The 72089-nt window shown below is 38.3% G+C and overlaps 2 long non-coding RNA genes and 1 pseudogene across 2 annotated transcripts; 2 read left to right on the plus strand and 1 right to left on the minus strand.

Moving 5' to 3' along the window:
• The first annotated feature begins 2752 nt into the window (after positions 1 to 2752).
• LOC112656237 (zinc transporter 6-like) lies at positions 2753 to 4060 on the plus strand (annotated as a pseudogene).
• A 1416-nt stretch (positions 4061 to 5476) lies between these two features.
• LOC112656265 (uncharacterized) lies at positions 5477 to 33106 on the minus strand. Its single transcript, XR_007406239.1, has 6 exons — positions 31308 to 33106; positions 19687 to 19755; positions 17810 to 17982; positions 13521 to 13655; positions 12133 to 12316; positions 5477 to 6366 (listed from the first exon to the last, which is right to left on the minus strand). It is a non-coding gene; the product is annotated as an uncharacterized LOC112656265 (long non-coding RNA).
• A 44-nt stretch (positions 33107 to 33150) lies between these two features.
• LOC125753734 (uncharacterized) lies at positions 33151 to 42731 on the plus strand. Its single transcript, XR_007406192.1, has 2 exons — positions 33151 to 33277; positions 42172 to 42731. It is a non-coding gene; the product is annotated as an uncharacterized LOC125753734 (long non-coding RNA).
• The last annotated feature ends 29358 nt before the right edge of the window (positions 42732 to 72089 follow it).

A 72089-nucleotide genomic window follows, 5' to 3' on the forward strand; every position in this document is an offset into this window, starting at 1 on the left:
ATGTTGGAAAATTGAACACCAATAAAAAATAAATTAATAAAAAAAAATCTCTCTCTTTAGATGGAACAAAATGACTTAGTACAGAATGGGAGATTTCAAGACAAATATTATACAAATACCTTTTTAATCTCACTTTTATTAATTTAGCTGATATAAGTGAAGATGATCGATCTCAGTAAGCATTAAACTTTTTAAGGTTAATTAGACCTTTTCATGAACAAATATTAAACCTTTTCAAAGTAAAGGATATGATGTAAATACATGCTTTTTTTTTCCATGCTTTTTTTTTTTTTTTTTTTTGTTCTAAAGAGTCTGGAGGGTTCTTTGGAAGTAAAAATGCCTTTAAAGACTACTTCTCTGCCATACTTAATATTAGCCTGAAAGGTCTTTTTCTCCCGTTCATGAATCTCTCCCTGGATTTGAAAATTGAACAATGATGAAGATAGAACCAATAGAATGATCTTCAGTTTTCAGCAGAACTGCTGAAGATCCGAGACCGCACATCACCCAGGCGGGCTGCGCAGTGGGTGTGTAGCTGAGCCCAGACTCGAATCCGGGGGGTCTGACTTCTCCTCCACGGGCTCACCACCCCTAATCGGGACCCTACAAAGTAGGTGCTATTAGCCTCATTGTTCAGATGGCAAGACTGAGGTTAAAAGGGGCACCTCGCCTGCCCAAGGTCATAGAGCTGACCTCTGGCAGAGCGGACAACTGAACCTACATTTGTTTGGGTCCATGACACGTGGGCTTTCCTTCGTGCTCCTCACCTGTCCTCGCTATGTCATGGGGACACGGATCTATTGGTGTTTTCAGGAGCTTCCCCCAAACCCTACTGCACTAAGCTGCAGGGCTTGAGCAGGTGTGGAGTGGTGTAGGTGCTGCCTGGATATAACCCCTTCTGCTCTGATTAGCCAATATCTCTCATCCCTGGTTTTGGGGGATTTGTTTTTTAACATTCTTGAACCACTGTACCAGCAGGAACCGCATGGAAAATACTGATGGGCTCCGGTGTCATCTGCTCCTCCCCAAGTCCAAGAGGCTCATGTTTTTATTCTTAACAAAATTATCTCATTGATTTTTTTTTTCTTTCAAATCCCAATAAAGTAGAAAGCCCAAGAGACTGTGAGCATCGCCACTGGGAGCGAGGACTTTGAAATGATTTGTGACTGTGCTTCAGACAGAGGGGGTAAGGAATTATTTCCTGTAAGGATGATGCTGATTTTCATCTTTAAAAACAGATCTTGCCAGGACAGAAGCTATGTTCATTCCTCATAAGCCAAAATACCTTTGTCATATATATGGGTGCTCAGATTCTTTTTTAAATCATCTTTCTGAGAGCTTATTTGGCCAAGAATTAGAACTAGACAGCATTTGTGAATAAGTGACTATCTGTTCCAATTGCTCAGTTCAGGTTCATTAAAGACAGAATGGAATTGAGCACCCACAGTTCCGTTCTGGGGGCCATGGACTGAATTAGCAGAGAGATCAGAAAAAAAACGGTTTTCTGTTCAGGTAGAGAACTTTCAGGTAGAGAATCTAGTTCTTAGATTCTTCTCCATCTACACCCCTTGTTCTATTAAGTGGTTCCATATATATCATTTTAATTACACTGGGATTAATAATCACATTCCGATACTAACATATTAATTCTCTGATGTTGAGTTAGAAATAAGATGAAGTTTACGAAGAGCTTTTAGTAAAAGAATGCATCTGAAGAACGGTTAGGGCTCAAGGTTATGGACCTCAAGGGGAATGACTAGGGCCCCTTGTGACCCAAAAAATAATTTTTATTTTTTATTTTTTATTTATTTTTTAAAAAAATTATTTATTTATTCGTGCATGACACACACAGAGAGAGAGAGGCAGAGACACAGCAGAGGGAGAAGCAGGCTCCATGCTGGGAGCCTGACACGGGACTCGATCCCGGGTCTCCAGGATCACACCCTGGGCCGAAGGTGGCACTAAACCACAGAACCACCTGGTCTGCCCCCCAAAATATATTTTTTTCCAAAAATAATTTTTAATTTAAATCATTGCATCATTATCAAATGTGGACCTTTAAATAGTTTCATTGAAAATACTTGCCTTAGGGCACCTGGGTGGCTCAGTCAGGGAAGCGTCTGCCTTCAGTTCAGGTCATGATCCCATGCTCCTGGGATTGAGTCCTGCATCCTGCTTCTCCCTCTCCTCCCCATTTGAGGTCTCTCTCACTATCTCTGTCTCTGTCTCTCAAATAAATTTTAAAAACAAAAGGAAATGTTTATCTTAAGGTCATGTGAGTTTAGGAAAATCCTACGTTATAGAAAAAAATTGCTTATAAGCTGTCAAATATCACGTAGCCTATAACCTTTCTTGAGTCACTGTATTTTGCATATGATACCATTTGCCTAACACATTTACTTTCTGGAAATGTACAGAATTTTTTTCTATCATGTCATTCTTTGTCTTGAGCTTCATCATAATAGCACGTGTTACGATTTCCTACATCAAAGGTGATTTTCACTTAGGATTTAGCATAGTTGTTGAGTCTGTGAACACGTATCCTTTCCACATCTTTGATCCACAGTGGGCGTCCTGCGTTAGCACAATGGAGAGGAGATTCCCAAATCTGATCTATTCTAGGTCTTAATTCCATCCACTTTTTAACAAAATACCACAAAAGTACTGCTTACCGTTAAAGGTTGGAACAATCACTTGAGGGAAAACCAGCTCACAGGAGCATCTTCTGGCAGGAGCTGTGCTGTTCCTTATCATGTGAACAATTCATCTCTTTAGATAACCACAATCATCTTTTTTTTTTTGGCAAGTTATAGGAATTTAGACTTGTAGCCACTAACTGACTGAAGGACCTGGAAGGTCTTGCTCTTTGGTGCAGTAAACCCAATAAGTCCTGACGTCCTGATCACGGGGCTCAGTTCCACCAACGGTATAGCTTTACCTGCCGTCCTTACTTGACCACTTGATCTTTTCAGTTTAATGACATGTTTGGCAAGTTACTGGGTAGTGATGAGGAAACCCAACCCTGTCTACTAGGATTTGAAGGATTAGAAGGCTGGGCTGTATTTGTTTCCACAGCCCTGGCGTACCTCTCCTGGGAGCTCTCTTTAGTGTTTAAGAAGGCTTTATAGAGCGGCCTGAGATGCCCACGGGAAGATTATTCATTGGTACGTCTATGCCTCTTTCTTTTAACTAATTCTTGATGCTTATGTGGAATAAACGTTTCTCTTGTGGCTCCGAAGCCGCTAGGACGAGTTGGCTTCAAGAGCATGTTGGGGTTCTTAGTAGAAGCTTGTGGAATTATTCTAGGACTTAGTGTCTTCTTTCCCTGAATGCATCCATATATTGTGACTCATCTTGCTGGGGCATTTGCTCTTTGTGTTCCATATATGCTAATTGAAATTAATAACTAGTTCGCTGCCATGGCCACAACTCTGGTGACATCTGGCACCGTGGATCGCATGAGCGTGTACAGTGTGCAAGCATTACACCAGACCGAACACCACCCGTGCTATTGGTCAGTTGGGCGGGCTTATTAGAGAGCTGTCTACCTTGGGTGGAGCTTTAGAAGTTCAAAAGGAGCATGTTTCGTCCCTAGGTTGTGGCTCATTGGCTGGATTAGGGCATAGGGAAGAATTTGACAAGATGCAAATGAACACATGGTTCTTGCTCACGTGACCAACAGGCTGTACACAATAATGTCTACTTTGTGCAGATTCTCAGGGGCGACTGGATTAGATCTGCCTTCCTGTCTGGGCATGTCACAGCCAATGTCCTCGCATAATTCCAATGCCTCCTTTAAAGGGTACTGATGATTCAAATCCCATCACGTTGACTCCAGCTAAACCCAGTATTCCAGAATGTTCGTTTAACACCCCCGGAAAGCTGTGAGCCCCGTTATTCTTCTAAAACCCCCAAGACTTTATGGCTTGGGTCATAATCATGGACACACACCTTATGGTAGCATGCTTAATCAAAGACTTGGAATTGCAGGATTCAGGACTGGTTTTAAAATGTGCCAAGTAGATCTGGAACTAACAATGGAGACTATGATGTACCGTAATTTGATTTATTTTTATGAGAAATATTGACTCCTTGACTTTCAATTTATTTAGTAATCCAACTGCATTGACTGTTCAATCATTTACTCAAAATGGTAGAGAATGGGTTTGTCCACATTACATGAAACTGATGAAACTATATTTTTGAAGAATGTATTTGGGGCTGTGAGAATTTTCTAAATGTTATAGAGTTTAAATAGGCTCCCCTTAGGAAGAGTGTTTCTCTAAATTTGAATTTTACTATTTTTGGTTTTGTAGTTGACTGCAGTGTGATAGATACTATCTAGATAAGAGAACTACTTGAGGGAGCAGATCTGTCACGTTATTAAAAATATAATTTCAGTGAAATTTATAAACATGCTTCTTAAATAATAAACACTTTAGGAAAGGGAAAATATGTCCATTCTAAAAGTAAAGGTCTCTTTTATGTCTTGCAAAAGAAGACCAAAAATTTTTACCAGAATTTTTTTTTTTAAGATTTTATTTATTTATTCATGAGACACAGAGTGAGAGAGAGGCAGAGACACAGGCAGAGGGAGAAGCAGGCTCCATGCAGGGAGCCCTGACATGGGACTCGATCCTGGGACCCCCAGGATCACACCCTGGGCCAAAGGCGGCGCTAAACTGCTGAGCCACCCAGGGATCCCCTTTTTACCAGAAATTTTAGAACATATTTTACTATCTAGAATAATTTTAAAATTTTAATCAATTTTTATAGTTTTTCTCATTAAAATATTTCAGTACTTTCATAGATAATCTCTGGTTCTCAAAGTGTTTTATTTTGGTTAGATGAATACCAAATCCTTTCATAGTGTGCATGAAAGAATTCCAGTTTTCTATCTTACATTTAATCAAATACTGAAATAATTTTTAAAAAGACATAATAAAAAATACCCCAAATATTGACATAATGATGGAATATCTTTTTTTGTCACCTTTTCATTGGTTGACTTTGGAATCTCTCTTTATGAACAAAATACCAAATACATTACAGAATATTATGCATGGGATTCCATGCATAATAATATGGGATTTGATATTTTTTCTGCTTCTTCCTCTGCCTATGTCTCTGCCTCCCTCTGGGTCTCTTGTGAATAAATAAATAAAATCTTTAAGGGCAGCCTGGGTGGCTCAGTGGTTTAGTGCCACCTGCGGCTCGGGCCGTGATCCTGGAGACCCGGGATCGAGTCCCATGTCAGGCTTCCGACAGGGAGCCTGCTTCTCCCTCTGCCTGTGTCTCTGCCTCTCTCTCTCTCTCTGTGTCTCTCATGATTGAATAAATAAAATCTTTTTAAAAAATCTTTAAAAAATATAGAATATAATATTTTAGATCTATAACAGTCAATCTCTAACCTATTTTGTTTTGCTTTGTCAAAATCATAAATTGTTAACTGACGAAGTTATGAGAATCATGTGGATTATATTTTGTTCTTTTTTCTAAATGCAAGTGTTAAGAACTTGCCATATGGCCAGTATTCCTTATAAAATGTGTCACAAGCAGTGACAAGGCAATACTTTATTTTATTTTATTTTTTATTTTTTTAAGGCAATATTTTAAAGAAAAAAAAAAGTTTGAATATTTTCTTAGATTGTTCAATAAGCTAAACCTAAAGAAGACAAGAGAGGGCTAAGAGAAAGGAAAACAGACAGGGAAGAGATATTTATTTACTTCTTACCAAAAATTAGATAATTCAAGTCAAATTCATTGGGCAATAATGATTCGTTTCTCCATCAGAATATGGGTATTTAAAATTTCATTTATAATCAACCACAAGTTGAGAGTTTTCATTTGAGATAGTTACAGCTTGAGTATTTCATAGCCTGCCTTTGAGGTTAAATTTTGTTTTGTTTTTAACGATTTATTTTTTAGAGAAAGCATGCACCTGTGCATGAGCGGGGTGGGGGGGTGCAGAGGGAGAGAAAATCTCAAGCAGACTCCCCCCGCACCGAGCATGGAGCTCAATGTGGAACCCACATGGGGCTCGATCCCACCCCCCCTGAGGACATGACCTGAGCTGAAATCAAGAGTCGATGTTCAACCAGCTGAGCCACCCAGGCGCCCTTGAGGTTGAATCTTAAAACATCAGTATATTAAATTTTTACAAAGTAAGCTACAATATATCAGATCATACCATACGCTGGTGGAATGTTAGGAGGGAGTCTCAGTTTAAACTTTTGGGACATGGTTTTCTTCAAAATCAGAAGAGTTTCATATCTTCTCAAAATCGTGGCCACACTCCCGAAGGGCGTAGGTGGTGAGTCGAACAATGCAGTCCACGACTGACCTCAGACTCTTTCCACAGGCAGGCTTTTGCAAGAAATGAAAGCAAGTCATTGGATTATCATGTGATACCCATTTATTACCTATTAAGGAGCCATTTTATCTATCTAATGCACTGGGAATATGAAACATTCTGCTTTCTTAATGCTTTTTTATGTAATAACCGGTACTTGTATTCTCTTACATTTGCAATTACGGCACGTGGTTAACACATAATTGTGTATATTCTTGGATGTGGTTTTTTGTGTGCTCTCGCAAGCACGTTTACTCCAAGTTACCTATGGACATAAACGTCTGGGTTCTCCAACACAAGAGGGAGTGACATGGGCTCCAGTTACCTTAGCCCAATCTGGTGTGTTTTCAACTATAAGAAGTAGTTCAGGGCAACAGGAAATGGGGATCAAGGCACAGTAATGTAAGTGACTGTGAGCATCACAGAGATTGAGGCGGCTGCTTCCGAGCCCAAGGACAACCTATGAAGAGTGGCGAAGGAGCTCCTCCTCTTCTCCACAGCTGACTCCAGCTCACGGTGCCATGGACCTGATTTCCTTGTCAGTACTCCCAGCACCAGGATGCAGGTCCTACAGAGAGATTCATGGCCACCACCTGAATTTTCTACAGATTTCCAGAAACTTAGCTTAAATGACACAGATCTGTTTCCTAGGAGTTGCACAGGAAACAGTCTGACGTAGGTTTCATTGGGTTCACAGCAAGACATCAGCTGGGCTGTGTGCATCTCTGGACACTCTAGCTGAGAATCCCTATCCATCCTCTGTCTTCAGAGCCAGCAGAGGTGGGTAGAGAGAGTACTTCTCACGCTGCGTGGCTCTGGCCCCCTCTCTGTTTTCCTCATCCACTTGTCAGTAGTACCCCCATAATTGTTTGGGGCCCATCAGGACAGTACAGGATAATCTCTCTGCGTTCACGTCTGCTGATGAACAGACCTTAATTCTCTTTTTTCCTGTAATGTAATATACTCCCAGGTTCCTATGGAGACTATTATTCTGCTTAACTCCTTTATTAGTTATCATCTGGCTTGTAGTATCAGAGAGCTCTTAAACTCTTTAAACTGTGGCCTCAAACCAATTTGTTCACATATATTTTTTTTTTGAATTTCCCTATATATTTTTAGGGTTATTTTAATCTGTTATTGGCCACTGAGTATTTGGACAACTGCAACAATAAGCACTCACTCTATAATTCTTCCTGCCTCCGTACCATGCCTGTCATTTCATGAGAAGTTGACAGATTGAGGGTAATGGGCATGCGTTTATTTTTTTTTGTATGGGCACAAGTTCTGATTAGAGTCACTTTTCTCTAAGAGTTTGCACCAGCCTATCTCTGTCTCACTTCTTTTATCCTCTTTTGGCAATAAGTTACTGACTTTCCTTGGTTGCTTAGCCGACATTTACAGTGCTTTGTTCTTGGGTGGTTATTGCTTTTTCTTTGCTGTCAACACTCTTAGCTCTTCTAGAACGACTGCCTTCTGTGATAGAAACAGTATGGGAAGTCTGATGTTCACCAGCCAAAGGGAACAAAATTAGGGCTGTGTTTTCTATTGTTTTCCCCTTTAAGAAAACAAAACAAAACTAGTGTGTGTGTGTGTGTGTGTGTGTGTGTGTGTGTGTGTGTGTGTCAGAGAGCATGACCCAGGGATGGGTTGGGGGAGAGGCAGAGAAATAATCTTAAGCAGGCTCCACGCCCAGGGAGGAGCCTAACACAGTGCTCGATCATGACCTGAGCCAAAGTCAGATGCTTCACCGACTGAGCCACCGAGGCGCCCCCTCCTCTGCTGCCTGTTTTTAATCAGATTATTTATTTATTGTTTGGTTGGTTGATTGATTTGATGGGTTGATTGATTTGGTGTTGAGTTGTAGTTCTTTCTATATTTTGGGTAGGAGCTCCTTATCGGTATGTCATTTGCATTTATCTTCTCCCCTTCAGTAGGTCACCTTTTCTTTTGTTGATTTTGTCCTTCCTCACTGTGCAAAAGCTTTTTTATTTTGGTGCAGTATCAATAGTTTGTTTGCTATTGTTTTTCTTGCCTGGGGAGACCTATCTAGAAATATGTTGCTTTGGCCAGTGTCAAAGAAATTACTGCCCTTGCTCTCTTCTAGGATTTTTATGGTTTCATGGCTCACATTTAAGTTTGTAATCCATTTGATTTTATTTTTGTGCATGATCTGAGAAAGTGGTCCAGTTTCATTCTTTTGCCAAACACCATTTATTAAAGACTGTGTTTTCCCCGTTGTATATTCATGCCTCCTGTGGCATATATCAATTGACCATATAATAGTGGGTTTATTTCTGGACTCTCTGTTCCATTGATTTATGTGTCTATTATCATGCTAATACCACACTGTTTTGTTGACTGTTGCTTTGTACTATATCTTGAAATATGGGATTGTGATCCCTCAAGCTTTTTCTTTCTTAAGATTTTTTTTTTGAGGTCTTTTATAATTCCATACAAATTTTAGTAGTGTTCTAGTTCTGTGAAAATGCTGTTGGTATTTATAGGAATTGAACTGGCTGTGTAGATTGCTTTGGGTGCTTCCTAATTTTCCCCGTTTTTCTGTAATAAACTCATTAGCACTGCTGCACACATGGGAACTAACCTTTCAGAAAGCCAAGCTACACTCCCTGTTTTCAAACAGTAAGGACCAAGGCAATTGTAGGTCAGTATAGGATTTAAGGGTGAGATTTTGGAGTCCTACTACGTGGGTTTGACCTATACTTTTGATAATTATTTAGCTATACAGTCTTGGGAAAATTACTTATCTCTGTGTTAATGTGCTCCTACGTGAAGTAGTGTTTTTAAAAGTATTAAATGAACTGACATTTGTGAAGTGCAATTTACTATGTACTGGATAAGTCACAATTTATTAAGTTTATAAATACAAAATGCCTAATACTAAATTCAAACAATATATTTCACATGTATTGCTTTTTCACACATATAGTCAACTTTCTCCTTCTTTGTTTTTACCTTTTCATTAAATTGTCTTCTTAACCTTGGTTCCAGACCTTTAGACTGTTAGGACATCTACAGGAGAACTTTAGGAGAATAATCACATTGAGGAAAGCATCTATACTCACCAAGTGCCTTAGGGTGCCAATGGAGGGATTCTTTACTATTCTATCTGTAGGGGGAATGTAGGCTCTTTTTTTAAAATTTTTTTATTGGAGTTCAATTTGCCAACATTTAGCATAATACCCAGTGCTCATCCCGCCAAGTGCCGCCCTCAGTGCCCATCACCCAGTCACCCCAACCCCCCCCCACCTCCCTTTCCACCACCCCTTGTTCATTTCCCAGAGTTAGGTGTCTCTCATGTTTTGTCACCCTCACTGATATTTTCACTCATTTTCTCTCCTTTCCCCTTTATTCCCTTTCACTAATTTTTATATTCCCCAAATGAATGAGACCATATAATGTTTGTCCTTTTTCAATCAATTTATTTCACTCAGCATAATACCCTCCAGTTCCATCCATGTCGAAGCAAATGGTGGGTATTTGTCATTTCTAATGGCTCAGGAATATTCCATTGTATGGAATGTAGATGCTTGATGTGGACAGATGACAGAAATGTTCAATCAACAAGTGAAGATTTGTTTTCTTGATTAAAACATTAATAGACATCATCTCACCTTCACATGTATGAACACGACACCATCTCACCTTCACACATATGAATATACATGATACCATCTCCTCTTTACATGTATGAACATACATGACATCATATCACCTTCACATGTATCAGCGCATATGACATCATCTCACATGGTTGAGTACCTGTGCCTGGCACTCTGATGTTTGTTAAGGTTTTGTTCTAAAAAATAGGCCCAAGTGACTGTTTCTCCAAAACATCACAACAACTGAGTAGGGCAATGAACAAATAAGTTAATATTTTTACAGTGTCCCCAAAAAAATGTTTATTATTTTTTCTTTTTTTAAGAATTGGTAGAGTAGATTCAGGAGGAAGAGGTGATGGGATATTGGGAAGGAGAGAGAAAAATAGGAATAAGAGACAGGCAGGCAGGACTTGGGGAGGGAGACTTCTATTTCTCTTGTACTTTGACTTTCAGCCTATCTGAGTGATGAACAATCCACAGGGAGACAGACACAGTCTCCACAGTTCAATGTTTTTGCTAGTGAGCAAAGGCCAAAAACAATTCTGAAGTTTTAGGAACAAAATGATTCACCTATTATTGGAATAAATATCCTGAAAGCTTTAAGAAAGCCAGAAAAATATAGGTGAGAGAGTATAATTTTATTTTGATATTTAATATAATTAATGTGTCCTTTGGCTAGAAATGAGAAAAGATAATGAAAATAAGTACCAGGAAGAGGAAAGTGGATATAAACAGATTTTAGAACACTGAAGAGTTCCATATAAGAGCAAAAACAAACCATCTAAGAAAGCTGAAGTCAGCAAACTTTCATCCATAGCACAACTTACGGAAGTCTCAGAACGCGTAACATGCATTGAGCTAGAAAATAATCTGCATCTTAAGTGCTGATCCTGGAGCCTGGAAGGGTGGATCAGAGAGTCTATGGGATGTGCTGTGTTACATTTGCAGTTCTCTTTATAAGAGATTATGACCCAAACCCAAAGACATCTGCATAGGTAATGGATGGACAGAATACATAGATGATCGTTTTACATCTGTTCAAAGGGCAGGTGCTGGTCTATAGGTGGTTACACCTCATTTGGCCAAGCTCATGGATTGCAGTTCTGGTCGTTTCATCCATTCACTCAATGCTGTCTACAGCTATGGAATTGATGAAAGCGTTGTGTTTCATTCCAGAAACAAATGGTTACAGATATACTTTCATTCCTTTCCTAAAATATTTCTAATATTGTGTTGACTTTTAGGCTATACTGGTTTAGTTTCTAATTATCAGGACCATTAGTATTACTGGTTTTCCCCAATTAAAACATGATAGTTTATTATTTATTTTTAAAAGGATTTATTTTAGAACAGAAGCAGCAGCAGGGGCAGAGGGAGGGGGAGAAGCAGACTCCCCGCTGAGCAGGAAGCCCAATGCGGGACTCGATCCCAGGACCCTGAGATCATGACCTAAGCCAAAGGCAGACACATAACCAACTGAGCCACCCAGGGGCCCCTAAAACATACTTTAATATGAAAAGTATAATATATACATATACTTCTAAGCCAATAATTTTGCCCCAATGTCCATATCTGTTAATAAAATCTTAAAACATGGCTAAATTTAAAAATATGTGAACATTTTCACTAACGATCCGGTTTATTTACTTATTTTTTTTAATTTTTTTTAAAATTTATTTATGATAGGCACACAGTGAGAGAGAGAGAGAGAGAGAGAGAGAGGCAAAGACACAGGCAGAGGGAGAAGCAGGCTCCATGTACCGGGAGCCCGACGTGGGATTTGATCCCGTGTCTCCAGGATCGTGCCCTGGGCCAAAGGCAGGCGCTAAACCACTGCGCCACCCAGGGATCCCAACAATCTGGTTTAGAGGACTGAATTTAAAACAACTTAGCTATATAAATGGGAGGTAAAAGTTATATACTAGGCTTCCTTGCTATCATTCAGTTCCTTTTCTGATATTGGTACTTTGGCCTCTGAGCCTTTACCAAAAATGGGGAAAAAAAAAAATCAGTCCATGGAAAGTTAAGCAACTGCCTTTAACTCCTTTGCTAAGTGAAGTAGTGTTTCAAACGTGGAGTTTCCTTTAAAGAGAGATTTATTCCTGCCTCACAACATGCACAGAACAAAGTCTGAGAATTACATTGAATTGCAATACTGACCTCTTTCTTCTGAATTCCCGGGGCCGTTGATTTTTCTCCCTTCTGATAGCTGCTTAGGTATTTGTCTCATTTTCAAGTATGTTCTATAAGCTGCTTGAAGACAGGTTTGATGTCTACCTCCTTTTGAAAACCCCTGCCAGTCACTGGGATAGTGTCTTTCACAGTAGATGCTTCAGAAAGGATGCTACAATAACAGCATATGAGAATATTGATTAGTCATACTAATCAAGTTAGTCCAAGGTAAACCAAGGCGTACCGACCGCCAGGAGCTCAATGTAGTGATTGAATGCATATGAGAGGAATGCTTTGTTGTATAGTCTTTTTTTTTTTTTAAGATTTTATTTATTCATTCATGAGAGACACAGAGAGAGGCAGAGACACAGGCAGAGGGAGAAGCAGGCCCCATGCAGGGAGCCTGATGTGGGACTCGAACCCAGGTCTCCAGGATCAGGCCCTGGGCTGAAGGAGGTGCTAAACCACTGAGCCACCCAGGGATCCCCTGTTCTGTAGTCTTTTATGGAGATTTGGAAACATAGCAGTAGTAGGCTATCTTGCATAGAAAAGTTTATGCAAACCAAAGTGATCCTGTTTCAAAGATAAACCTCAAGAAGACCTGTTTTCCTTTCCAGACTACGAGTTAGTGAATAACTTATTTTAACGTGTTAAAATTTGAAATACAGCCCTCCTCTGTTCTTCAGTAGAGGCAATATAATGTAGAAAATAAAATCCTTATAACCCATAGCAAAGAAAATGTTTACAGAATAATGCTTCCCTCTCTTTGCTGTCACAAAATTGCCTTGAGGATGTGACATCCCAGGCCTGGGGTGTACTGCAGTCTCCTGGTGACAGGATTTCCAGTCTGTCTTTTGAAATGAGGGAAAACTGGGCACCTGGGTGGCTCGGTTGGTTAAGTGTCTGCCTTCAGCTCAGGTCATGATCCTGGGATTGAGTCCCAAGTCAGGCTTCCTGCTCAGGGAGGAGCCTGCTTCTCCCTCTCCCTCTGTCCCTCTGCTCTCTCTTTCTCTCAAATGAATATATAAAATATTAAAAAAAAAAAAAAAAAAAAGAGAAAACTTACTGTGAGGTTCAGAGCATTTGCAGCTGTGACACTCTTGTAGATGAGTGAAGTGTTCATACTGGTGGTGTTTCTTCATCATTTAAACACTTAAATGTCTTACTATTCGGAAAGAATGTTCTTTTAAAATTTGGCTAAACAGTTAGCTTTTTTTTTTTTTTTTTAATAGGTGAATAATCTTAGGCCAAGAAGCAAATATTTAACTTTGAGCCTTAGAAGTTTCTACTATTCACATCCCACCAAATAAAGTGTTAATGCCTCATTTTGACCTACTTGCTAAATCTGAAGCCACTAATTTTGATGAATAATGTACCTGAAATGTTTAACCCATTTTTAGACAGGGCCTATATTTTCTGGTGTTATTTCCAATTTTATTTGAAGAATCCATTAACGGGTACATTGTCTCCCCAAGAACAAGAAGAGTGATATCGAATTTGGAATCTTGAGCCTGTAGGAAAGTATAGTTGAAAAAAAGCCAAAAAAATTAAAATATTAATTACTGAAAGGTCATGCAGGAGTATTACATACCTTCTTCTCTGAGTAATCAACGCTAAAATTGAGAGTCTCTGGCAAATAGAAGTGGAACATGATTCAGATACTGTAAGTCAAACGCCAGATGAAACATCCCTGCCCCTTGTGGAAAGGAAGCTTTGCTTTAAAAACCAAGGACAGAGAGATAAGCTTAAATAGAAGCCAAAAAGAATCACCTTCCGTACACGGTGGCACCTGAGAAGCCAAGGGCAAGAGCTCTTTTTATGTCCAATTTTCTCATAGTAGCATGGCTCAAAATCCTGCAAGTCCGGTGGGTAACATACTTATCATTTATCTAATTAAATAGTGAATTTTCTTATAAGAAGTAGAGAATTAAAGATTGATTTTATTTTTCTACATGGTACTTGGTTGTCTGCAGAGTTCCATACACTATCAGATGTCATTTTGAGTAAGACTTCTAGATAAAGGGCAGCAAAGATGAAAACTTCAAATCTTAGGAAATAATTATCTGTAAACTGTTACCGTTTTTAATAACTGCCTAAGGAATGCAAGTGTGTAACAGCCATGATCTCAATTTGATAAATATAGACTTAAAATGTGATATTGCTTCTTTAGAGCTAAAGCCTTCTACTTCAAGCTACACTTTTAAAAACTATTATAATTATTTCCATGTTACTTTTGAATGTTACTTACTTTTCTAAGTTTCACGTAAAGGACTGTAGTTTTAAAAAAAAAATCAAAAGCTTCTATTCCTATTTTACTGGTGTTCATTAAATTTTCTTTCCATTACTTTGGGTGTCATTTTCAAGGGCAAATGTTAATGTCGAATATGTTAATTAGGTGGAGAGGAAAAAAAAAAAAAAAAAACCTCCCCTCTGCATTTAGAGATTAAAAGAACAAGATGTTAGATGTTGTGACAGGAGTTTTCTATGTAGAAATAGTGATGATGCAGACAAAATTTAACATGGGAATTTTAGAAAAACTTGGGTACACGAGGGTTATGGGAAACATGGTTGAAAGTAAAGACCACTGGGTGTTATGCTATATTTTGGCAAATTGAACTCCAATTTAAAAAAAAAGAAGGAAGGAAAGTAAAGATCAGGGCACCTGGGCGGTTCAGTGGTCGACTGTCTGTCTTTGACTCAGGGTGTGACTTCGGGGTCCTGGGATCGAGTCCACATTGGGCTCCCTATAGGGAGCCTGCTTCTCCCTCTGCCTGTGTCTCTGCCTCTCTCTCTCTCTTTGTGTCTGTCATGAATAAATAAATATATTTTTTAAAGAAAGAAAGTAAAGACCAATGGTGATGATGTGACTGTCTCAGGAAGTCACAATTCATTATAACAACATCCTATATTGTAGGTATCACTAGTTTTGACTAATTTTAATCATAGAATTCTTCACTTAGAACTCTTCTTAAACATCAATCCCGGACCATCTATGTTTTATTCTTCCTTAATGAGATTTGGCACCTTTCGAGCACACGCACTGGAAAAGCGGCCACATAGTCCATGCTTTTTGGTGGAGGAAAACCAAAACCATTATGCCTTAGCCCTTTCTGTGGCACACCCCAAAACTGACTTTGACACCAAAGTCAATATCAAAAGAAGTCATTTGCCTGCTTTAAATAACCTGTGCGTAAAAAAAATAAATAAATAAATAAATAAATAAATAAATAAATAAATAACCTGTGCGTAAGCAACCCAACTTCTATATGGCGATGAGGATGGGAAAACGGCCTTACAGGCCACAGATGGGACGACAGAAGATTGTTAGCTGGTACTCGGAGTCCAGCCTTTGTGCAGATGTTAACATGGTTCATCGTAGTGATTAACTAGGAGTACACTTCATAGAGCTTCCCTTCTATGGTATCTTTATATTATGGGTCAGATGAATTCTCAGTTCATTTATTCTTTTTTTTTTTTTTTTTTTTTTTTGTTAATTAAGCTTCTACAAAGTTGTGGCATGCCAGTTAGGTGCCATGTACCGGCCATCCTTCCTCTCCCTCCATTTCTTCAACGAGCGTGGCACTCCGGCATTTCAAAAATAAATTAATGATTAAAATATTACAGCCCCCTCATCCCTTTTGGTATTTATGGTAGTGACTGAGCAGAATCTTGTTTTCTTGCATATACAGGTACATCTTTTCTTTATTTATGAATTTGAGATGAAATCCATATGGACCTGTAAGTGGTTTCCTTGTCTGGGGTTGGCCCCTCTCGAGTAGATGCTGCTTGTCATCAGCTGCAGTTAATCCACAAGATTACCTGAGGTCCTCTCTGGTCCTCTCCTCAGCAACATAGATAACCATGGGTGACCCTCTGTCCTCGATCCCTACCTGTTCTGGCCTTCCTTGTTTTAGTACATTCTGGCCACACTCACGCTCAGTGTTTATGTAACCACCATGAAAGTCTATGCTTCCGTGTTTAGTGCATGTCCCAACTTCCATTTCCCATTTATAGGAGGAATCCTGTTCTCAATCTACCACTAGATTTTCCCCCAATAGAAAGACCTGTTCCAGCTAACCAGTTGACTTCATTGTGACTAAAGAAATCCTGGGCCTTCTGTGGCAAATGTTACTCCCATCTGGAATGGTCGTCTATCCAAATTGTTGAAGGTCCAACACATCACCCCTCAAGGATGGAGCTTTTGCTCCTGACAGCACAAAGTTATTCCTTCCTCTGATGAATCCCCAAGACACGTATTTGACTCTCTGCCTACCTGCCTGGGAGGGTTGCTGCGATCTCCAAGTTACTGGTTCTTGCTAGAACATTGATAAGCCCCTGGAGACCCTCCCATTTTGCAAATTCACAGAAACCCTTCCTTTTTACAGGTAGAGCCTCCTCTCAAGCTTTCCCAACTTGCAATCACCTTTGTAAATGCTGTTGATAAGTACTGTCTATCAAAACTGATATCATGTAGGTGATAAACTCTTCTCCAAAATGTGTTTCCTTATATCCGGGTAACGTTTCAAAGCTCTCACAAGGAGTATTGTGTGTTCCTAGTGTTTATTAAGTCTTGGGAGTGAATGTAGATGAGATGAATGTGAGTAGAGTGTTCTGTCCTGGAGGAAATCTATCCAGTTTTTTTTTTTTTTTTACATTATGAAGACAGAGTCCTACAACAACAGTAGTGTAATGTAACATTGTAGTGTTTCCAGGAGATTCTGATGATCACTGAGGCGATGCGTGTTGTGTACAGATTGCTTGCTGTTTCCCAGGCGTGCTGCATTCATACCTCTGGGCATTTGCGACTGTTGGCTACTCTGGTGAGGTTTATCCCCTCTAGGAAAATTTGCAAGTGGGGCAGGTAGATTTATGTTTATTTTTATTTATTTATTCTTAAAGATTTATTTATTTATTTTTAAAGATTTTTTTTATTTATTCATGAGAGACAGAGAGAGAGAGAGAGACAGAGAGAGGCAGAGACCCAGGCAGAGGGAGAAGCAGGCTCCATGCAGGGAGCCCGATGTGGGACTCGATCCCGGGACGCCAGGGTCACGCTCTGGGCTGAAGGTGGCACCAAACCGCTGAGCCACCCCAGCTGCCCTTAAAGATTTATTTTAGAGCTAGAGCGGGCACATGCAAGTGCAGGGGGGGAGGGGCAGAGGGAGCAGGGAGAGGGAATCTCAAGCAAACCCCCCACTGAATGCAGAGCCAACTATGGAGCTTGATCTCAAGACCCTGAGATCAAGACCTGAGCCAAAATCGAGACTCGGAGGCTTAGCCTCCTGAGCCACCCTGGTGCTCCATGATTGTTGTTTCACTTTTTTTTTTTCTTTTTTCTTGTGTTACTTTTGATCGTTAATGTAAATGAGGCCAGTTTTGAACTCAGGGGGTCAGGGACTGGGGTGCATAGCAAAAAGAATCACCCTGCTCAGTACTGAGGATCTGCTTCCTTGACCATCTCCTACATCTTCACTTGGCTAATTTCTTAGTCCCAAGGTAGATGCAGTTTTTATTGCTAAGTCCCCATAAAACACAGAATCCTGGGTGAGATGATTACCATCCCATAAAAACCAGAACTTCCTGTATAGTATTTATTCACATTTTAATGTGGCACATGTTTATTTTTTCAACTCCGATAAGATCAATAAAGATAAGATTGTCTTACCCTTGCATCATGCTATGTAACACAGTGCCCTCCCATATTTCCTTAAACTTTGCAGAGGAATGGAGCAATTAATGGACACAGATAGTCTTGTATGTCTTTCTGACTTTAGTAGATAAGTATTTGTTGAAAGCTTAACTTGGTAATTCTGGTGAGCTGAATGTGCTGCTCAATTTCTGCGAATAGGAAAACGAGTCAAGAAACATTAAAAAGGAAACCACAAAAATCACATTATTTTATATGAGATGAAGATTGTATAACCAATACCATTTCTTTCAGCTATACTAGATTGCCTTTAAAATAAGTAAATAATCTTTTGTGCTACTGCAATGAACAAAACCCTTTGTATGGAAAAATAGCATTTTTATCAATATGGCTTTGATATTTTAACGTGTATTTTATATGGTATTTTTTTTTAAGACTCACACCTCAACAGAATTTTTATCTCTATTTTTCTGGCAATGCTTGACATCATCATGCTTTGCATATGAAATGTGCTCAAAAACTGCTTGCTTGCTAAATTTAATTTAAATTAAATGTCCAGAAACTTAATTTTATAGGCATCATGCATGAGAGAACTTTAGATTCGTCACCATGGGAAGGTCAGTCTAAATCCTGACTTTGATTTGACTTTAGTCTGGGAGTTTGTCCGGTGCCAAAAGTAAGGAAAAGTCTTACTTGAGGGATAGTACTCCTTTCATAAAAGATTTTTACCAGATATTACAGTTCTAGTGTTCTGTCATTTCTCTGTTTATAGGCATCACAAATGGAAAAGTAATAAGACTAGCTTTATTTACCATGCACATTTGCTCTAATAAAGGTTTATTTTTCTGATTGTTTTCAATTTGGTTTATTTGCAATTACAAATATTTCTTGATACAAATGTGAGTGGAATTGGATGCTTATGAGGGAATTAGAGAAACACCAATGTCTCTCCTAGTTCCCGTGAGGACTTTAGATCTTGAAGGTCAGAAAAACAGAAAAGAATGAAGGAGCATCTGGGTGGCTCAGTTGGTTGAGCATCCTCCTCTTGGTTTTGGCTCAGGTCATGATCTCAGGGTCATGGGATTGATCCCCACATGGTGCTCCCTGCTCAGCAGGGAGTCAGCTTGAGATCCTCCCCCTCTCCCTCTCTACCCCGTGCTTGCTGGCAGGCCTGCTGTCTCAAATAAATAAAATATTTTTTTTAAAAAAGAATCAAATACGTTCTCGTGTGTCCAAACTAAATATTACCGTATTTCATCTGTCAAATTCCCTTTTATGAATGACATTGCTTTCAAAATATCTCTTTAAAAAAGACCTAGTTTTATTGGCTTAGAGGAGAAACACAGTAACCTCACTGAACTAAGAATTTCTTGAGGTCAGTCACCCTGTATTGTGTTTTGAATCTTACTGTCTAGCTCAGGACTAGGCTCAGAAAAGCTACTAAAACATACTTATCATGGTGTAGTCTCACTACCATGCACTAACTTAAATTTTCTTTCCCCTGATGTCCTCTAGACATGAACAGGAGAGAGCCTTTCTGATTTGGAGAAACTATAGATCAGTGCTTTTTTTTTTTAAAGATTTTATTAATTTGAGAGATGGAGAGGGTTGGGGAGGAGCAGAGAGGGAGAAGGAGACTCACCACTGAGCAGGGAGCCCAATGCGGGACTCGATCCCAGGACCCTGGGGTCATGACCTGACCTGAAGGCAGATGCTCCACCATGCGAGCCACCCAGGTGCCCCTGGAGCAGTACTTTTAAGGTGTGTTTTAGGGAACACTCATCTAGCAAGGTGCTTACATAAAAAATACTTCATGGTTTCCCTTGGAGGGTATATAACCCCCATTAGCATCTCTTCTCAATTTTGCTTAAATCCATTTCCTGTGCAGTACTCACAGTTGTTTGGAGAAGACTGAGCTTCTGGGATGGTGTGTCAGATGGGGCATCTTCACAAGGCCCTGGTGGCTGGAGAGAAGCAGTGGGAAAAGTTAGGGGGTTTTGCCAAGTGAGCCCTTGTTATCATTTTGGCTGAACCCTGATTTTGCTCCACTGCTGAAATTCAAATGAAACTTTGGAAAGCCCTCTCTCTGCCCCGAAATCACATAGCGTGTAGTCTCTGTAATAAATACAGACTTAACTATTATCTCTTGTAACATATACATGTTTACACTCATAAAGTGATGACATAATTTAAGACCAAGGCCCATGTTTTCTATTTGGCGTGCTGAGAAGCAACCTCAGGGGAACGAGCCTGTTGATGGGCTGCAGGTTGGAGGTGGTGTGAACTGGAATGCAGTGGGTGTGGGAATAAGGATGGGGAACGGAGGTTGGTCAGCAATTCTGCCTTTAAGTTGTACTTACTTCAAAGATAATATCCTTCCCTGCTTTATTTCCAAAAAATAATAATAATAAAAAAATACATCAAACTAAGAGATTTGTAAAGATCACTAAATATACCATTAATTATGAGTATGAGCTATAGAAGTGATTCTGAATACAAAAAAAAATTATATGATTTAGGAAAGCACGCATTGATCCATAAGAACAGTTGGTCACAAAACCAGTAATGACCTACCCCAAGGGAACCAGTGGTGGTCTTTGCTCCTATAATTTCTGAAAAGGTGCATTTCTATTTGGCTGTCAAAAAAGGGATGTGTGGCACAGAAGATGGCATAATTAGCAGCTAATTTAAAGTAACTAAAGTATATTAGCCTTAGTCAAGTGAACAGTTTTATTTTTGTTGCTGTCTTTAGTAATCACACATGTATGAGTCATTCAAAAGCCAATCTGGTTGGTTCAGCGCGTGCTGTTTTATCTTGTTTCCTCTCTGCCAGCATGCACATTTACCCGCAAATGGCTCACATCTGTTCTTTGTAATTTAGTGATTATGTGACGGCCTCTGTGTCCCCTTGTTTACTTTAAAAGGACAAAGGGAAGCTTCATTTGCATGAGATTTAAGGAAAAGCATTCATTTCTGAGGTTCTTTGGTTATTTGCAAACTTTCCCCACAAGTGGGTATCACGGCCTACAACACAGCAAACATTTAGAATATCTAAGTTTTTCCTCTGATCACACCCCGTTGTGCCCGTATCATTTGATGGCTGGTCCCTGATATTTCTCAAACTGTTGGCAGTATTTGAGCATTTTGATTCCTATCCAAAGAGAAACCTGGTTCATTGGGATAGCCATATGTCTCAGTCTCAGGACAGGCCCTGTTTACACCTGTTGTTCTGATGTAATTATTGATATTCCTCCTTTAACTCTGCAAATTGTACACAACCGGATGCCCATTGCTGTGGTCATTCTAGATACAGGGCATAACCGTGCAATCAGTACAGTAAGAGATGAAATGATTTCACGCTGCAGTGGAAGAGGTCTGAGTGGAACGGGGCTGTTGACTTTTAAATTTATAGGAATCAAAAATTAAAGATTTGGGAATGAATCTACTTGGAAAAAAGGATAAATTATAGCATCTTCTGGTATATTCTATGTTATGCTTCTAGTTCGTGTGTAGTCTGGTCTGTTGTCGGAGATTTGACGCCGTGCAAAGCGAAACACTATTTCATATGCTCCACTGTCCTGCCCAAGAAATGCTCTTCTCAGCGTCACCACTTTTTTTTTTTTTTTTTTTTGCATTGTACAAATACCATCTGGTCTGCCTACTCTAGATATTCCATATACACCTTATCAATTTCCATGTGTTAGGTGGCTCTGTTACTTACAGAGACCTAGGGCATCTTTTAATTTTATTGGAACCAGTTGATGTAGAGAGCCAGCTGCTTGATAGAAGGGAAATTGCCCCTACAAGTGAGTGGAGAGCCATGGTACCTGCATTATGAACAATTTTACATATTAGTTGAAGAGCTGGGTTTCCTCCTGGGGAGTATGCCAAGCGTTGAGAAGTTTCTGTGTCAATAACTCCTACTCGATTTCATTGATGAGGTTCCATCACTAATTATCTAACAACACTGTGGATACACGCAAATCTGATGACATAACAGGTCTTGTGACATAACAGGTCTTGAAAATGACCCTGGGACGAAGGGAAGGGTGTGTGACCTTCCGACCACAGGCATGTCTGTGATGTTCCTCTGGTGGTTCCTTCCTCTCAAAAGTGAGTTGAGGACCCGTCCAAGCTGTATCACAAGTAATACATGGGAGTTTTATGTAAACTCCCCAGGATACCAACATCTGTCTGCTTCCTAATTAATGATCTCAACACACATCATCCTTAAGCATCCTGTCGTTGCCTACGTAGAAGTATCACATTCGTACGGTCTCAGTAAAGCATTCAGTGAGCACTACACCTGATCCAAATGTGAAATAGTGACATTTTCTTAGAGTTATTCATAGCAGTGGAAAGGGCACATTATACGTACTTACAGGGCTTTCAGCCAATACTGATTAAGTCTTACTGTGTAGACTATAGTATTATTCTCAGAACTACCAAGATTACAGATATTATTAGCTATCCATTCCACAAATTATAAATAATGGCAAATACCTTTTAGAATTCAGACTGTATACTCCAGCAGACACGGGCCTTTCTGAGTGATTCTGAGAGCTATCTGTTCTGCAGATAGAGCAATCAATACTAAACGCGGACATATTTTAAGATCACACAGAGTTTTAGAGTTTCTTAGGCTTCCAGGGTGAGTTAAGGTAATTTCTAAGGAAATCGACTGCAGAACTTCTTAAAGGTAGTCATTTTTAATTTGTAAATATGCCAAATTGGAGGAGGTTGTGTGTGTTTGTAACTTACGTGTGTGTGCACGCATGCGTATGTCAGGACAATACTGTTGACATTTTTTTTTAATTTAGCATAAAATGATATGATTTGAACTTTTAAAATTTATTCCTTGCTCTTATTTATATGGAGCTATTGACAAAAATGAGATCTATTCAGAAGAGAAAAGGAATGTTTTGTATTTTTTGCTCATGATACGATTTCTGAGGTGTTTTGCCCTGTATCGAATAAACATCTGTAATATTCAACTGTAAGTCATAACTAACAGAAAACAAAGACATTAAGGAGACTTAATCTTTTTTTTTTATTTTAAATTTATTTGGGAAAGAGAGAGAATGAGCATGAGCAGAGGGAGAGGCAGAGGGAGAGAGAGGAGCAGGGAGCCCAACACAGGACTCGATCCCAGGACCCTGAGATCATGACCTGAGCCAAAGGCAGACACCTAACCAACTGAGCCAGGCGCCCCACATAGATTTAATCTTTACTTATCAAGAGTTTTATGCTTGAATCACTATTTAGGAAACCCTGTATTTGGAAGAAATAGTGAACACTATTAAACTTTTCTTAGAAGGTTAAGAATATTAAAGCTCCAGTGACCAACTCTATATGAGTGTGGAGGAAGGGAGGTGGAGAGGAGATAAGAAAGCCAGTGGCCTGGGACAGAGGGACACAGACAGCTGCCTTTTCCAAGGTCCTCCTGATTCCAGACAGGAGAGAGACACGCAGAAATGCACAATGTCGAAAGTAACCCCCCCCGCCCCACGAACTCCCCTATGAAATTTTTATAGAATCAAATGAGAGATACAGCAACACACAGCAAAAACCATAGGAAAACACTTTGAAGAGCATGGGTGTATCCTTGGATTTTTTTTTTTTTAAGTGTCAAATTCTGCATTGAGGTCTCTACTGCTGTGCCAGCTGCAGAGGTGCCAGGTGCTAGAGACTAGGGTTGGCATCTGAGCTACAGGACTCAAAAGATGGCAATACGCAACTTCTGAGATCACTGTTGTTATTAAGGATCATGATGTCGGAATCTAATAAACAACCGGGTTAGCGATGCTTATGCACCATGAGAAAGGATTGATTAGCTCCTGTTTTGAAATATTCTCAGCTTATTATAGTCAGCTTGCAAGAGTGTGACAGCTTATGGAAGTTTGCTAAGAGAAATCTCTTAGGTCTGCGTGAGATGTCTGATGACCATATACGCGTCGTGCCTTATCTCCTGTCTAGAAAGGAAGCACTTTATTATCAGGGAGAGGAATGTGAATGGCTTCATCAACATTTCATGTAGTTTTAAAGCAATTGTCTCTAATGCTTATGATTAGCCCACAAATAAAGGTAAAAGCGAGTCAGTAGTATTAGGATTACTTATGTTTTATTTTGTGGATCGATTATTGTAACTGTTACCCCATTTTTAAAAACATAATTAAAAAAATGTTGGGGAAGCCTGGGTGGCTCAGCGGTTTAGCACCTGCCTTCGGCCCAGGGCGTAATCCTGGGGTCCTGGGATCGAGTCCCGTATTAGGCTCCCTACATGGAGCCTGCTTCTCCCTCTGCCTGCGTCTCTGCCTCTCTCTGTGTCTCTCATGAATAAATAAAATCTTAAAAAAAAATAAAAATAAATGTTGCATGCATTTCCAGTGAAGATAGGAAAAGCATACTTCGGCCTACTTTTGGCTGATCAGGGGGTAGGAAGGGAGCCCCTACGGGATAGAATAGCCTCTCACCAGTTTGCAGTTAAACAGTCAGCCAATGCTGCAATCATCTGAAGGCCTGACCTGGCTTAGGGGTTCCACTTCCACGCCCACCCACAGAACTGTTGGCAGGAGGCCGCAGGTCCTCACCGCATGGGCCTTCCATAGAGCGGCTCATGACATGGCTGTGGGTTCCTTCAGAGGGAATGATGCAAGCAGGGGGAAGGGAGAGTGAGTGAGTGCCCAGCACTCTTATTAGAACTTGACTTTAAGATGCCATTACTGGGGCGCCTGGGGGCTCCATCAGTTGAGCATCCAATTCCTGATTTTGGCTCAGGTCATGTCATCCTGTACCTCAGTTTCCCCAATAAGCCTATTTCTCTGTTACTGTCTCTGGGTCTTTTCATCTGTGATAAAATATCACTTCCTCTGGCTCCCATCGGTCCTATACTAAGGCTTGATGGTTTAAAAAATAAATAAATGTCTCCTGTGCCTTCGATAGTTTAGCTAATGTTCTGTTGATGAGGTGCACATATTCCCTACATCGTTTTATCTTTTATTATCTCATTTGCAGAAACATTATTGCTCATACATTTGAAACTATTTTCGATGGTTGGCACCTATCAAATATCCCTTTATCTTAGGTTATTTGGAGACTTTTAAAATCAAATCATAGCACAGTAAACACTAAGGTTGTATGTAATGAAAAATACCGTTAGAAGAGGCTTATCAAATTTCTGAACTTTGTGCTTAGAATATGAATGTCACAGATTACAAATTCGGATGAAACCACACAACAGAATCATGGCTGGCTGATTTTTTTTTTTTTTTTTTTGTAGCATTTGACTATTTTTACTTTCTGTTTAATACAAGAACACAAAGGTCCATGACGATGAAAATTTATAAGGTGAACGTCGATAACCAGTAGCGGCAGATAAAAGAAACACTGTCACCAGGAAGCACCCTTCAACCTTACCTTGCCTCAGTTTACCACACCAAGGGTAGCCACTCTTCAGACTTCCAACACCCTAGAATAGCAGCATCTATTTCTGAACTTTATGAAATCACAGAATGTCCTATTTTGTGAATGGCTTATTTTACTCCACATGGTTTTGGGATTCCTCCATGATTTGGGCTATCGTTGAAGAACATTCATTTTATCACTGGGTAGTAGTATTGTCTGAATTCCACATTCCTTCATCTTTTTACTGTTGCCGCCCACTTGGGTTTTTTCTGGTTTGAGATATTTTAATGAGTGTTTCTATGAACATCCTTATGCCTCTGTTTCTGTGATCTTCTCTTTGCACCTGTGTGTAGTATATGCAAGGGGGGGACCTGCTGGGTCCCAGGCAATGTGTGTGTGCTGCTTAGGTCGACCATGAAGATGGTACCCAGGGTGACATGACCAAGCTCTACATTCTCGGAAAGAGATCCAGTCCTTGGATATCCCTGCGGCTTCCTTCAAGCCTCTGTGGTGAGGCCTTAGAGATACCCTGTTATGGTTTTAATCAGCCTTCTTATGACAATTAATCAAATTGGGCACCAGGGATGCCTGGGTGGCTCAGTGGTTGAGTGTCTGCCTCCAGCTCAGGCCATGATCCTGGGGTCCTGGGATCGAGTCCCACATCAGGCTCCCCAGAGGGAGCCTGCTTCTCCCTCTGCCTGTGTCTCTGCCTCTCTCTCTGTGTCTCTCATAAATAAATAAAATCTTTAAAAATAAAATAAAACATTTTCATAGAGATAGCAGAAAGATCTAATGCAATTAATTGGGGCAGAAAACCACATATTTTTCAACTGCATTGTCGTTAATACATGTGAGTTTCTGCATTTTCTGTCTTGTTCCATTTTTCAGTCTGTCTTTTGCCTGGACTGCCTGGGCTTAAATGCTGTAATTAAAAAAAAAAAAAAAAAAAAAAAACGTTGACACATATTTATTCTTTGAGGACTTCTTTTTAAGTGTGGAGAGTGGGCCACGTTACTATCCAGAAATGCGATTGCAAAGGCAGATTTTGCTGATGAACATTGTGAATATAAATATATATATTTTTATAATTAGGAGATAATTTTAAGAATTGAACAGCTGTATTTGGTAACTCGCATACCCCGCTGCAGTGAACACCGAGACTTGAGTGTCTCAGCGGAGTAGAAACTTAACTTTTCCTCGGGCAGCAGGTCCTTGGGTGTGTGCATTCAGTGGTCACCTCTGCTTGAGATGTTCTCACAAAGGGGAGGAATGTTCTCTAGCCTTGACTCCGCACTATGGAAGGGGGTGTACACGAGTGATGTTGGCTGAGAGTGAGAATTTTGTGCCTTGAGCTGTGGCACAAAACCAAACACCTGACTCCGTAAACCTCTTCTGTGAGATACCATTTAGAGGCAGTTTAGAAAGAACTTAACTAATGAGCTATTCAAAAAACCTTGAGCAGGGTTTAAAGTCACAAATCATCTTATTGAAAGAACTTTAATTAGTTTAAGAAAGTTTTCAAATGGTATGTTCAAGTTGATAGGAAAGAAACTCTTCCTCACCGTATCCCATTTGCTAATTGTGGCTCAAAATCACAAATATTATAATGTAGAGGCAATATCTTGAAGGCACTGGATTTGATTCTACTTTTAAAAATAGAATCTAATTTTCTGTATTTCTTTATAGGATAGTGCCAATAATATCTTAGAGTGAATAGTGAAAGGATATTGGTATTAGCTCACGTCCCATGTCTGTAATTCATCAACAGGGCACCTCAGCAATCTGGGGCTCATAACTTTGTAAAATGGAGATTTCCACACTAGCTCATAAGGCATTTCTCAAGGTTAGATGGGGAAAAAAATCTGCAAACCACAGTCGGGGCTGTGGAAGACACTACACAATATGCAAGTGGTAATATTATTCGTTATCATTAAATAGTGTTTTGAGCTTTAATAGTGTGTTCAGGTGTTTCTGGGATCGTCACAATAGGACTCCAAAGTGGGTAGTGTGAGCGTAGAGAGGGTGAGGGATAATGTATGGGACCCTCACCCTCTTTCCCCAGCACATGGATGGTTCTGGAGACACACGAGTCATAAATTACCTGCAGTGCTCTGTGGGTAATCTGGTTAGAGTTGTAAATGTCATGATAGCACCACAGGCAAGTATTGCTCAGAAATACGGCCTCGAGATGAATGAAACCACTTCGCTTATAGGTGAGAAGACCTGGATGGTTTAGGTGAGGACCTATGTTACTGACGTTAATCTCAGTTCAGGAGTAAACTACCCTAAGTTACAGCCACCCCGGCCCAGAACTTCTCTCGCTTGCCAGATACCCATGATGCCCTTGTGATCATCATGATGGATATTATATAATAATATTGAGATATTGATATATCTCAATATATATTGATATAATATTATTAGTTATATTGAGTATATTATATATTGATATATATCAATATATATTGATATAATATTATTATATCATCATCAGGACATTATCAAAAGAGCAAATATGGTTTCTGAGAAAAAGCAACATTCTTGTAAAACTGCCATTTAATTGGTTTCATGCAATGATTCTTAGTCTCAGGTCCCCTAACTCTTAGAGATACAAGAGACCCTGGATGTTTACATGCAAAAATTTGCATGCATGTTCTTAATTATATTTTTGTGAAGAAATCTTCTAAATTTTTCTGTTTCTGTAAAAAATATATCATTGAGATTTGTACAGGGATTGCACTAAATCTGTACATCACTTTGGGTAGTATTGACATGTCAATAAGACTAAGTCTTCCAATCCATGAACATGAGATGTCTTTCTATTTATTTATGTCTTCTTTAATCTCTTTCAGCAGTTTTTTTTATACTTTTCATTGTATAAGTTCTTTACAGATTGTTCATTGTTAGTGTATATAAATGCAACTTATTTTTGGTGGTTGACTTTGGCCTCATATTTTTTGTTGAATAGATTCTTCTATATATAAATTACCTGTAAACAGATACACTTTTATTTCTTTCCTTATTATTAGATGCCTTTTGTTTCTTCTTCTTCCTGAATTATCATAGCTAGAACTTCTAATGCCATAGTGAATAGAAGTGGTGAAAGCAAGCCTTCTTGTCTTGTCCCTGACCTTAGAGGCAGTACTTTAAATCTTTCAGCATTGAGCATGATGATCACTGTGGATTTTCATATATGGCTTTTAATATGTTGAGGTAGTTTCCTTCTGTACCTAGTTTGTTGAATACTTTTTATCATAAAAGAATATTGAACTTTGTCAAATGGCATCAATTAAGATAATCCTTTGATTTCTGTCTTTCATTCTCTTGATGTGTATTACATTGATCTATTTTTATTTGAAATATCCTTGCATTCCACAAATAAATTTAATTTGCTCATGCTGTATAATCCCTTTAATATTCTGGTTATTATTGTTTGCTAGTATTATGCTGAGGATTTTTGGATCAGTGTTCATGTTTGTCTGTATTTTGTTCTTATAGTGTTTTAGTTTGGTTTCTATATCAGAATAATTAATATTGGCCTTAAAGAATGAATTAGGAAATAGTCCTTCCTTTCTATTATTGTTGTTATTGTTAGTATTTATTTTAAAAATATGAGAATTAAAACTGGAGTTAATTCTCTCCTACATGTTTGGTAGAGTCTACCAGTAAAGCTATCAGGTCTAGGACTTTCCACTGCTAGAAGTTTTGATTATGATTAATTGTCCTTATTAGCTACAGGTCTATTCAGATTTTTCTATTTCCTTGTGATTTATTTTTGGTTAGTTTTGTGTTTCTAGAAATGTGTGTATTTCATCCAGATTGTATGATTTATTGGCATACAATTAGAGTATGCACTTATAATCCTCTTCATTTCTGTAATATCAGTTTTAATGTCCTAATTTCCTTTCTGATTTCAGTACTTTGAATCCTCTTTTCAGTCAACTTTGCTAAGGATTTATTAATTTTTGTGACGCCTGAGTGGCTCAAACATCTGCTTATGGCTAAGGTCATGATACTAGGGTCTTGGAAAGAGCCCCACATTGGGTTCCCTACTCAGTGGGGAGTCTGCTTCTCTTTCTCCCTCACCCCTGCCCCTAGTTTGTCGTATGTCTTTCCCTCTCTCAAATAAACAAAATCTTAAAAAAAATGCTTTATTAATCTTTTCAAAGAATCAGTGTTGGTTTTGTTGATTTTTCTGTCTCTTTCTGTTCTCCATTTGCTTTATCTCTGCTCTAATCTATTACTTCCTTCTGTTAACTTTGAATTTAATTTGCTCTTTATCTAGTTTAAGCTATGTTATATTGTTTTGAGATCATTCTTGTTTTTTTAAGACTTATTTATTCGAGAGAGAGAGCAAGCAGGGGGAGGTGCAGAGGGAGAGAGAGAATCTCAAGCAAACTGTGCTGAGTAGGGAGCCCAATGTGGGGCTTCATATCTCAATCCTGAGGCCATGAACTGAGCTGAAATTAAGAGCCAGATACTTAACTAACTGAGCCACCCAGGTGCCCTGATCATTCTTGTTTATTTAATGTAAGCTTTTTTAAGCTATGTGTTTCTCCCTTAGCATCATTTTTTTCTGTGTCCTATAGTTCCAGTATACTGTATTACTGTTTTTTTTTTAAAGTGATTTCTAATTTCCCTTTTGATTTATTCTTTGATCCACTGGTTCAGTATCTAACTTTTGGTACACCTGGGTGGCTCAGTGATTGAGCATCTGCCTTTGGCTCAGGGCATGATCCCGGGGTCCTAGGATTGAGTCCTGTATCAGACTCCCCACAGGAAGCCTGATTCTCGCTCTGCCTGTGTCTCTGCCTCTTTCTGTCTCTCATGAATAAATAAATAAAATCTTAGAAAAAAAAAACACTCTTAATAATGGATAGAACAACCAGATAAAAAGAGAAATAAGGAAATAAAGGAATTGAATAACACAATAATACAGGAAGTATTGTTTACTTTCCACTCCATCAATTTGTGAATTTTCCTGATATTTCATATTTCTATTTACTCTATTGTGACTTCTTTTTGGCCCAATGTATGACCTAACCTGGAAATTTTTCCAAATGTATTAGACTAGCTTGTAGTCTGTTGTTTTGGCACACAGTGGTCTGTATATATCTTAAATCTAGTTAGTTTATTGTATTATTCATGTCGTTTATTTCCTCCTTTTTTCTGGCCTGTCCATTATTGAGAGTGGGATATTGAAGTCTCCAACTACTATTGTGGAAATATTGACTTCTCATCTCAATTCCATCAATTTTCTCTCACACACACACACACACATGAGGTTTGTTATTAGGTGAGTAAATGTTTATAATTGTTACATATATATTACATATAATTATCTCTTACTTTTTGACTTAAAATCTATTTTGATTAATATTAGTATGGCTACCCCTGCTCCCTTTTTGTTACTATTAATGTAAAATATCTTATTTATTTTATTTTCTTTCTGTCCTTTTTATTTTTAATCTGTGTCATTAGATCTAATTCGAGTGTCTCATAGCACATAGGTAGGTTATCATATTTTGTTTTAATCTTTGTTTATTTACCTCTGATTTTTGATCAGAGTTAATCTATTTACATCTAGCATAATCACTGATAAGGAGCCACTTCTATCATTTGTTATTTGTTTACTGTGTGCCTTATTGCTTTTACCAACCCCCTTTGGTCATTTATTTCTTGGAATATCATCAGTTTTTTGTATTTAGCTTATTTCTTTGTCAATAAATACTTGAACTCCTTTCAAATATCCTTTGTGTAAATTCTATAACTGTATCTTTTGTGGTTTCATGGCAATTATATTTAATATCCTAAAATTATAGCATTCAGATTTATACCAGCTTAACTTTGATAACATATGAAGCTCTACTCCTTTATAGCTCTTTTGATATTGCTGTCACAAAAGTCTTTATGCATTGTGTGTCTCAAAACACAAAGAATTACGTTAATTGTGTTAGTCTCTGAATTTATGGAGAAAACAGGATGGAGTTACAAACCAACGTTACAGTAATATTTTTACTATGTTTTTTTTTAAATGTGTCAGTCTCTTAAATCATGTAAAACAAACAGAAAAGGAGTCAAAACTTAAAATAACACTGGCTTTTGTATTTACCTGTGTCTTCACCTTTACTGTGATCTTCATTTGTTTATATAACTTTGAGTTATCATTCAGTGTCTTTTCATTTTGACCTGCAGGACTCCCTTTCATATGAGGCAGATCCAGTGGTAATACTTTCCCTAAGCTTTCCTTTATCCTGGAATGTCTTCATTCCTTCCTCACCTTTGAAAGACAATTTTTCCAGAAAGAGGATTCTTTGTTGACAATTTTATCTGCCTATCTATCTATTTTAGTATTTTTATTATACTAGTCTATGACCTTCTGGTCTCTCAACTTTGTGATAAGAAATCTATTGATGATTGTATTGAGGATATTTTGTATGTAATCGCTTCTCTTGTTTCTTTCAAAATTCTGTCTTTTTTTCCCTTGGTTTTTAAAAGTGAGTATAATGAGGGGTTCCTGGGTGGCTCAGTCAGTTAAGCATCAGACTCTTGATCTAGGCTCAGGGTCATGAGATCGAGCCCACTGGGCTCCACACTGAGGATAGAGCCTGTTTAAAATTCTCTTTCCCTTGGCCTCTCCTCACCTCCCTACTCTCTCTCTCTCTCTCTCTCTCTCTCTCTCTCTCTCTCTCAAAAAAAAAAAAAAAGAAAGAAAGAAAATGAATATAATGCATGTCAGTGTGAGTCTCTGAGTCTCTGAGTTCATTTTACTTCGAGATTCATGAGCTTATTTATATTCATATGTTTCATAAAATACATTATTTCAGTCATTATTTCCTCAAATATCCCTTCTGCCCTTTGCCCTCCTTCTGGGGCCCCCACAATGCACCCGTTGTGCTACTTGATGGTCTCCAGATCCCTTCGGTTCTGTTCCCTTTTATATTTTCCTCAATCTTTTCCCTTGTTGTTCCTCAGCCTTGGTGATTTCCATTGTTTTAACTTCAAGTTGATGGATTCTTTCTTTTGCATGCTCAAATCTGCCTTTGAATCTTTCTAATAAAGGTTGCATATCAGGCTTTCTGTCTTCTTATATTTCCATTTTGTCCACACAACATTTGCTTGCCTTTCTCCATATCTTCCTTCAGCTCCTCAGCCCCCTTAACTAAGACTGTTGTTTTAAAGTCTCTGTGTAGCTGATCCTTTTCAGGGACAGATCTTTTTCAGGGACAGATTTGTTGATGTTTTTTCTTTCAATGTGCCATAGTTTCTTCTTCTTTTGTATACTTTTTGGTTTTTGTTGTTGCTGAAAAACTGACATTTGAATCTAATAATGTGAATATGGAAGTCACATTTTTGTCCTTTTCCAAGTTTTGCTGTTTTATTAATTTGTTTGTTGGTTGCGGGCTCTCTGTGCAGATCAGTCTGTGGGGTCAGCTGTAGTCTCTTCTAAGTGTGCACCTTGTCCTGGGCTTGCAGTGACTTTCTTATTTCCCCTGTATATGCATTTGCTTATGAATGTCTTAGTCTTTGATGTCTGGCTCCCAAGACAGGACAGAAAAAAATATACAGGAGGAAAGGAAGTTGGCTCTTTAAGTCCTCTGGAAGGCACTTTGGACAAGGCGTAGAGGGATTTGCAATGACAGTAGCCATCCATCCATCCATCTTTGCAGCTCTGAGCTCAGAAGCAGCAGTCCTCACAAGATCCCTGATGTTCAGAGGCCAGGATCCTTGTTTACTCACCTGGACTGTCACTAGCTGTGTAAAAGGTGCTCCAGGAGAACACACGCAAGCTGCCTGACATGGGTTGAGGGGTGAGGGTGAGGGGTGGGGGTGAGTGGCTGCCAGTAGGCTAAGAGCTGAAATAATTGACATTAACTCAGTGTACTGTCCAAGTACATTTCCCTGGGATGGTCCAAGCCTTCTGTAGATTCCAGAATTCCAGCATTCTTGCATCACATTCATTCTGCACATGCAATGCTTGTATAGAGAAGGAAACATTCCCAGTGCTTCCTACCCCATTTTCCCAGGATCCTCCTACATGGCCTGTTCTTAAGACATAACTGTATTATTATATGTTTTCCAGTAAGTTATAAATGGATGTTTAACTGACGTCATGATGATGGATTTTTAGAACATCTGATTCAATATATTATTAAGTTGATTGATATTTGCTAAGTCATATTTTAAGAATTATCTATAGTTTTCATTAAAAAATGATCTTGTAAGTTAATACAATTGGCTGGAAATAAATTAGGAGTGATAGAAGAGGGACAGGAAAAAAGAGAGGTCAGGAGGGTAAGCATTTCTGGTATTTTGTCAGTTTTAACTATAGGATGATTTTTGTTTTTAAACTGTGATTTATTTAAATTATTCATGTAACATTTGCAGTGATTTGATGATCAAAACTAAAAGTCAAAGCACTCGTCTGCTTGGAAGAATTTCAGACACAAATTCAGGCGTTAATTGAATAATAACACTTCTAAAAATCTCTCCTCCAGAACTGCTTACGTTTGCACAAAGACTAGCCCATACAGAATTGCAGTTTTTTCCCCCTAAAGCAAAGACCTAAAACTTAACTATATATCAGTTGAATAAGTCCATTCATATACATTTATGGAAGTTTGTGTGACCAATAAAAAATGATTGAGGAACATCATAAAGATACATGTAATTAGATTCAATTTATGTGGAAAAGAAGATCTCAAGATAGCATGTATCCATGTAAATAGGAAAAACACAAAGTCTGGAAACCTGTACAGTAAACTATTCAGATGGTTGTACAGAAAGAAGACTTTCAATCATCATTAAATGTATCTTTAATTTTTTAAAATTGTTAAAAGGTTGTTTTCATATGTCATTTGGATAGGGAAAACAAAAAAGCCCATAAAGTCAGATACCATGAGGCTTAATATTGAAAGTTTTGGAGAGAAGCCAGTGTTCATCAAGTGAAAGTGATTATGGTGTAGAATATGTGAACCTGATCATCATTTTACTAAATCCTGGAAATTCCATGGGCTGCAGAATTGTGGTAATAGGAACTCAACAAATCTGTAAAGGAGGTAACAGTACCAATAGTATTATTTATATAGATAAAAATGTGAGTCTTTAAATAAGATACATCTATTCAAATCAAGGGTTACCAATCCACAATTCTGAGCCTGTTAGTGTTTGAACACAGGAGAAGAGCTGGATTCATCTACTGACTAGTATCAACTACTAGAATTTTATTTCATTACAGACCTTTCCACATTTTAGTGGAGTTTCTGCTACAAACATTACAAAGATACACGTATTTAATTCAATTGAAAAGCTACTCGATGAGTAACATGAATTAAAAATAATCAAATAATATGAAAAAAACAAAACTTCTGAAAGATGGGAACCTAAATAATGAGAAAATTGGAATCTCTAAAGAAAATTGGATTTTTTTTACTAGTTTTTAGTCACATGATTTTTTTTTTTTAAGATTTTATTTATTTATTCATGAGACACAGAGAGAGAGAGAGGCAGAGACACAGGCAGGGGTAGAAGCAGGCTCCATGCAGGGAGCCCGACGTGGGACTTGATCCCAGGTCTCCAGGATCACGCCCTGGGCTGAAGGCAGGCGCTAAACTGCTGAGCCACCAGGGCTGCCCTAAATCTGTTCTTAATAAAAGAATAAATATAGGTCTACTGTATACTCACCTCAAGAGAAAAAAAAAAAAAAGCAAAACCAAACAACTAAAAAGGCAGGGACACAGGCAGAGGAATAAGCAGGCTCCATGCAGGGAGCTTGTTGTGGGACTCAATCCTGGGACTCCAGGATCACACCCTGGGCTGAAGGCAGGCACTAAACCACTGAGCCACCCAGGGATCCCCTGGTCACATGATTTTTTAATCTGAAGTCCATTTCTCTATATAAACTTGAGACTCAAAAGTTTACTTTATTGCGAACTTAAATAGAGAGTTGATTCTGAGGTTCCAGAAGGCTTATTGCTTTTATGGGCTTTTCCTCAAGTTATGGCATACTAATGGGGATATTTTGTTTGTTGCCACACATACTGTATTATTATGTTGGGCTTTTATATTTAAAAGCTGAGTACTGTACATTGGAGAAGCAATTTTCTAATATTTATCTTTTAGCTTAAAGATAAGATTACTGAAGAGATAAGAAATAAAATTCCAGGGGCACCTGGGTGGCTTAGTTGGTGAAGTGTCTGCCTTCAGCTCAGGTCATGATCCAAGGTCCTGGGATCAAGTCCCATGTTGGGCTCCCTGCTCAGCAGAAAGTCTGCTTCTTCTCCTTCTCATTGCTCATGTGTATTTTCTCTCCCTGTCGCTCTCGAATAAATAAATAAAATCTTAAAAAAAATTGCTAGACTTGGGATTAAACTTTATTCACATCTTGGTTTGCATAATTCCATGTAACTGTTTGCTAAAGAGGAGGAAACAAGAACATCAGCATCCATCGATCTTTCCTGACTCAAACATGGCACTGTCTTTGCATCAAGTGTTATAGAAAGAGAGGTAGATATGAATAACACTCTGAGCAATTATTTGGCTTCCTATATAGAGACTGAGATTACAATCTATTTGGTTGAAAATAGATATTGGGCCTATAATTATCTTCGGCCAGATATACAGATCAAGAAGAAAATGGCATTTGGGTTACCTTATCATTCCCTCAAAATGTGCACTCTGCATTTAAAAGTTATTAGTGCCCCAAATTCCAAATTCCTTGTGCTTCAAACTATAGAATCTTCTGTAAAAGTCATTTGGTTGAAATCTAAAAAATGGGAGTATTCATGAAGAAAGCAGAAATTTGAATTGATTTCATTGTCTATATATTTCTTTAAAGATTTGAGAGAGAGACACAGAGGAGAGAGGGACTGATGGAGGGAGAGGGAGAGAGAGCTGTAAGCAGACTCCCTGCTGAGCACGGAGCCTAACACGAGGCACTATCCCATGACCCTGAGATCAGAACCTGAACCACAACCAAGAGTTGACACTTAACCCACTGAGCCACCCAGGCACCCCAATTCCATTATTTTAAATAGAGACATTTGCATTCAAATTTTTTTCTAATCTTTGTAGGACTTCTTTAAATATTTTAAGAATTAGGCTGGGACTGTCATACTGTTGAAACATTAAACCCTCTATGTGTTTGCCTATTACATTTGAACTTTAAAAATAAATGCAATTGCATTTATTGGCTATATTCACATCTGTTAAATAGTCACATATAAAGATTGCAAAATTACTTATAGATTATAAAAAAAACTTAAGTTTATAAAGCTCTGTACTACCAGAACTTAATTCAAATTTCTTCAATTTTTATACACTGAAGCTTTTGCTTAAAGGATCTTTTGAAAGTAGAATCAGATGCTTCCATCTAATTAGAATGGAACTTTGGAAGAAATGTTCATTTTTAATGAAAAGATTTTTCTTCACCTAGTAAAATTGACCACTGATGTTGCAAAAATAAATTGATAGCAAGATGATCTTTGGAATCTCAAACTGGGTTTCTGCAGCTTTTTGGGAGTTTATTATTTTATGGTAAATAAAGATAAACAGAAACCCACAAGTAAGAAAAGCCATTATAAAAATATTTCATTAAAATGCAGAGATTAAAGAATATATTTTGATTCTTACTTCCTTTTTTTTTCAAGTTGAAGAATATTCAGTTTTGGGTAGGAGTCTTTTATGATCTTTAATATGGGAACCCTGGGTGGTGCAGCGGTTTGGCGCCTGCCTTTGGCCCAGGGCGCGATCCTGGAGACCCGGGATCGAATCCCACGTCGGGCTCCCGGTGCATGGAGCCTGCTTCTCCCTCTGCCTGTGTCTCTGTCTCTGCCTCTCTCTCTCTCTCTCTGTGACTATCATAAATAAATAAAAATTAAAAAAAAAATTTTTTAATATGTTCAGCATTTGCTTATTTATCCTAATTCTTATTAGACTTATTGTCTACCTATAATTAATTGTAAGATCAATCCTAAGTAATAGAGTTCTATTGCATTTTAAGTAAAAAATACTTGTGATACTTTTATTAAGTAGAATTAAAACACTGTGAAATACAGATTTTAAATGCCCAATTAATACACTTACATTAATTAATATACGCATGTTACTACCATAACAATTCAGATATATAACCTATTCATCATTTTTTTTTCTGGTGATCCCTACCTAGCAGTCAGTAATGGATTTTCTCTATCACAGTAGGTTAGCCTTTTATTGAAACTCATATAAAATGGCAATGGAATATCACTCAGCCATCAAAAACTGAAATCTGCCATTTGCAACAACATGGATGGAACTAGAGGGTATTATGCTAAGTGAAATAAGTCCACTAGAGAGTGACAGTTATCACATGATCCCACTCATATATAGAATTTAAGAAACAGAGGATCATAGGGGAAAAGAAGGAAGATCAAACAAGATGAAATCAGAAAGACAAACCATAAGAGTCTCTTAATCATAGGGAAACAAACTGAGGATTGCTGGAGGGGAGGGGAGAGGATGGGGGGATGGCATAACTGGGTGATGGGCATGAAGGAGGGCATGTGATGAGTTGAGCATTGGGTGTTGGATAAGACTGATGAATCATAGCTCTACCTCTGAAACCAATGATACATTATATGTTAGTTGAATTTAAATTAATTTTTAAAAAATATTTTATTTATTCATGAGAGACACAGAGAGGCAGAGACATAGGCAGAGGGAGAAGCAGGCTCCCTGCAAGGAGCCCAATGTGGGACTCAGTCCCGAGACTTGAGGATCACGCCCTGGGCAGAAGGCAGACGCTCAACCGCTGAGCCACCCAGGCATCCTTAAATTAAATTAAATTTAAAAAAAGAAACTATAAAATCCAACATTAAAATTTATGCTCTTTGTTTCTTACTTCTTTTACTCAACATGGAGTTTGTGAAATTCATCCATACTTTTGTGTGTATCATTAATACACTCATCCATATTGCTGAAGAATATTTTCTGAGCATACCATGGTTCATTTTCTTGTTCTCCAGTTGACATTTACATTATTGCTATGGTTTGACTATTACAAAGACAGTTTTCTTATTCTTGGAAAGGCCTTTCGTGCAGGTATATTTTTCTTATTTTTTTTAATGTTATATATGTAGGGGTAGAGTTGCTTCGTTAGAGAGCAGGTCTGTAGCTCTCTAAGCTTGAGCAATTATAATTTTTATGTCCAGCCTACTCTTTTGGACAATACGGAGAGGAATCAAAGATTCTGGGGGGAAAGGAGCAGAGTTAATATTAGTACCATGTCTGGCACATAAAGGCCTCTCAACATTTATATCTGTTATTTTACTTTTAGTTAGGACAGTATTTATAAAATGCATGTCTTGAAGTCGGAGCATGAGACTCTGCACCCAGGAACATGCAGAGATACTTGAGCAGTGAGGACTTGATAGGGGAGATTAAACCACAGAAGAGCACAGCGTCTATGTTGTTTGAAAATGTTTATTCCTTGAAATGTTTATTTCTTGTGCAGACATAAGTAGCACAGATTTGGGAAAAGAATATGACAGACAGGATGGTCTGTGTAAAAATAACTGATGGAAAGCAAGAGGACATTAAAAGTTTCTCAAAGAGATAAACAGTTTGTGGTCAACAGAGATAAAAAAAAAAGTGATGTCAATAAAAAAGACTTGAAGTGGCAGGGTTTGAATTTGAGACAAAAGAGGGATTTTAGTGACGAAATTTCAATAGAATAGAGAATAAAGAGGATTAGTGTTGAATCCATAGAGAGGGCTTATTTATTGTTGTCTTATGTTCTGGATTACTTGAGCAATGAGGATAATGGGCATGGTATAAAACACGGTTTATGTCCTCCTCACAAGATGAGTAGGGATGGGATCCATCGATTAAAGGCAGGGATTTTATACTGAGTACAAGTAGGAGGAATAGGCCACTTATTTTTTTTTTTTCATATTCTGAGGCAGATATCAAACAGATAATTTTCATTGAAAAGAATGCATATGGGAGTTATAAAAAAAAAAGGGAGGGTTATGAAAGAAAAAAGAAGCTGTTTCAAATGTAGGGACAGGGATCCCTGGGTGGCGCAGCGGTTTGGCACCTGCCTTTGGCCCAGGGCGCGATCCTGGAGACCCAGGATCAAATCCCACATCAGGCTCCCGGTGCATGGAGCCTGCTTCTCCCTCTCCCTATGTCTCTGCCTCTCTCTCTTTCTCTCTCTGTGACTATCATAAATAAATAAAAATTTTTAAAAAATCAAAAAAAAATGTAGGGACAGTTTGGAACATACAAAACACCATTAGGGAAATCAGCAAAAAACCACCATCTAGGTAGACTTAAATTTGTCTGATACATGGTAGAAAATAAACTACCATAAGGACCACATACTTCAAGAATGGATTAAATTAGATATATCATGGTCTGTATTTAAAGAATTAATAAATAGCTGGCTGGTGAGTTAGGTCAATTTCCAGTATTACCAACAAAAAAATTAAGATTCTTTGAGCATTTACATTTGCATATTCGCTCAAACATTCTGTGAATGAACGATTTCATAGCGTCTTCCTTGATTATTTGACTTCTTACTGGATTCGTTGTTACCACGCAATATGTGACGTGCTATGAAAAGAAGAAAACGGGCATAGAAAACAGCATCTGTGATGACCCTGACCTTGAAAAAGAAGACCCCCCCAGGAAACAGTCACTTTATAATTGGCAGAAGAAAAAATGATCATCGAGATAAACAATGTGGAGAGGTCTGTATCAATGTTACTAGGAAATTATTCTCATGAGGAAAGACACGAAGACAGTTGTTTTCTTGAACCTATTGATGAATAGGGAAGCTGCAAACGTAAGTTTTGAAAGTTGCAAACATGGGTTTTGAAATGACTCTGGTGTAGCCCGGTGCCTCTGAGAGCTGGCAAGCTCTTCCCCTACTGGCCATAAGTCAGAAGAGACAGCCCTGGGACTGCAGCTCAGGGGACACAATCATCATGAGTACTGCAAGCCTCAGACTCTGCGTCCGTGGCCCAAAACTAGAGCAGACGCAAAGAAGATACGATCAAGAGAGAAAAACACACATTATTCTTAAGTCTTTTCCTCTCTGGACTTCTGGTGCTCCCATATTGGTGCAGGTAGCACCGCCGGTCACCTAGCCACCTGTCCAGAAGGCTCTCTTGTTTCTCTGCCCATTCCTGCCTACACCCACCTCACCCTGTCCTCCACACAACAGAGTAATGCTGTCAAAAAGTCTATCCTATTATGGCGCTTAACCCCATGCTCAGAACCTTCCAGGGACTTTCTGTTATGTCTTCATGTGTAATCTGGAGTCCTGACCAAGACTTCAAAGACAAACACGGACGTGATCTTGCCCCTGTGTCACTCTATCCCTTTGGTCGCACGGGGTGTATTGCTCTTCCTTGACCCACGGTTGGGAGTATCCTGCCTCACACCATTGCGGTTACCTCCTATTCCCTCCCCATGGAGGCTTCTCTGTCTACCCACTCTTCAGAGACTCCCCCCTCTGCGTTCAGATCTCCACCCACCCAGGATGATACTCTCTGTCTCCCATGCCACTTACTATCTACCTGCTCCTGCAAAGCACGTATCGCTCGAAACATTACATGTGTATTTAGTTGCTTACCCATTTGATGCAGGCGGTGTGAGTGCAGGGGGTGGTTTTCTGCATGACCAAATTCTAGTGTCCAGAAGGCACTGGGGCCTTGATCTGTTTTTCTTGAACAAATAAAAGAATTGGAGAAAGAGAAGAATGGTTAGCTAAATGCTTTTCAGACACAACTGGATCACACTGTCCAGTATAGCTTACCATATGGATGGAAATTTTCTATATTTGTGCTGCTTCATAGAGTGAGTAGCCATTAGAAAAAAAAATGAGTCTATTAAGCACCTGAAATATGGCTGGTCCAACTGAGGAATTGCATTTTCATGTGAAGAGCCACATTTCTATTGGACAGCACAGGACAGCAGCCAACACAGGAAATTGCTAGCCCTGCCCATAGCATATAGACCCGAATATTCTTTGTGCAATTAAAATTTTTAAAAATTCCCATTGGAATTTTTGATGAGTGCCCTAGTGTTTGTTATATGTGATCAAAATTTTTCAATTTTGGCAGCTTGGGTGGCTCAGAGGTTTAGCACCGCCTTCAGCCCAGGGCATGATCCTGGAGACCAGGGATCGAGTCCCACGTTGGGCTCCCTGCCTAGAGCCTGCTTCTCCCTCTGCCTGTGTCTCTACCTCTCTCTCTCTGTGTGTGTGTGTGTCTCTCATGAATAAATAAATAAAATTAAAAAAAAATAAATTTTGACTCCAAAGATCTGTTTGATTTAGGCTTATAGTTCAATTATGTAATATCCTAAAAATTTATTTTTCACAGATTAAAATACAGATAGGAGATACATTTTGATCTTCCAAATTTTCAAAACATTTATTATTCCTATTGTTGGCAGATGTTTGAATGGACTTATGTAACCTTAAACAATGTGTACGCTTAATTCCACGTATGCAGGTTTGCCGGTGAAATAACCAGATACACGTTAAATGGTATACATGAAATTCCATTGAAGCTGCTATTTATAACAGTGGGACATGAGGTCATCCTTACAACCCAAGGATGATGATTTATGTGAACTGGAAATGCAGCACATCCTGTCGTTGAAGCAAACCTGTGGGACTTACCCCCTAATTTTGTCCTCAAGAATCTAACATATAACCTACCGTGTGTTTGTATTAATGTGCATAATTTAGACTTGCTTGAGCCATCAGTGGTTACTTTTTATTTATCCATTCAGGAGACTATAATTGTAGTAACTACCCTGGCTGAGGTTAATTATCTCTGAGGTAAAAACTAACAGTTCATTAGTCCTTGGCCTACTTTTAAGGATACCTCCACATACTGTATAGCTTTGCATTTTCTTAGGTAAACGTCCTTCAGCTTACCTAAAAAGAATTTCCACTGTAGTCCTTTCATTCCTCCTTGCAGGTTCTAATAAGCCATCAGTCTCTCTCGTTTACCAGCGTGCTCTGGGGTCTGCCTCCTTTGTCACCTACACCGTTGGCTCAGAGGACAACTAACAGCCAGGGTAGACCTACCTCGGTTTAGGGCATTCTTGTTTGCAAAAAAAGGCAACGAACTACGTATCCTGGCTTACACTGCAATATAAACTTGCTGATCCCAGAGTTAAAAAAGAGGAAATGCACAGCGCAGGGGATGCATGCCAAGATGGTTCAGAAGTGGATCTTCCCCCGCCCCCTGTCCTCCCTGGAAAGGTCCTGAGATTCGAAGCTTTCAGCTTGACCGCGTGTTCAACACTGAATTATTCAGAGGGATGCAAGTGGTTGCATCCATGGAACCTGCCTTCACTTTGCAGTAAGGACTGGGGTAAGCCTTCCTGGATCCATGTGTACCTCAAATTAAAATTGTGAGAGAGGATGAACGGACAGGTTGACCCTAGGAAGATAGCACAGTCAACTACAGAACTGAAGAACTGAATTTCTACATCCTCCATTGCTGACTGCCACAGACACCCCACCCCACCCCCCGCACTGGGAGAGGATGCTTCCGACACAAGCTGTTGGCAAATGAGCATTGACTCTTCATCCTAATGAATAAAAATATAGCGCTTCTCTCTTTGGAATCACCTGACCTGCTCATTTGTCTCTGATGCTTTTTCCTGTCCACAACTGTTTAGATCTTTGATCACAGCCATTATTTATATGTTTCCTTTGTGTGGGTTAGATGACAAATGAGCTGTGGTGTAGCGTTAAGTGTCCAACAATAGCAGGTTATTTGTTATTTTAGTCAAGGTTTGTTAATCTGGCATCATAGCCATTTTTGCCTTTTGGGGTTTTGATATGTTTATTTTTTATTTTTTTTTCCCTGTAGGGATTGTTTTTTGAAATAGTCTTTGGTCTGGTTTTATAGTACCCCACATCTCTTTATACATTAATCATGACATGTCCTCTAATGCCTATTGATGTCATCCACAGGAGACAGAACAAGCACTACTATAAACTATTTTTATATTAATATAACAAAACACAATGTAACAAAATACAATCATTTTGGCCTGGATTTATGTATAATCTTAAAAGAAACATTTTTTCTAAATTTCAGATGTTTATAAGAGATTTTACTCTTTTCTCATATAGTCTGGTGAATAAAGGCAAACTAAACTATTATAGAAATCATTAGGATTTTCAACAAAAGGGGGGATAAAGCACATCATGGGACAAGAAAACCGGAGTATCACAGTTTACCATCGCAAGTAAAGTAGGAGTCGCAAAAAAAATTCGATTTTCCACCTATGAGTTTTGAAGGTAGTGTAAATTATAGCTGGATGTTCTCGGCAATGATATAAGTGTGATTTATAGAGTGCAGGACTGACAAGAAGGTGTAGGAATTGCCATAGTTCAACTCTGGCTCTGGGCTGTGAAGTGGTGTTATACAGTTATTCTCACAGTAAAATGGTTCGCCCTTCGTTTTATAGAGTGTGATGATGAATGGCACTCTGGGAGCCTCCAAGTGGTTGGCGGCAGCCCCAAACAGTGAGGGATGCTCCCTGGAAAGTAGGAGTCCACTTCTGGGCACCATAGATGAGTCAACCAGGCTTTGGGATGTTTTATCAGGCCGTGGGCATAGCTAATCTATCAATATAGCATTACCGTGCTTGCTGTGGCACAAAATAGCAAAGAGATTATTTGATTAAAAATAGGAAGCCCTGGGACACCTGGGTGGCTCAGTCCATTGAGCAGCCGGCTCCTGGTTTCGGGTCAGATCATGATCCTGGGGTCCCGTGTTGGGCTCTGCGCTGGGTATGGCGCCTACTTCTCCTTCTCCCTCTGCCCCCTCCAAGTGCGTGATCTCACTCACTCGTGTTCTCTCTTAAAATAAGTAAATCTTTAAAAATAATAATAATAAGACAAATCAGGATGAAACATGGGAAAGCAGGGCAGTGGACAGAAGGTTGAGGAGAAGCAGTCCTGAAGGGCTACCAGCCCTGAAGGTCGGGGCACATCAGCAAGCCCTGCTTATGAAGCAGCTGGGTGGTCGTTGGAAAGGACATGTTAGTAAAGATGAACCTACTGGGGATGGAAGCTGTAGGATGTACTTTCTACTCCCTTCTCAGGAAGATGGGAACTGCCGGGGACGGAGGCTGTGGGATACATGATTGCTGGGGAGGAGGCGTCCGGGTGAAACATGATGAAATGCTGCAAATCACCTGAATAAGAGACAGGGTGATATATTCAAAGAATTCCTAATCGTTTCTATTCCCAGAATTTTGCTTAAGGTAAATTACAATCCAGAGAGCATTTATTTGAAGTCCTTCCAGGGGAGGAAGCCAGGTTTATCAGAACGCCACCCTGTCATGCCTGTCCCCGCCTCCTCCTTCCAAGCTGAGCTGCCCTCTGCCCCCGCGACCCCATGTGCGGTGTGGACGGCTTCTCTGTGCTGTGCACGTGTCCCCTGATGGCCTCTCCCAGTCTGAGAACATTACCCCCCTCCAGCCCGGTCTGTACCATCATCCTCCCAAACTTCTTTTTTCAGCACAGACTCATTCCTGCAAGTTTACACCCAGTTGCCTAGAGACGTCTCTGCCCCTGATCTCAAAGTCTCATCAAGACTGAGCTTCCCATGGTTCTCTCTTTCCAGTTGCCTCTTGGGTCTTCCCGCCCAGTGTGTAGCAACTCTGTCCTCCCCGTGGCACAGCCACCACCTACCTGGGGGATCCTGACCACCTTCCCTCCGCCACAGATGGTGCACAGGCCCATCAGCAGATCTTACTGATTCTCCCTCCGAAGTATGTTTGGCCCCATCCCCTCGGCCTGGCCCTACTCCTCCTCAGCTCCCATGGAAATCCTTTCAACCAGCTCCTAATTCATGTCTGCTTTCCCCAAAACTCCTGCATTTTATCCACAACCCAGTGTAGAGGGTGGAAATTTGGTAAAACAATAGGAAAACCATGTCACCCCTTTGTGTGGAAACCCTCCAGGGTCTATCTCTCTGTCACTCTGGATAAAAACCCGGGTAATCACGATGGTCTCTAGAGTCCTGGTCCTCGGCCATCTCTGTGGGGCTCACCTCCTTCAGACTCTATGGCTTTCTTGCTACTCCTTCAGCTCTTCCAGACATCGTTCCTCTGAACCCTCATACACTTAACTCTCCCTCTTCCCGAAAAGGTTTATCTGCCTCACTTCTGTTCCATATTTACTCAGGTCACACATCTCCCCATCTGCCTTGGTCAGAACTTACCACCTCTTTTTGATCGCCTGCCAGTGCTTCATTTTTCTCTGTAATCTCAACCATATGACATTCACTTAACTCCTCATATGTGGTTATTTTTGTTTAGGATGTAAACTTCGTGAGGGTAGGGAGTTTTATCTGGTTTCACTATTTTAGTCAGTGTGCATAGAACGTGACTGGGTTGTAATATTTTGCTTGCTTGAATGGATGGAGACATGCTTGAACCATGTCAGTCCTTTACTTTTCTCTCCCACCCATGCAAACCCTGGGGGGTCATGCACCTGCCGTGGCCCCAGCCAATCCCCATACCGTAGGGTGACCAAAAACTCAGAGGCACCTGATTTCTCTGAGGATGAGCAGAACCATATAGACCTTTCTCTCAGCATTTTAAACTGGGGACCTACAAGAATCTTGCCAGTTATATTTGGGAACAAAGCCATGAAGGCCATTACCTAAAGAGGACCAGAAGAGGTGCTATGGGAAGAGAGAACGTGTCAGAGGGATAAAGAAGCCTCCAGTAAAGAAGATAATTGTCAGGGGAAAGACAACAGGGTGGACGGAGGAAGGAGAGGGAGATGAACATGGTCTCTAAAGAGGTTGCCACTTCAACTCCAGTTTCTATCCTCCAGTAACATTGGGGTAGACTTTGTGTTCTGGATGCATGGATCTGAATCCTCCTCACAGTCACAGAGGGCCCGCCTTGCAGCCTGGCTGAGCTGAGGACCTCTCCATTCCTTCCTGTCCTGAGTTACCTCGATCTGCCCCCAGGCTTTCTCCTTGCAAGCTGGCTGCCTACGGTGGTTTAGATATGGTTCTCGCTGGTGCCCCCCATCTCTGCGTGCTGGGACCAGGGCCTCCCCCCCACACACATTTTGTTGCAGCCACTGGGGCCTTGGCACTGCTGTGCGTTTGGCCTTCCCAATCCACATTTGGAGCTCAGGAAATTGGAGCATGAGACCCAGCGTGAGACAGGACTCCGCTTCCTAGAAGCCACCTGCAGCTCTGAGGTCCTGCTGCCTCCCTGGATGCGAGGCAGAGTCCCAAGTCCTCACTGCTTCTGGGACAGGAAGACACCTTTCCTCTTTCCAAATGCCGCAGATTTGTCGTCTCTGGATTATTGCTTCTCGGAGGCTCTTCTCACATCCCTAAAGGAGCATCTGTGGTTCCCTGGCGTAATCTCATCATTGGGTCCATCATATAGCAAGAGCCAGAGGAAGGCTGCTTCTGCTTGCTGTCCTGCCAAAATCACTGTGGCATGAAATCGCGAAGCCTGGCTATCTGTTCACAACACACCAAAATTAATCTTGCTGTGCGAATGAGTCTGACGTAGGGAGTCTATACGCTTTGTCATATAGGTGTTTTCAGTAAATTCTGTGGTCTTACACAATTTCTCCAATTCTTTCAATTTTGGAAAAAAAAAACATAAAGCAAAAGACACATTGTTTTTTAAACTAAAAATTCCATATTTTTATGCGCTGTTACATAATATATAGTCGATTCAGATGCTTTATATAATCATCAATTTTATTAATTCTACAAAGAACCATAAACACATTTGAAAAAAAAATGGAGTTTGTCTTGTAGGTCACTCACAAAGCAAGAGGAGTGGAAACAAGTCATTGAAAATAAGTATGAATAAAATCGACCCAGAAAATAGTTTGCCTCTGACATTAAGAAGATATATAAAACGCAAGTTTGATTTTTCTGACATATTTATTTTCTCACTTTGCTGGTGTTAGTATCTATGCTATTAGTCTTCCAATCCTATTCAAATCCAATTGCTAATACACATTACTTTAGTCCAAAGAAAACTAGTTGCTTATCTATAAAATGTAAATAATAATAGTACTAACCTTGAAAAGATTGTGAAAATTATACCAGTTGATACATGCAAGGCACTTAGAATAGTTATTTATTAAAATGGAAAATATTCAATAAATGCTTTTATTATGATTATTAGTTTGACAAACATATTAAAATCTTCATTTCCTATCATTCCAATCTCTCGTCGAGTAAGACAGTGACTAACTTTCTAAATGTTGTAGGTGCGGCCAGTTTTTTCCGGGACAGCATGGTATTTTAATTATTTTCACACGGGTCAGTACATTAGATAGATGTATAGACACTATTGATCACAAGGCAGGAGAGGCCTATGGTAGCCTTTACGCATGAAAGATAAGAAGGCCTTAAAAATAAACATAACTTGATTCTGTATCAAGGGTATGATATCCCAACGTGTATTATTAAAGCAATAAATCTTCACTATTTGGCTAGTTAGACTTATTAAAAGCCTTGATCTGATAAAAGGAGTTAAAGATGAGTATAAGGCCAATAAAGCCCTATCATAGAAAAAGCAGAAGAAAAGGAGATTGCAAATTGCATACATTTTGAAACAGTGGAGTATTTTTAAAAAGTAGCATGCATGAATTGTAAAATGTATTTGAAAATCACTGATTCATTGGACTTATCAAATCAGGCACAGAAAAATTATTAGGTACAGAAAAAAAATTTCTTAACACAAATGTTTATCAACATTTGCCCGCAACAAAATTCCATAGACTCATCATCACATTTCATATAATTGTCCATAAAATATGTAAAATCTGTCCATTTTTATTTTCCTATTGATATTATGACTGGTTAAATTAGCTATGTATTGATAATATTCTTGTTTCTTGGAAAGAAAAATAATTGACGTGAGATTTGTTATATACCGATGTATTCTATTGATGTTCACGTCTTATTACAATTACCTTGTTTGTGCCATGCAGATGAGGTTTTGTGCGAAAACTGTGAAGTTTTATTTCATTTTCAGGCATATACCCTGAAATGTAACAAATACCAATCGAAAAGAGACAAGTATGAAATGATTAGCTTCCCATCCTAAGGTGACTAATATACTTTATCTTCTAAACCAGGGTAATTTTGAGAGTGTAGGAGACATGAAAACAATTGCACCAGTGCCACAAGTATGAACCTATATTGTCCCAACTAAAGCAGTTTACGTGTCTTGTGGCCATTCTGCCAATAGGTGTAAAAATGCTATCTAGGGCAGCCCAGGTGGCTCAGCAGTTTAGCGCCCCCCTAGCCCAGGGCCAGATCCTAGAGACCAAAGATCGAGTCCCACGTCGGGCTCCCTGCGTGGAGCCTGCTTCTCCCCCTGCCTGTGTCTCTGCCACTCTCTCTCTCTCTGTCTCTATCATGAATAAATAAATAAAATCTTTTAAAAAATGCTATCTATAAAATATATAAAATATATGAAATATATATAATCTGTATATTATACATACAGAATTATAAATACATATTATATGGTATAAATATACATATATATGTATATGCACTGTATACATGTGCACTTTATGCCTTTTTTTTTTTTTTGCTACTTAGATGTGTTTCTTAATACTAAATGGAAGAAGAAATATAATTCAAGTTGTGAGTTGCTTTTGTACCATGCTCTATTGTGTGAATGGGGACAGTCCTCTTATCTTTACCTGTTACAAAAATAGATCTGTATTTAAAAAAATTATTTGAGATAGAAAAAGAGAGCACAATTGGGTGGGGCAGCAGCTGAGAGAGAAGTAGACTCTCTACATGAGCAGAGAGCCCAACTTGGGGCTCGATCCCAGGACCCTCAGACCATGACCTGAGCCGAAGGCGGACGCTTAACTGACTGAGCCACCCAGGAGCTACCCCAGAAGATCTTTGTTTCCTTGCTTATGTTTTCTGGGTTACGTTTCATTGGTAGAAATAGCTCTCTCCATAGCCAAACTAGGTGGGTGGGGGGGTAGTTATACGGTTCTTGGCTTAATACGGATTCCTCTTCATGGGTTTCTCATTGTACTCAAGTTTCTATCATCACCTCTGGGTAAAATCAATACGAGTAAAAAGTCACTTCATAAACTAGAAGCTGACAAGTCCCAAATTTCTATTTTTTAGTTCCGTTTGTCAACCATTCCTTATATTAAATGGCTTCAAAAACGGTTTGTGGTTTTGTTTATAGGGTTCTGGGTGAGTTCTAGTTTACCAATGTTATTTTTATACGTGACCCTGGAACTATTATAACACCCTTGATGTGATCTGATTAATGCAGAAAGAACTTTCACCTTCTTTATTTATACATAAAGGCAACTAAAATCGCATTAACATTTCTGTGTTCCCATTACGCTGCTGAAACACAGTGTTTCAAGCTAATGAAAGCTTAGGTCTTGTTTGTACATGTTCCAATGTGTAGAACCACAGTTCAGCATCCAGCAGTCGTGTGGATGGCCCCTTGACTCATATGTAGGACATACCAAATCCTCATTACATTAATTACCTTCTTTCTTTTATGTTCGTAGGGTATTTTTATTCTGCTATCACTATCTCTTCAACTTCATGTACCTTGAAAATATGATTAATGAACCTTCTACATCTTTATCAAAGTCACCGATGAGGATGCCTGGGTGGCTCAGCAGTTGAGTGTCTGCCTTTGGCTCAGGGCATGATCCCAGAGTGCTTGGATCGAGTCCCACATCAGGCTCCCTATGTGGACCCTGCTTCTCCATCTGCCTATGTCTCTCTCTGTGTTTCTCATGAATAAATATATAAAATATATATTTTTAAAAATGTCACTGATGAATGTGTAAGGGATCAAGTCCTACAAGCCATCTACCATATAATTAGTTACCTACCCCTGGGCTGTCTAATTATTAATAAAATATCTTTGGGTGTGTTTTTTACCCTGTTTAAGGTTTGTGTTACCAGATGAGATGGGCTCATATAAGACGTATTTGCGTATCTTTTGCCGAAGACCCGTCGTTCTGTTACTGTAATTAACATCCAGTCCTCTTAGATCATCTTTCTTTACATTGCAATTGCAAATCGGAAGAATGAACGGGTTGTAAGTACTATAGTGTTCTTCAGTTCTGTACTCAAGAGGTCATCTCCATACCGATGCTTTTGCATCACTAAACGAGTCACCTATTTCCCTGTGTAAGTACCAGATTCTATTTTATGCTTTTGTTTTCTTCTTCAATAAGCTATGACCTCCACTCTCAAAACATGTACATTCTATAGTATTTGTCATTTGTCTTCAGAGATGTGTTTCATCTCATGTTGGTATCATCATATGCTGAACTAGGTTGGAATAAATGGGCAATTTGGATCATAGACTGTAAGGTGGTGTTGAAGACCAAAATTCCAGAATGAATAGGGATATAGCTTGGGCCTTTGTGTTTTTGTTTTTCCTTTTGTAGCTCCACCCCTTAATCAAGAGGTGCCAGGACCTCGTGATACACCAACTCTCTACCTTTCCAAATTCCATATTGGTTTCTTACACGTTCATGTGGGCTTTCTTTCTCATGCACTAGAGAATGGTGTTCTTCCCTGTGAGAAACATGAGTGCCTGCCATGGCCACTTGTTAATTTTATATTTTACAGTTTCAACCATAGGTGAGGGGTTTTCTTTTTCTTTCTTTTCCACTTAGGAGGTTGGTGAGGGAATGGTGTAGAGAAGGAGAGACCATCAGGCTCTAATGGGGCCATAGTTTTCTTCCTTCAACCCACCCTGCTTTTCTGTTTTCCATTTTATCTTCCGAGATTTTTAATCTTTTTAATCTTTGAAACTATGTGTTCCTTATTTTGCTTTTCTATGACACATTTTGTCTTAAAACTTTTCTTTATCTTTTCTTTCTATTCATTCATTTATGCATACATGCATTTATTGAGGTTCTCAGTTGTAAGAATTCCACCCTGGGGGATATCGGGCAATGTGTGGATAGGTGTTGAGCTTTTACAAAACATGAGAGTGGGGCTGGCTACGAGCATCTAGTGGGTAGAAGCATGGTGATGGTGACTGTAAAATGTACAATGGTACACAGGCCGCCTGCCTGCAGCAAACAATTATCTGGATGGAAATATCAATACTGGGTTAAGAAACCCTGTTGTAGAGAATATAAATGTATTTCTAAAATTTTGGTGCACAGATCAGTGAACTTGACCCCCACCCAGTCGTCACTGAATCATAAAATTAGGGTGGGCATGGAGGCCTGACATTCGCTTTTTTTTTTTTTTTTTAAACATATTTCTGTACTGATTCTTAACTATTCTGCAGATTTAAGGCTATACTATCAGATGCTATCAGTTTCCCTCTTTCTCAGCATGGGAAAGGCTGTGTTTAGAGTATAATTCATGTTCTGATTTTTTTTCCTCAGATTTAGAGAAAAATATGTTTATACTTCATAATTTCTTTTGGTAATTGGCCCAGATAACTATAATAACAAACCACTTATTTCCTGTTTGTCTCCAATCTCTCCAGTTTTTCAAAACTAATATTAATGCTTTGCTCTTATCTATAAATATCTCTTTAAAATTGCTTGATCACCACAAGCAAATTACTATCAATTATCACTACGCAGTGCCAACCTCTAATAGCCATCAGCATGTGAATCACCAGGAAGGAGGAAATCTTTCATGGATTTTGGGATAGCACACAATTTTCTTCCGTTCCCATCCCCTCCTAATCTCTCAATCAGCAAACAAAACTAAGGGTGACGTTCTGTTTACTTTAAAGTCACTTTGCTCTTGGATCTGTGGCCCTCCCTTATGCACACACTTGACAGGGTCTTTTCCAGCTTTTCGTAAGATGATGGCACCAATCCCAGACCTCACCTGGAAGCTGACCCAAGGGGAGATCATTGACTGTAATGTCTGTCAGTTGAAAAGGAGCAAGCAGTACTTCTGAGTTTTGTCCTCTTTCTTGGGAATCAGAGCAAATGGCCAAAAAAGGACTCTGGGTTCTTGGCAACAAGAGCCCCAGACTCAGGGAACTGGTAGCAGATGGGAGTCCATGTCTTACAGGTTAAGATGGCCTAGAGAGAAATTAGCTTTACTGCAGGTGTTTATTAATGATAGAATTTGTAACAGGGGATCCTCAGCAGTTGAGCATTGGCCTTTGGCCTAGGGTGTGATCCTGGAGTCCTGGGATCAGGTCCCACATAGGGCTCCCTGCAGGGAGCCTGCTTCTCTGCCTCTCTCTCTCTCTCTCTCTCTCTCTTTCTCTCTCTCTCTCTCTGTGTCTTTCATGAATAAATAAAATCTTAAAAAAAATTTGTAACAAATGCTGGTAGTATTATGATACGAGTACATATGATGATGTGTGATCTTACATATTTACGTTTCAATGTATTCAGCATTCTAGAAGCACATAAAGTACCTTCTACAATTTTAGCTCTAATAATGTTATCTTCTCCATAGAATCATGTTTTAAAAATGTTTTCACACCACATTAAAATTATTACAAAAGAAATAATTTAGCTTCTTTGCGGTATTCAAATACCAGGTTTTTCATACATTTCGGGGAAAATTGGGCACTCGGAACCCCAAGCGGAGGGTCACTGCTGCTTACAGAAAAGGAAACAGTGAAATATCATGCAGACAGAAGACTCACAAAGATTCAGAACCTTAATTTCACACATCAGGGAAATGGAAGAGTGAATGCATTTCTCAAAGGCACACATCTAGCAATTCAACTACTTGGGATTTATTTGGGTGGGTGGGGGCAGTTGAGTGATTTGTCCTGTAGAGTTTCTGAATGCTGAGTTTTGCTGATAGTACATTCACTCCCCTGCATTTCCTCTCAATTAGTGAAGTATTGTTCTGATTCAGAGAAGTTCTTCTTCTTTTTTTTTTTTTTTTTGTTTGTTTCCAGGAATCTGTCTTCTGTGGGATTGGTAACTTGGGTTGGGAGTCACATAAATTCTGGGTTGTCTTACTGAGATTTTAATATTATAAATGTGTTCAGTGCCTAGCAACATGATTTATTATGAAGTTCCACATTTTTTGCATTATGTTTCTTACTGTTTTATTTCATTATTGATTAAATTTGTTGATATTCTAATTGTCTTACCCCTTGGTTATTAGCAAGAATGCATTTTTTTTTTCAAGAAATGATTTTCTCTCATCAACTTTTTATCTCAAGATACATTCCATCTCAAGGCAAAACAGGATGTTTTATGCTTTACCTGTATTATTTTTGTGATTTGGCTTTCTAGTATCCTGGACCATCCTTAATGTGACTATTAAGCTGTGTTTTTAAGTGTCAACTTAAAGTGATGACTTCATCTGCTTGAATCTGTTGCAGCCATATTGTGATCCACACATTGCCTTATCCTTGGCCAGTGGGGGCCTCTTGACTCAGTTTACATTGGTATCTAGCTTTTGGCTCAAATCTCCAATAGTATCAACTAACCATTATCTGCCTAATATGTGAGACCTAGAAAACATTTTTAAATGAATTGCAACAGGATCCTATTTAATTTTGAAATAAAAGTTACATGTCTCCAAATACCTTAGTGACAGTAAATGAATCCAGTCTCCCAAATAACCTATAATGTATATTATTATTCACAAATAATTGATTAATTGACAGTCACATGCAGAGAGACCTATCCTGTCACTTGGTTCTGTACTTGCATATCAAACTTGTACACGTTCCCTCAGAGTGACTTTAAGCAGAAGCCAGTTTTGAGGTCAACCCCACATGTCATAAATGCTGTTAGCTGTATATTTTACTTGCCACCATCCCTTTTGCTTTTTGGCTTTCCCTCCATTGTCATGGAATGCTGTGGTGTTCACTGTGCAAATTACACTGTGTTAAGTCCTAGTGACTGTATGGAGTGTGTTTTACCGTCTCTTAAGTCTCACTGTCTGTCAAACTTTCCAATCAGGAGTTTCAGAATGTTTGTTAAGAGGCTGCCTTGCCCTTGAAAGCAGTCATCTTTCAGACCTTATGCAAATAGTGGAAGAGTGGTAATGATACAGCCCCCATTTCTTTCTAGAGACCTGTCCTGCTGGTTTCCACAGTAAGAGCTGCATGGCTCTATTTTATAGCAAAGTGTGTCCTTGTCCTTGTGCACTGAACCATATATTTTCATGGACTCTTTCCTCCAAATACTGTATCAACTCCCTGGTTTCCTAATTAGGGCTCCTTGCTTTAGGTTTTTAAAGAGACTCTCATAGGAAGCCTTAATTTCTTGGAATAAATACATATAACATTCCTTCCTTAAAAAAAAAAAAATTGTCAGGGCGCCAGGGTGGCTCAGTAAATTAATCAGCCAGCTCTTGATTTCAGCTCAGGTCATGATCTCAGGGTTGCTCATGGGATCGAGCCCCACACTGGGTTCCATGCTCAGCAGTGTGTCTGCCTGAGTTTCTCTCCTTCTGTCTCTTGTCTGCACGCCCCCTGCATCCTCTCTCATAAAACAAATAAATAAATCTTCTAAAAAGTTATTATTCCCAAACTAAAAAAAAATAATATAGCAACCTCTGAAACATTAACATTAATAACAATTCTGAGAGGATAAACGTTATCTACAGTACATTTAAAGATTATGGTTAGTGAAATGGTCCATGGCACACATCACCTATAGTATGACCCATGGTTTTTAACAGTTCTGAATTGTGTAATCTAATTTCGCAGAATTCATGCTATTCAAATGTTGACCGTGATTGTGCTTTGTTTCTAGAAAGAGAAGTTCTAGAAATACCTGTGAGGAGAAAAGAAAGAGAAATGACTTCTGATTGTTAGCATCATTTTCCTTTAGAGAAGAAATTTCTCTCCCCTAGAATTTCCTCTAAAGAGAAATTTCTTCCTAAATGATGGGCAAAATGCCAGGACTAACTGCAGTAAATAACATCATGTAGGACGGTGGAGATGCCTCATTCTTTCAAGACTTCTTGAAGTCCACATAGCATTTTTTGAGAGTGCAAACTTAACACTTCAGCTAGACTAGAGAAGAGTGTACAGCTACGATGGAAAACAGTATGGGAGTTTATCAAAAAAATAAAAATAAAATTACTACATGATCTGGTAATTCCACTGCTGAGTATTTACCAAAAGAAAACACCATTAATTTGAAAATGTACATGTTTCCCAAGACATAGAAGCAGCTCGAGCATCCGTTGGTGGATGAATGGTTACAGAAGACATGAGTGTGTATTTGTGTACACAATGAAGCATTCCTTAAATGGAAAAAAATAAATGAAATCTTACCATTTATGATAATATAGGTGGACCTAGAAGCTACACTAAGTGGAGTAATTCAGAATAAAAAAGACAAATACCATGTGATTTCACTCATCCGTGGACTCTAAACAACAAGTGAAGAATCAAAACCGAACTAGACCTATAACAAACTGATGGTCTCCAGAAGGGAGGTGGGTGGGGAAAGGGCAAAACGGGGGGAGGGGCAATGGGAGACACAGGCTTCCACCTATGGGATGAATAGGTCTCTGAGGTGAAAGACACAGTACAGGAAATATCATCAATGATGCTGGAATAGCATCGCATGGGGACGGATGGGAGCGACACGTGTGGTGGGCGCAGCAGGACATAGAGAGTCGTTGAATCACTATTTTGTGCACCTACTAGTATAACGCTGTGGGTCACTTGTAAATTAAAAAAAGGAGACTCAACCAGCTTCACTTATTTTCATTCATAATGTAGAATCCTTTGGCATCAGGAACTAAAAGCTAAGCTTTTCTGATGTTCATTTTACATGAATACTGTAATAATATGATGAGTCACACATGGGAAATTTTTTTAAAGGGCCTATATGATTATTCTCAGTGAACAATTGCAAACTTGTCATGTAAAATACATGGGATTGCTTAATTTGTGTTTAAAATAACAGCTATAATTTGCAAATAATGCATGAGGACTTGACAACCCTGTGTATTTATACTCTCTAACAGAAACACATGTTAAAACCATAGAAGGCAATTAAAAAAGAACATTTTCTTCTTTAGGAAAAGAAAAAAAGAATCAGCACTGCCACTGAATCTGAGATACTTTATATAATACATAATATAATACTTCATGATGCTTTTTTTTTTCCCCCAACAATGTTCCTTTCATTTATTCAGTTGTGTTTTATATGCATGTGTGGTTTCATCACCATTTTTTATAATAATGTCAAATCTAGAGCAAATATTTCTTTCTCTGGCAGCAAAGCTTGTTTTTAGACCTTTACCAATCTGAAGAACCCAGAATCATGTATGAGAGCCTCAAATAACTAGATACTAAACGTTAAATTATATGTTTTGATTCAAGTATTGAAAGGAGTATAATCATGGAAGTAGTTAACATATAAACTTGTAAGGAAATTTGATGTTTTTTTTATCAAGGGTTTTGTCGTACTCCAGGATATTTGAGGTGTCTCATTTGTAATGAAGCAATAGGAATGAGGGCAATAGTAGTTTGTTACGATATGGTGGTTGCGTTGGGAGGTACCATTGGCGTCCACGTTGCTCTAATAGAACAGACACTTGCTACCATAATGGGTCTTGGGAGGGTAGTAAGGTCACCATGTCTCTGCCTTTTGAATTCTTTGGTGGCCTTGTTGTAGTGAAAACTCTATGATTAGCCCATATTTACCATTTAATTCTCTTTAAAAAAAACTGGGTTATGATGGTCTCCCATCATTGCCTACAAATTCCTCCCTTCTTTTGAGACCTTTGCCTTCTCTGTAGGATTCTGTGTCATTGGGTGATGATAAGGTTGAATAATTCAGAGTAAACTTTCAGGGATAACCCTGGTCTAATCAGAAGTCCCTCATCTTGATCTCACTTAATCTCAGATTTTTTTTTTTCTTATTTCCCCAAGCACTTTGTCATTTCTTGATAGAGTCAACAAACTCTGTGTATACAGGTGGTTTGCAACCTTTTTTTATTTTTTTTTTTATTTATTTATTTATTTTTGGTTGCAGGGCCCCTTTACACTCCTAAAACTCTTGGGAATCCCACAGAGCCTCAGTACTGAAAAGCCATTTTGGACACAAGAACACACAAATGCACATTCTACTGGACACCAGGGCAATGATGTCGGTGCTGTACATGCAGCCTCTGGACCACTCCATGGTGCTCACGAGAAATGGACACTGAAGATGGCAGACAATGCACTGAGAGTATGTGGACTTGAGTTGGGGTCTCCAGTCCCATAAAATGGTCTTGGGGACCCCAGGTGCCCCCAAACCACATTTTAGGAACTGTTTTCTGCCCTGATGGTTTCACATGCCTCCTCTGCTCAGTGGTGCTGCTTTCCGTGCAGCATGTATTATTTAACTTTGTTTCCAGAACCTACTGACATAGTTGACTCATGGTAAACTCTTGGTCAATGTTGGATGAATAAATGTATTGTCCTTATTAGTGTATCAGGAAATCATTCCACAAGGTATACCTTGGAGTCATTACATATTTAGCTAAATTTCCTCATGAGGAAATTTACTTTTTTTGGTACCTGTGGAACTTAAAGTTATGCCTCCATCTCAAGTAGCTCTAGGGATCCCTGATTACAGATGTCTCAGCAGGAAGAGACCCTCTGTGTGCAGGATCACTGGTGGCTCTCCACATTGCTTGGGGAGCATGGTTTTACTAATGAGGCTTTGACTACAGCCCTCCTTCCACTGGCTCTTCATGGAGCATGTCCTATAGACACTGGCCTTTACCAAGACCATAAGGACAGGAAGCTCTTCTCCTCTACATCAATCCACACGTTATTACCACTTCTTCTCTCACCCTGCTCCTCAGTTCATCCTAACACATAATCTATTCCCAGAAACTGTCTTGAAGAAATATTAAAAAAAAAAAGAAAACAGTTGATCTGTGAGATTTCAACATGTGCTGTCTAATCCCATATCAACATGACCTCTGAGCATAAAACAAAAGGCAGAATTTTAGTAAGATAGCAATGTTCCCTCTTAAGAGATATTTACCAGTCATTACTTTGTTTCTGTCTTGAGGCCAAGTATCAAATACAAGTGCAATCATCATTTTATTTAGTTTTGTTTTTGTTTTTGTTTTTGTTTTTTTTGTTTTTTTTTTTAAGCAGTCCCTAGAATTATTACGGAGTAAAGCCATTGAAGAGAGAAAAGTTGACACTCAAAATCCTGTTTTCGTTTACTGGGTACCATTAAATGTACCTAAAATTATAACATTGCTTGCTACATTGAATAATAGCAGCATCTTATTTTTATCCATTTCCTCTTTTTAATATATAGCATATATGTAAATATATGTAAATAACAGACCCAATATTTCCAAGTCGGTGCTTCATCACTGAGAGAACAGCTCCATAACCTCACAGAGCTGACCAGCAAGGACCCAGTTGCCTGCCTCTTAGTCGTTGTCTTCCTCTTTCCCACACAACAAAGGACTTTCCTGAACTCTGTGGAAATCCCTTGAGTCTGTTTTTTTTCCATGACAGACAGAGTAGGCCTTCCTAAAGAGCATAGCTTAGTTCTTTTTTCGGCTTTCCATAAATACATAGGATATATTTCTTTTGTGCCCGTATATTCGTGATATTTATCCTTGTTGTAAATAATTGAGTTTTTTAGGGTGTATTGCTACATCTTTCAATTATATGAATACATCACAATTTATCCATTCTACTTTTGATCAACAGGCCGTTTCACTTTGCAGTTATTATGAATTAAACTGTCATGACCGTTCTTGTATAATTTTCCTGATGGACCTGAGCACATGTGTGCGTGTGTGAGTGCGTGCGCACACACTCACAAACACACACACACTTTGGAGTAGAACTGGATCATGGACAATGCATATATAACTTCCCTGAATAATGACTCTTCTCAAGTGGTTGTAATGACTTAAAACATCCAGAGGCCCCAGATGAGAGTTTTTTTGCTCCATACAATTGTCACCTTTGATATTAACAAATCAATTTTAGATCTTCCGATGTTTGTGCGTAGTGATGTTTAATTATGGTTTTATTTATTATTTTTATTATTTAATTATGGCTTTATTTATTTATGGTTTTATTTAATTATGGTTTTATTTAATTATGGTTTTATTTATTATTTATTTATTATGGTTTTATTTATTTATGGTTTTATTTCCTTGGTTATTACTGTTAGAGAATTTTTAATGTATTTATTGACCCCTCAACTATTAATAGCTGTGATGTGCTCTTTCAATTAGCTTGCCTATTTTCTATTATCTTTTTCTTATTGATTTTAAGAATTTTAAGCATACACTTGAAATAAGGTATGTGCTGGTTACATGTATTACAGATCTTATTTTATATCTTGGTGACTTTCTTTTCAACTCTCTTAACTGTATCTTTTGAAGAATGGGATTCTTAAGTTTACTGTAATACTTCATGGTCAGTACTTTTTCTTGAACTGTTTAAAAATTCTTTCCCTGCCCTGAAGTCAAAAATATTTCTCTTATGGGAAGCCCCGGTGGCGCAGCGGTTTAGCACCGCCTGCAGCCCAGGGCGTGATCCTGGAGACCCAGGATCGAGTCCCACGTCGGGCTCCCTGCATGGAGCCTGCTTCTCCCTCTGCCTGTGTCTCTGCCTCTCTCTCTCTAGCTGTGTCTCTATGAATAAATAAACTCTTAAAAAAAAATTCTCTTAGTATAACTTCTAGAAGCTTTGTTGCTTTTTTATTTCACATTCAGATCTACAGTTTATCTGCAGTTGATTTATGTGGTTAGTTTTAGCGTATTCTATCATATATATAGATAGATAAAACCTTATATATGTATATAGAACCATATATATAATTGCAATATATATATATAATTAACCAAGCATTAATTTTTCAAAGATTTTAATCCCTTCACTTGTTTGTAGGACAAACCTTGCCTTATATCAAATGCTCATGCGTGAGTGGCTCTGATTCTATTCATCTTATCACAATATTATATTTGTATATATTTGAGGTATTTGTACAAGTATTATAAATGTAATATATACATGCATATTACTTATATACCTGATGAAACAAGTCCTCCACTGTTTTTCATTTTAAAGAGTTTCTTAATCAGAGAGGGAGACAAACCATGAGACTCTTAACTCTAGGAAAGAAACTGAGGGTCTCTGGAGGGCAGGTGGGTGGGGGGAATGGGGTCACTGGGTGATGGGCATGAAGGAGGGCACGTGATGAGATAAGCATCTGATGAATCACTGAACTCTACCTCTGAAACTAATACACTATGTTAATTAATTGAATTTAAATTTTAAAAAGCAAAAAAAAATTTAAAAAGTAGAGTTCCTTGATTAGATTCATCTCATTGAATTTTCCTGTAAATTTTAGTATCAGCTTGTCTATTTCCACAAGTAATCATGTGGAGGGCTGGAGGGTTTTTTTGACTATGGGTATTATTATATATGATATCATAATATTGCATGTTTCAAATCCATGAGCATGATTAATTTTAATTTGGCTTTTGTTTATTTATTTATTTATTTATTTATTTATTTATTTATTTATTTTAGGTCTTCTTTAGTTTTTTCTTAAGGGTTCTCAGTTTTCCTAATAGAAAACTGGATCATGGACAATTATCATCTTTCTTGGAACTGTTCTTATACATTTGATATTTATTATTGTATAATAAAGCATTTTGTATATTTAGCTTTCTAATAATTATGCCTTGTATATAAAACTGTAAATAATTATTTATTGCTACAACAAACTTGCTAAATTCATTGAATTTTCAATAGCTTATTTTTTATTTTTTACATGTACCAGCAGACTACATACAAATAATAATTTGGGGAACGCCTGGGTGGCTCAGGGGTTGAGGATCTGCCTTTGGCTCAGGGTGTGGAATCGAGTCCTACATCAGGCTTCTTCCCTGCATGGAGCCTGCTTCTCCCTTGCCTGTGTCTCTGCCTCTCTCTCTCTCTGTTTCTCATGAATAAATAAATAAAATCTATTAAATTTTTTTAAAAACATTAAAAAAACAAATAATAATTTTATTTTTTCTTTACCAATCTTACATTCTTAAATTATTTTCCTTTCTTCCTGCACAGACTAGGACCCCCCCAATCAATGTTGAATAAAAGCAATGATAATGGACTTTTCTCATTCCTTAACTGAAAGGAAAAATATCCAGTATTTTCCTATGATTAAAAATATTTCCAGGATCCCTGGGTGGCACAGCGGTTTAGCGCCTGCCTTTGGCCCAGGGCGTGATCCTGGAGACCCCGGATCGAATCCCATGTCGGGCTCTCAGTGCATGGAGCCTGCTTCTCCCTCTGCCTATGTCTCTGCCCCTCTCTCTCTCTCTCTCTCTCTCTCTGTGACTATCATAAATAAAATATATATATATATAAATATAAATATAAATATATATATATATATATATGTATTTCCATGTAAGAATCAAAACAGATGAACATAGGGGAAAGAAAAAAGAAGTAAAATAAGATAAAAACAGAGGCAAACCATAAGTAACTTTATGGTTAAGGAAATAAACTGAGGGTTGCTGTAGGGAGGGCACTTCTGATGAGCACTGGGTGGATGTAGGTGATGAATCACTAATTTCTACTCTTGAAATCAATACTACAATATGTTAACTAACTTAAATAAAAACTTAGAAAAAAACACGACAACAAAACAGATGAGTCGTGCACTATCTAGTTCATAAGATTTTAAAATTTAAATTAGTTAACAAGTGATGAATCGTATAATTTATTTTTTTCTGAATCAATTCATTGGTCCTATGTCCCATTATTATCATTATGGTGAAAATGTCAATTGATCTTAAATTACTACATCAAACTTGCACTCCTGAATATATCCAACTTGGTTAACAAATATTATGCATTCTAAAAACACCTGAGTGAAACTGATTTGCTATAATTGGAACTGGTTTGTTTATGATTTTTATATCAGTATTCATGAGAAAGATTGGATGGAAATCACCTGATTTCCTCATTGGCATTTGATACCAAGGTTACACTGTCCTAATAAAGCTGGGAGTGCTCCTTTTTATTGTTTGCTGAAAAAAATTGTGTGAGATAAGTATAATTATTTTCATTAATGTTTGCTATACTGCACCCATATTAATAAATGGACTTCAAGCTACTTTGAGGGACAGGATTTCTAATTACTCTTTCAATTTTTCAGTGGTAGTTATACGACTATTCAAATATTTTTCTTTTGTCGAATTGGATTTACATTTCTAGGCAGTTGTCTTTTTCATTTAAGATTTTAAATTCATTGGCAAACTTCCTCATAAATTATTTAATGTAATAAATTTATAATAAAGTTCTCAGAATTTTCTTTCTTCCTTCTTTATCCTTTTTGTTTTGCATTTTGCATTGAGGACTATGATCCTTTCAAGTTAATTTTTGCCAATGGTGTGAGGTCTGTGTCTAGATACAGGTTTTTGTTTGTTTGTTTGTTTTAAACCGTAGATGTACAGCTATTCCACCGCCATTTGTTGAAAAAATGTCCTTTAACTTATCATGATTGAATTTTGTTGAGTTGTCTGGATCTACATATGTGTATCTTTCAAACCTTCCAAAATTGATTTTCCATTACCTTTTCAAGTACCATTAAATATAATTCATCTTTCCATTTTTTTTACTCTCTTTGGGTCTCCATTAGGAATATGTTAGATTTTCTCATTTTATTGGCAGTGTCTTTAATCTGTCACATTTTTTATCTTTTCTGTTGCATACCAAATAATATTTTCAGATTTATTAACTTTAAGTATTCGCTTAATTAAAATCTGTCATTTAAACTATGTATCAAATTTAGATGTATCAGTTTTTTCCCCATTGAGTTTTGTTTACTTTTCAAATGACAATCACTTTTTGTTCATGTTATTGAGATTTTATATGTATGTATATATGTGTATGTCTACACATGTATGTGTTTATAAATATATCTATAGATATCTGAAACTTTAAAAAATTGTATGTTTTATAATTCTAGTGTCTGAAATCTATTGAGGTCTGATTTTGTTATGTTTTTATTCTGGTGCTTACTGTAGTACCTCTGGTCCCTTGGGTCCTTTGAGACTGTTTACCCCAACTTGATTGTTTTCCTTTGGACTTCACATTGGTAAGGCTTTGATGCCAGCATGGAAACTAACACTCCAGAGAGCAGTGGTAACTCTTTGTTGCAAGGTACATGTGGGCAGAATGACTCCTAACTACTGCTAATTAGATTCTCTTCCTACAAATTTTCAGACCACACTGAAAATACAAAATCCACCCTGACACCTGTGTGACGGTCAGCATGCAGTTGGAGTTTCTCAGGGGAAATCTTTTTTTCTTTTCTTAGTTGGACCCAGTTGTGGAAGGCAGATATTGTTAAGTTTTCTTAGCTTCATCAAAATGTATCTACTTGCAGATTTTGCTTTTATTGCTCTTCACCAGGACTCAGTGTCTCCAGTCTGGAAACTCATGTGTTTATTTGAGCATCTTGGTCAGATATTATACTTTCAAGTATTTTCCCCTCCTCATTCTCTGTTTTCTGTTTTAGGACTTTTTATTAATATAATTTGAGTCTCCTAATTTTGCCTTTTCTGTACCTCTTTTTTTCATATTTTCCATACTTTCTGCAATGGATCCTGGGCGATTGCCTTATTTGTATCTCCAGTTTTCTTCAGTTTTGTCTAATCTGCTCATTGACATTGAGATGCAATTTCTACCACTGCTTCCAGATTTCTAAGCATCCCTTTTTTTTTCTGTAAATCTGATTTTTTAGTTCCAAAATGAGCTATATTAAGCCTTTTATGCCTTGTTTTATTTACCTATTTTTAAATGTTGACTGTATTGTCTCATTCAGATTAGTTTATTATTTCCACTTACTAAAATGTTATTTCTTCTACAATCTGAGCTCATTGATATTCCTTCATATACTCTACCCTCCCCATATGTGTTTTAATTGTCAACTTGCCTTTCTTCAAGGGGCATTTTTTTTTCCTGTGGCAGATGAATGACTGCATTATAAAAATGTTTCAACAGAATGGTTCTTATTTTGCTCCATCAGTGCCAAGGGAATTCAATTGTCCTTGTCCAATTGTTATTTTATGTTCTCAATTTGAAACTCCTGTAACTACCCTATATCTATACATGCTACAGGTCAATGCTTCTGGTTCTTCACTCAAGACTTCATATACATGACAGTTATTTCCTACTATCCCCCACAGCTAGTGAGTCAAATCCCCACCCTTTCTTATTTTAAGTGATGTTTTTAGAAGTCTCAAGCCTAATTCTATCGGCTTTTGTTTTTTATAATCCAGAAAGCATATCTCTGTTTTCCTCATGGGTGCTGGGAACCGCCTCTTGGGCATTCACCCAAACATAAGGATTTCCTTAACCTCCTCATGTGTCTTTGATCATTTTCTACTTTTATCACCTAAAGATTTTCTGTTCTTTACCTTTCTTTTTTCCCTTTGAAGCTGTACTTTGCATATAAAAACATTTTTATTGCTATACTTTTTTTTTTTTTTTTTAAGGAGACTCCTTACCTAGCATGGAGCTCAATGTGGGTCTTGAACTCTAGACCCTGAGATCAAGAGTCAGACACTTAACTGACTGAGCCTCCCAGGATCCCTTTTATTGCTGTATTTTAAGAACCATTTCTGGGTAACTATAGTAGGACACATGGTCTGTCCATGGAGTTTGCCCAACTTTCTGTGTTAGAGCCCACCAACATAAATTTTGAAGAGCTACAAGCTGAAATATTTAAAACTTTTAAAAAATGCATTATTGATTAAAACTCCATTGATAATACATAATCCTAGGAAAATCAGAAAAAAACACTTTTGAGTCTCTCTTCCATATCCTAGAATTGTTAAAATAATAGGGTAAGATTTTAATATATCTAAGAAAATAAAACTGTTCCTGTATGAAAAAAAAAAAAAAAGTGCTCTTAAGACCATACAAGACCTCTTAATTTCTTTGATCTAGGAAATGTCTTTGTGGTTTATTAAAGGGGAGGAAAAAGAAAAAAAAAAAAAAACTAGCTGAGCTAAAATGCAGAGTTACTATGATAAATTACTATTCCAAAGACTTATTTGAAAATTAGATATTCTGATATCAGAATATCTAATGGGTGGCTCAGTGATAGAGTGTCTGCCTTCGGCCCAGGGTGTGATCCTGGAGTTCTGGGATCAAGTCCCACATCAGTGGACTTCTCCCTCTGTCTGTGCCTCTGCCTCTCTCTCTCTCTCTCTGTGTCTCATGAATAAATAAAACATATTTTTAAAAAATCTATATTTCCATTGGATTTGGTTTGAAGATAGCATGAATTTGTAGAACAGGAGAGCCTGAAGGAGAACACAGTGGACTTGGAGAATTGAAGGGGGAAGAGGAAGAAAGATTATAAAAAGATAGTAACAATGTAATAATGTAACAGTATTTGTTAACATTCTTGAGCTATTGTTTTGTGGCTAGAAAGGGTAAATATTTTGCATATATTAACACATTTAATCACAACTCCATGAAGCAAATCTTCACACTGTTGCTCCCTTTCAGAAGCCGCCTGCTCAGGTTCCCAGCCAGTGGGTAGTGGAGCCAATACATGAGATCTTGAAGAGTGTGACTGTGTGTAGGTATTTGTGTCAGGAGATAATCTAGGGTAGTTTTGAGGAAGAGCTCTTTTTGAGTGAAGAGGATCAATCCTATTTTAGAAACATTGAGACTTAGGAACTAGTGGAATTTATAAGCTCAAATTTAGGACTTGGAGAAAAGTTCAGTGTAAGAATTATATGAATAATCAGAACAATATTAGCCACCAATTTATCAAATATGAGCTACCTTGAAGACAATCTGGTCAGAAATGTAATGCAATATCTCCTCATTTTCAGTTTAAAAATAACATTATGAAAACCAAAGAGACCAAAGAAAGTAAGACTTTTAAAAGTAATTTGCTGAAAAACAAAACAAAACAAAACAAAAAAACACAGCACAAAAAATTAGAAACAAGGATTAGCATCTTGGGTGTCTGACTTGTAGAAAGTTTGTAAGTGATAGATTTTTGTTAAGGGTTTACAGGAAGCAATAAGAATTTTGATCAATGTTCTTAATATTCTGCAGTTGATATTAAAATTCAGCAATGCCCTCTCAGAAAATGTTAACTGAAATCTGGCAATTCTAAAGGTTTTATTGATAAATGTTAAGGATTGTGTCATTAAGGGGATCTGAAAATCACTTCTGCTTAATACTAGATTTAAAATAATATATGAAAGTTATCATTTCTTTCTTAATCATGCCAAGATATAAGTTTTCCTGAGCCAAGTAATCCCGATGGGTTTGAGGACGGAGACACTAATTGGTATTTAGCTTTGAAGTTGTGTTAATCACCTGAACCAGTGTTACAATTTATCGTCGCATGTTCATGTCTGGATGTGCTCTACTTATTCTGAGGTAATTACAAATACACAGAAAACAGAAAAATCTTTGGAGCATATGCACTTCATAGAGAGTGTCTTTAGACCTAACTTCTGTGAGATTCCTGTTGATTAGAATCATGTGGTGTTTCGGCAGAACTATTGCAGAGTTCTTAACTGCCGAGAAGTGCTGTGTGTGCAAATCTAGCCTTTATACAGAGCTGTGTAATCACAAGCAAGACTACAGGCCGGTTCTCTGTGAAGACTGGTGGGGACAGAGTAGACAAAATGCAGACATCCAGGAGCAACCTGCATGGCTGTGGCCAGGAGGCAGGAGGGCTAACTGGAGGAACAGAGGTGTGACCACTTAGCAACTAGATGACCTTGGCCTGTCACTTACATCTTTGAAAATATTTTTCCATAAGTCTTTCTCTTCTGTAGCTACTTCATTTTAAATCCTATGTTATGAATTTCATCTTTTCTCCTGATTGTTTTCATTGTATGCATCCGTATTTGGAAAAAAAAAATTTACAAAACTCTTGCATTGCTCCAAAAAAATTAATTCTATAATATAGTCGAAGAAAAAATAGCAAATTCCTAGTTGTGGCTAGATTATCTTTAGAAATTCAGGTATAGGATCCCTGGGTGGCTCAGCGGTTTAGCGCTGCCTTCAGCCTGGGGCGTGATCCTGGAGACCTGGGATCGAGTCCCACATTGGGCTCTCTGCATGGAGCCTGCTTCTCCCTCTGCCTGTGTCTCTGTCTCTCTTTCTCTCTGTGTATCTCTCATGAATAAATAAATAAAATCTTTTAAAAAAAGAAATTCAGGTATAACTTTATATATTATCAGACATTATCTACTATTATTGGGAGAAAATATGTATATGACAAATAACTATGCACGTGTGTATGTTCACAAGATGGATTATTAGTCTGAGTTAGACCATCTAGTATTTTCTTTCTAGACTCTAAGTAGAAGGCAAATCATATCTGCCTTTCATATAAATGGACAAAATATAAGGTACATCGGTTTTATAAATATGTATATCATGAATCACCAGGTATTAATCGTGGAGGTTTGCATAATTCTTGATATAATACCCAAATTATTTTAATTCATTGAGAAAACAACATTTGGCAGTACAGTAATTTTATTCTGAATATCATCATGAGCAAAATATTTTAAAGTATGTTTTTAAAAATGATAGTAATGTCTCTTCCATATTTTGTGCAGGTAATTTGCAAATTATCTACAAGGAAACTCAAACTTGAGTATGAGTAATATAACTGAGCTATTTAGGAGAATATATGAGGGGACAATTACGTTGTATTTACTGCACATCATTTTGTTTAATTTTTAAGAAGTGCAACACTTGGGGGTACCTGGGGGGCTCAGTCAGTGAAGCGTCTGCCTTCGGCTCAGGTCATGATCTTAGGGTCCTGGGCTGGAGCCCTGTGTCAGGCTCCCTGCTCAGCGGGGAGTCTGCTTCTCCTTCTCCCTCTGACCCTCCTCCTGCTCATGCTTGCTCTCTCGCTCTCAAATAAATAAAATCTTAAAAAAAAAAAATGCAACACTGAGTTTTTAAGCCATTGGTAGTGGCTGCCTATGCAGATGAGAAATGTAGGAAGTTAAGATAGTTGGGATTTTCTCCCTCCTCAGAGAACCCTGGGATATATGAAGTCATGATGAGAGTCAGAGTGGCAAAGCCAGGGCATGAGGGGTGAGAAGAAATACTTACAAACTTTGGTTAACCCAAGAATTAGTGACCTGGGATTTTCCGACATTGTCTCATGGGCCAGAATTTCTGGAGATCTCTGCTTCTATCTCCTTCTCCGCAGGTTTGGTGTCCTCTCTCCCATAATAAACACTGCATTGAGTCTCTGTGAGAACAGTGTAAGAGGAAAGGCAGCTAAAATACTCCAGAAAACACGGACAGTGATATGCCATCTGTTGTAATATCGAAATACTCCTACGTACAGGGAGGCGCTTAAGAAGAGAGAATTTGGAGACGGAATAAACCTGAGTACAGATCTCTATCCATCATGAACTCGTTGTGCATCACTCATTCAATAATTTTAGTGTAGTAAGCCCTGATTTTTCTACTCTAATGGGAAGATGGTGTTCCACATTTATGAGAATGTTTTAAGGACAACATGAAATAACGATGTGCCGTGTCCTCAGCAGAATACTGAACAGAGCGTTTCATCGCTTCTGGTTGGAAACCAGATACTCAGGCAAGGGGAAGGGTGGTTACCAACTGTATAGGTAAATGGTGAGAAATGTCCACAGGTGACTCTGACCTCCCATCCCCCCTGCCCTCCAAACCATCTCCATCCCATATAGGAAGTCATTTTCCCATACATAGTACAGATGGCTTGTGTTTTATGGGGATGTGTATTTTATTTTACTCTAATTCAGTTATGTGTTATATTTTTCAACATAATTGGTTTCAGTAATTTTATTCGGGTTCCTAAAATTTAATTAGCCATTGTCAATGATTCCATTTCACTTTCCCATATAACACAGAGGCCTCACAATATAATGTTTTATGCCAGCCTGTACGATGTAATAAATCAACACATCGTGGATAACCTAAAGAGAGATGTGAAGAGAAACCCACTTACGACTTATTCAAAAACCATTTGGAAGTTGATGTCTGCCTATTAATTCAAAGATTAATTGCTGAACATGATGGACAGCAGTGCGGTCAACTTCAAAACTTTGAAAAGAAAACCAGAAGCTTGTTATTTTGACTTTTCTAGGTTTAAAACATTTGTTCTGCTACCCAATGGGGAAACCTTTTGACAAAGCCATCTATTAAGATATCAGCTCTCCATGGCTTGTTTTCCATAGTTTCATTTTAAAATAATTTTGTAGGCAGAGATTTTATTGGAATATTGAATTTCTAGAAAAAAAGTAATAAAGGACAAGAACCATACTTTTTGTGAATTCCCCACTTGCCAAACCTCTGCCAGGAAGAAGGGAGTCTCTGGCTGAAGGGCTGTTTTCGTGGTGTTGGGAATTAATGATGCTTCATGCCTTGGGGTTAAGTTCTATAAAGGCGGGGAGTTCTCTTGTTCTCCCGCACAGACCTTGCTGCTGGTTGTGATCCAGGACATACCTGTGGAATTATTTTATTACTATTATTTTTGTGGATTTTTAAGTGTCCTTTTTTTTTTTTTTAATTAAGCTGGGTATACTTCCTTCCTTCTGTTATTCTTTCATTTCATGCTAAAAATAGTGCTCATGAAGGTAAGAAATCTAGTTCCGAGAATGCTGGCCTGCAGTTCTGTGTTAAATACAACAGAAGGGGCTCATCGTGAACCCATAAAACATTTTTATTCTATGTTCCTTAGAACACTCAGAGTCCATGATTGGGGAACTCATGTTTTATCTGTTTTTAAAAACTCAAGGGCGCAGTAGTTCTCACCTCTCAGCACATGTGTGGTGTTGCCATCTGTGCCATGAGCCCTTATGACCTTCATCCTTACAGGTGGATCTGCCTGCTGTCAGTTCCTAAGGTTTCAAGATGGCCTAGGCAGTGCCCTTTCTTTTTTCTCTTTACCTCCTGCCCTCCCTCCCTCCCTCCCTCCCTCATTTCTCTTTTTTCTCTCTTTTTGTTTGTTTCATTTCTCTTTATCTATCTCTCTTTTTCTTCCTTTTTCTCCCACTCTCTTTCCCTCCTTCTCTCCCTCTTTCTTTCTTGCTGGTAAAATGTTTTTTGCTTACTCTAACGACTGATACCCCTTAACACTGGCTTCATCTGGCATTCCTTACCTTTACGACAGAAAAACCCTAGGTTGCATGAGCTGGCAAAGCAAAGTTAATAGCTTCCTTTGATTCCTAATTACCAAGCTCATGGATTCAAACTTATTAACTCACTTTGATGCCCTTCCATTCTTAGGATAGAAAGAAATCTAGAGAAGCTGCCCAATCAGAATATCTTGAAAGCAAAATAGACTTCAGCATGATGACCAGATTTTCTGATACTAGGGAACGTATTACGAAACTTAACTGATTTTTTTAGTAGATGGTGTATGAATGAATGAACTAAAGCCACCTTCTCCGGAAGGCAACTTTTATTACACACCATAATGTAATACTTTACAATATTATATTGCATTTGAATTGCACAGATCACAAATCTCTGGCATTATTGACATTATTTATCCATCTCAGAAGCACTGGTTAATTTCCAACTTTGTGATACATGCTATGAAGAATGGGTGTCATAAAATTGTGTGTGCATAGATATGGCTGTGCATGTAGGTTTTTTTAATTCCTTTCTTCAAAGGACAGTAAAACCTGACTTTATTAGTAGCCTAACCAGCTCATAATCAAAATCTCTAAATATAAACTAATCTGGTTGGATTACAAATAGTTTAAATTTAACATTGTCATTTTATAGTGAAAATAAAGGGTTATGGTAGTTTTCTGGGTGATCAAATTCATTCCAGTTCACTTCAACTACATATATAATCTTTTTTCAAAAATACTCCTAAATGAATGGAACAATTACGAAAATTTTTAGTAACTTATGATGTGCCAGCCATATGCCGGGGACATAGCAGTGAAGGAGATAGTTATGTCTCTTGCTTTTGAGATATTTATATGCTGATGGAGGAGACTGATTTACAAGAAATAAAGAAATTACTTAATTATAGATTGTTAATGTGATAATAAAACAAGGATTTTAAAGTAATAATGAGAGATATATTTTATTGAGGTTTAAAAATCTCTTAGAAAGTATTTAAACTAAGTTCCGAGAGAGAAAATGTATGTACCCACAGAGAAGAGTGAGATTTTGAGCATGGGAAGAAGTGTGAGCAAAATCTTGAGATAGGAAAGGAACCAGGGAAGCAAAGTTACTCATCGGCAAAAGCCTAAAATAAAGATTACTGTGGACTCACCCTAACAAAGCTTAGAAACAAGTGATGAAAAGATTAGATATATCCCAAGATATATCTTGGATCTTCTAGATCCACTGATCTTCATACTAGAACAAAATCAACATTCTAGAAATATGCAAAATCAAGCCCTCAACAATATAAACCTTACTTCATCAAAATTTACCTTGAAAAGGAAAGAGCCAGAAAGTCACAAATGGGCTGAAAAAAACAGGCAATGCAAAGACCAACCAAAGCCCCTCCAGCCGTGGTAGTGAGTCAGGACTGTCTCATGTAAGGGGAGTGGTTACAGAATTTGAAGCCAAGGTGAGACATGGCCCAGTGGACCCCTTTGTAGGATACTCTAGTGAAGAATATGGACTGGAGGGGAAAGAGTGCAACCTTTCTTGGGAAGCTGTTGTCATGATCTGAGTTTTTCCTCTACAGACTTTCTGCTACATGTTTGATAAGGAACGTTGATTTTCCTGTAATAATTTTCCTGTGAGTGATATACTGTATCTTTATCCCAATCAGTGACTTTTCTGGCTCTTAAAAAATAGGAGGATTAGTACAAGCACCGTGTCAAAAGGACGTGTCTTTAAAATTCGTGAATCATCATAGATGAGAATAGTATAT

This window comes from Canis lupus, chromosome 26 (assembly GCF_003254725.2).
Source record: "Canis lupus dingo isolate Sandy chromosome 26, ASM325472v2, whole genome shotgun sequence".
In the NCBI taxonomy this organism is placed as follows: domain Eukaryota; kingdom Metazoa; phylum Chordata; class Mammalia; order Carnivora; family Canidae; genus Canis; species Canis lupus.